Raw genomic sequence first — 67,387 nt, 5'->3', positions numbered from 1 at the left:
CAGGTGAGGCCCACAGCTTTGGGCTCACCGCAGGCTCTCTGTGAGCAGCCCACACTAGCGGACTGTCCACATTAATCCCATGATGGCCCAGTGTGGGCCAGCCCGTTCAGGCCCAGAGCAACTTTTGTATCCTTTGGGCCCATGCAGGTTTTGTGTAGGCAGCCCTGTAATGCATCTAGAAGAATACTAAAATTGACTGGCCATTCTTTCATCACTCAATTGAACTGCAATGGTTCAAACCAAAAGACACCTTTTCAGAACTTGTTGGATAATAACTGATTTTCCCAAAGACTTAAGTTATAGTAGCTGAAAAGCATTTAAAGTGAAACAGATGTATTGTTGTAGATTAATAGTGCAGGCCTTGTGTGAGCCTAGTGAGGGCTTCCTGGGGGCTAAGTGAGGGCTGCCGTGCAGGGCCAGCACTAAAGGGCCAACGTTTTGCCAATGAGCAAATTCTCAAGGGCCCTGCGCTGGCAGCCCGCTAGGGGCCCTTAGGCTAGCCCTTAGGCTTGTTTGCAGGGAAGGCAAAGGTTTTTACTCCATTCACAAAAGCTACAAGCATTTCACAGCATTCATCCAGGCCTGTTCCTGGAGATCTACCTTCCTGCAAAGCTCAGCTCCAATCTGGCAAACCCATCAGTCAATTAAGATCTCCAGGAACATTTGATAATTACAAATAAGTGTGTTGGAGAAGGGTTGAATCTGAACTCGTGAAAAAGGAACAGGAATGAACACCCCTGACCTAGGCCATCTGGGGCTGAGTTCCACTTAATTTTTGATGCCCTTTCCTCACTAACTCCATCTCATTGACTTGGATGTACATCATTGATTACGTTGCATGAGTGCACACTACTAGCGGAACCATTGCAATGGGCTGAATTGGAACGTCACAAACCCTAGATCACTTGCAATCCACTATGGAGTTAATTTATTATTTAAATGTTTTTCCCCTTATGAATTTGAGACATCATTCTATGTCTATATAGGTATGCATGGTCTCTTTTAAATATTTTTTAAAAATTCATATACTTTGGAATGCACTTCAAAATGGCAGCAGGAAGTGCTTAGGTAGGTTTGTGAGCGTGTGTCGAAAAGCAAAGTGGAACACAAGCCTAAGCTTCAGTACCAACCCTGCTCCAACACACTTGCTGGTTGTTTATAACGGTAGTTATCCTGAACACCTTGATTGTGTTTGGTGGGTTTGATTAACTTTGGAGCTAAACTCTGCAGGAAGGTAGCCCTGCAGGAGCGTGCTTGACTACCTCTGGTCTAGTGATTAATATTATTCATCCCTTTAACTTAAGTCTTAAGCATTGCATTATGTCAATGTTTGCAAACAGATGTTCTCTTACGACATGACAACATGTTGCCGTCACGCTGTATTATATTTCGTCTTATGAGGCATCGGCAGAAACTTATGAAGCTGGAATGTGCGACTTTATTCTGTGCAGATGTCTCCGCTGGCTTCAAAACTCAAAGTGGTGCGTATACTAGCAGTATATTGTCTTTTTCCACTTGACTTGCACTTCACAACAACACAAGCTTGTTTCAAAGACATTCAGTAGGGTTTCTACAAAATCTAATCATTTACATGGCTTAAGAATGTGAAAAGCTACACTAAATCTGATCTGACCAGTCAGAGTGAAACAGATTTCCAGGAATGTGATATGAATTGGATTCCAAACCACATATGAATGTAGCTTGAAACAGATTTGCAAAAATCGGATTTCATGTAGTTCTAAATATGATTGGATTTTCATCAGACTTGCACAAAAATTGGATTTGGTCTGACAGTCTGAAGGAGGCTTGTGTGCCATTCCTGCTTCTGGAGGGCCACTAGCTTCAACACACCTGCCTGGAAGTTTAGTGATCCAAAGAGTGTGTTTAACTGGTTTAGAGGTGTTTAATTGCAACCTGATCTCACAGAATTCCGTGTAATGTTCACGGACTTAATTAACCCCGAATCTGTGGTGGCATCACGGAATCGCCGAAAATTCCGTGATGGGCTCACAGAAGGCATCAGCCGTGGTCCATGCACGGATTCACTGGTTCAACACCAGCGCTGCATCGGACCACGTAAAAAGAGTGACTCCGATGCAGTTATACTTTCACTGGAGTACCTGACCCCACCCTACCCTAAACCTACCCAGTTCTGAACAATAATGATGACGATAAATTATCGCGTCGGCATATTTAAAGTGTTGAACCAGTGAATCCGTGCGTGGAGCACGGCTGATGCCTGTCACTGACTTACATTGGTATCACTTCTGTGAGCCCATCACGGATTTTTTTCTGTGAGCCCATCATGGAATTTTCGGCGATTCCGTGATTCCACCACAGATTCGGAGGTTAATTAAGTCCGTGAACATTACACGGAATTCTGTGAGATCATGTTGTTAATTAGTGTTTGGAGCTAAACTCCAGAAGGTGGCCCTCCAGGAGCAGGATTGGGCCCGTTTTCATTAGTACTGATCAACATGTGAGTGGAGGGGATAGGCTGTAAGCCTGGTGGTCTAACAGTTTAGGATTTAAGCAACCTTTAACAGAGAAAAACAGATGTTATACAACAGCAGCACACTGAAGTCTGGTGTTCATGGCTTGAGGCCCAATTTAAGAATCTCTGCAAGAGCCAAACAAATTATGTCACATTCACAATTACAGGGAGACTGAAGAGAGGGCAGGAATTTAGATATATGTGTAACAACACAAGAAAGAAGAGGAGGGAGAGAGAAAACCTAAAAGAGATGATAAGGAAAGAAAAGAAGCATTTACAGAAGAGTGAAAAGTCAAGAGTAGCATTTCCTGTTTATGTTCATGAGCGGTGATGAACAGCACGGTAACATACAATTTTTTTTTTATAGTATTATGACCTAAACTTTAAGGTGCATTCAGTATTTTTTTAGTTAGCGTTAGCATTGTTGTTCTTTGCGTACTTTAAGTAGTTTCTACAGTGAGTTTAGAGAGTGGTCTGCACAGTGATTAATTTTCTTAACTGACCAACTAACAAGAAGCAACTTCTGCATCACTACTCAGGATTTTCTCTGTCAGCACATCTTTTCAACCATGTGTTTGCCGTACCAATGTTTACACTCATTGTTTGTCTTTGTTGGTCACTTCCCTCCAATATTCTGGTGTCTAGATATGGCTTGGACTCCTTAAGTTTGTGGGATTTTCTGTCCACCAGATGTAAATAAAGTAGTAGCTCACCTAAGCATTGCAACAAGCTGCATGATTTCATTCATGTCTGCATCATAAACTGGGTATTTCCATAGAGTGCTTCCATGCAAGCACTGTAAAAAAGTTGTTTTTCTGTGTTTTGTACTGTGAAATCGAGGGCGTGTGCTGCACCTGCAGTAACAGAGAAAACACCTGCAGTGTCTCTGACTGCGCCACAGGTATTTGGGGCCTCAGGAGGTACTTTGGATGATTTGAAAGGTGCAAGGTGCACTTTTGTTCTGCCCTGAGACCTGCAGCATTTTACAGCTCTATTGTTCTGCCACTTGTGTGAGGCAGAGGTGAAGGAGACCGCCATGAGTGTTACACACACACACACACACACACACACACACACACACACACACACACACACGCACACACACACACACACTCGACCCTTTTCACTTGTGTCCTGAAGACAGCCTCCAGATGTATAATTGCACCTGCCAGAAATGCACACCCTCTGGCTGCCTTCGTATCTCTTCATCTCACACCCTCTGAGTGCATTCATAAGTCTGAGCACTCATTTATCTGTGAGTGTGTGCATTTTTGACTAAGATTTGGTGTCTTCTTACCGTGACGTATGTCAGCATATTGTATTACTTTTCCAAAAAGCATATGCAGCACTGATTGGTTGAAGGTACTGATGAGATTACAAATTTCACAAAGCATATGGGAAAACTTAATTACACAAACACACACACACACACACACACACACACACACCCCATCTCCAATCTCTTTTTAGGAATATAAATAGAAACTTTTAGGCCTATTTAGTTATCCTTATAGGCTAAATGTTGGATTCGATGAAGTGTACTGAAGTGCCTGTAAGAAATGCCATGTGAAAAGAAAAATCACAACTGAGATCTTTTTAATATGGAGTGCAAATGAATAATTTAGTTTAGGCCCTGTGCCAAATGGCACACCTCATGTGCACTTGTGGTCCTGCGGACTTACAAAGGCTGCCTCATATGCATATCTGTTAAGTCCACAAGAACTTAGGGTGTCCTATTTGTCATTTTAGGTTTCAGAAGGTTGCTCACAAGCCCTTCTTTGGCCTCTTTGTGCCCTTAAGGCGAGCTCTATATTACGGCATCACGTCATGAAAGGATGGATTCGGAGGAAATCTGTGAGGGCTTAGGGTGTCATTTGGGACATGGTCTTGTGGACAGTGACGTGTTGCTCCTACATATGGTGCAGAAGCGCCTCGGCTGACCTCATTTTGAGTCCTGGCTCGTGGCTCTTTCCTGATTCTGTATCCAAATGCTTCGTGTCTCTCTTCATCCTATCCTATCTAATAAAGGCAAAAACAATATAATTCTCCTGCTTCTGAGATCTAAAAAATGTGCTCAGTTTTGACCGTTTTTAAGGACAATATGAGCTAAAGAAGCCAAATTTATGATTCCATTGTTGTCAGATTTATTGCTGATTTGACATATTGAAACAATCTTGATAAACCGTTTTGGAGATTCCCCGTTCACCTACACAGAGGGACTGTAAACAAAGATTTCTCATCAGTTTCTTCCAAGATCAATATATCTGACCTGTGCTATCCAATAATAATTTCTATATGTATTTGTAACATCAGTCTCCAAAAATGAAAGGAATTTTCTGAGAAAGTGTCTTTGAGCTTTACTCTGAGCAGTAGTTTCTCTTTGGGTGTGAGTGTTTGGAGAGCTGGAGGTCCCAGCACAGAAGGCACAGACAGGTGGATGGAGGCGAGACAGAAGGTGCCTGTGACCTCTGGATGTGGTCAGGTGGGTCCACACCTGTCTCCTTACTAAGACTAAAGATTCTGGTTACATAAGAGAGACACACAGGATATCTAAAGAGAATTTTAAGGGATCATCGAAACACTCTCATCCAAAGATTTACTTACATTCAGTACTGTAAAGTACTAACAAAATCTATTCGGTCAAATAAAAAGGAATTCATTTCACCTAATGCACTTTCATGCTTATTACAGCAAAAGAAAAAGTACACTTCAGCATACTTTAATATACATTCAAAGTCTGTCCTTAGGTGACACTTAACTGCATTTTATATGTAATTTCTTTATTAAATTTTCTTTTGAATATGGTTAAAGAGCATTGTACTGACATTTATGGTAAACTAAAATTCAGTAAAATACTTTATTGAAATTTGCATGTCATGTTTTTAAATATTTTTGTAATGATGAATTTGAAATGTGGTGCATTTGCAAATGTAACGTAATGTGCTTTAGTAGGTTAGTCAAAATACCAAAGATTGTAAGCGTACTTTTAAGCATGACAAAAAAGTATTAAAACAATGATTTAAAATGTAGCACTGTAAACTTTTAATTTGACATTAAAAAAAAAAAACATTCATTAATATATATTATTGGCAAGCACAGTTTTTAAAAGTATAATTTTCAAGAATGTAAGTACATTACAAATGGGTTTTTCACAAGGGTTAAACATGCCAACATCTCTAAAATATAACATTCAGGCAAGATGTATACGTTTAACATGCATCTTACTTTCACTGAAATGAATCACAGTGTTTCTAATACATGCAAACACACAGAGATCAGTGAGCTGTGACAGATAGTGACCTGCCAGCTTGGTTTGAGGTCTGCTGAAGCGTCTCTACAGCTGTCACTGTGTAATTCTAGATATCAGTCCACCTGAGCAGCCCGTGGAGCCAAAACAACAGCACCCCTCCTCCCCTTCCTGCCCGGGCCGTCCTGCTGCAGGGGGTTAGTCACGCAGGTATGTGTGGAAGTACTCAGCCCAGCATGAATCAAACAACCTCATTCCTGTGCTCAATCCACGACGTGTTGACTATTAGCCAGTTTTCTAGACTAAAGTACTTAAATCCTATTTCAGACTACTTCATTAGCATTGCATTAAATTGACATCAACAACATTTTAAGCTTACATGGCTGTACTATAGTTGAATGTGATCAAAAGTATGTGGTTGCAAGATTTTTTATTTTATTTATTTATTTTTAATAAAAAAGAAGTCTCTTATGTTCACTAAAGCTGATTTATTTGTTCAAAAATGCAGTAAAAACAGTTAAATATTATTATAATTGAAAATAACTGTTTTCTGTGCAAATATCTGTTAAAATGTAATTTATTCCTGTGATCAAATCAGAAATTTCAGCATCATTACTCCAGTCTTCAGTGAATTTCAAAAGAACAATCTTATGCGACATTAAAAATGTCTTTCTGATCAGTTTGATGCATCCTTGTTGATTTCTTTAAAAAACCTTACTGATCCCAAACTTTTGATATATTGGTGTCTTTCTACAATACAGTGAAGTAACAGACATTTATACTGGAGTAAGCTAAAAATATTACAAAATATTTCAAATCATGGCTGTGTTGTGGATGTATGAAGTCATTTCCTCTCAAGGTCACACAGGTGTAACGCAGTAAACCACAGCGCTAGAGAATCACATCTCATTAACATCTAGGACGGTGACAAACCTCAGTGTCACGATACTGTCATGCTGAGCAATGATTGTTTTATCACATAAAACCTCACAAAGAGTGAAATATTTTGCTTGAAAATGCATAGCAGTTGGTTTGATCATTTAAATTTATACTGTAAAACACTGCTTACACTGTAAAACATGAACAGTGCAAACACTGATTTGGACACGAGTAATTAGGTGCACACACAAATATTAAGAAAAACACTGGGAGTTACAGGGAAAATCGTGATGTAGTAATGTATTGTCCTTGAGTGGCTCTTTGTTTTCTTTCGAGGACTTCATGTGCAGTTTAATTATAAGTGCCGAGATCCTAAAATACCCTGTGAGTCAGACCATGAAGGCCACATCAGTGAGCCAAAGCCAGCACACATATATTAGAGGCTTTCTAGCCCAGAGCAGAGATCTGAGCACAGCATGTGTGGCATTATAAAAACTGTGTGTTACTGTATATTACATACTGTACAGCGTGTATTAGATATTCTGTGTGTGTCTCATAGTCAGGTTGTTCTCAAATGGTTTCGCGTCAAGACCCAGATGCTACATTGTACATCACCCTGACACGGTAACATGTCATGTATTAAAATGGATTAATATTACCATGAACTGCGTGGACACAGACTGACAGATGGAAAAGAAAAAATATGTAATTATCTAAAATATCTCTGTGGTGCTCATGGTGTTCCAGAACCATATGAAAGAACAATAGATAAGGGAAAAAAAGGGAACAGTTAAGGATATTGAGCTTTTATCAATGCAGTTTCTCTTTTCTGCACATGGGGACACACACTCACACTCAAGTCATTGCTTTAAAGCTAGTTTTTGGGAAAAACTCCCTCCTACAGAGAACGCTGAGAGAATCCCCCCCCCCCCCCCACACACACACCACACACACACACAGCGCAGCAGCAGCGGCTCGGCTCGGCTCCAGAGACCCCCGCCTCCAGCATGTAAGCCTTTCCAGATGTGCTCACATCCGTCCCCCTGCTGAGAGACGCCACTAAAGACACACACACACACACACACACACACACACACACACACACACACACATACACATACACATACACACACACACACACACACATTATTTAAATTAATGTCAACAGTCAGAGAATAATGTCAACAGAGTAAAGGTCCTTAATAAACATAATGAAGATGGAAATCATATTAGTTGGTTTTCTTATAACACAATATCACAATTAAGTGAACATTGGTCATTTCAGTAAATTGTAAATCATTTCACTACTTTGGTTTGAGTGGATGTTTTCTCAAAAATAGTGGGAAAAAAGAAAGAAAAACTGGCAATTTGTTCTGAAATATTCCTTGTGTTTTTTCATTTTTCTTTCTCTATTAAATGTTTCAAACCAAACTTGTTTTTAGAAATATTGTTGGCAATCAACTGACAGTTTTTTCTTTGTCCTTTCACTCTTTCAGTCTTTTGTAAAACCCCTTTAACTAACTAAAGTATGTTCTTTAATCACATCATTCACATTCCGTTCGGTTTGATGCTGGTTAAACTTCAACAGAGGATAAAACATATCAAAATAACCAGCTTTTTTTCATGCTTTTGCATAAGTCAAGTTATAATGAATAATATAAGCCTGAACAGAGCAAACACTAGGGAAAAAGAAGTGTGCTTAATTATATTGAATGTGCACTTGTTGTGTACTTCCAATCTTCAATATATATATATATATATATAAACTGTATTCAAGTGTTAATAAAAATATATTTTAGTTTACCATAAATGTTTGTCAGTACATTTAGCAGTACACTTTAACCATATTTCAAAGACAACAGAAGTAATTATGAAATTACATTAAAATAAGTCCTACTTAAAAACACACTTAAGTTCAACTAACTGCACTGATTATAAATGTAATATATTAAAAATATATTTCTTTGCAAATAACATGCAATTAAACATTACATCGAGTCCACACTTAAGTATATTCTTTTCAAATATATTATTTCCATAATAAAAGCTGTAATAAGTACACAAGAAACTGTATTACAACAAACATACAAACACTATGACTTTACGTCTCCCGAGAAACAACATTTTCCTTTGGGACAACATGAGCATATATGTTCATGTGTTAATGTAGTGTGTCATGTTATTTAGCTTGTTAGCATTACTGATTTTCACAGCAATGCTAACAGGCTAAATACAGTCTTTCACTGAGGTGCTAAATGAGCAGCAAACAGCTAATTAGCTTATGCATGCTCATCCAGTTCAAAGAGCTGTGTGTGTGTGTGTGTGTGAGAGAGAGAGGGGTGGGAGACAAGTGTTGTTACAATCAAGAAGTTATTGTCTTCTAAAGTTCCCCACACCTCATCCCCCACACACACACAGTTTAAGGACCCTTGTGCCTCAACAGGTGTTGGTAGAGAGACACATTTAAAAGGAAAGGGAGAGAGGGAACATCTGTTATAAAGACCTCCCACGCAATGTTTACAAGAACAGCACACTACAGAGCTATATTTCTATACAGTGCTATAAAGACGGATTAATTATTCAGAAAACCGAATGTCAGAAAAGAGACATGCTATTGAATTACACACCTCAATAACACACCTTCACACAAGGAGGAGTGAAAATGCAGGGCTTACAATCTCTCTCTCTCTCTCTCTCTCTCTCTCCTTTAACTCCTTTCATGAGGTTGTGGAGCCAGAGAGACTGTGACCCCCTAATGAGTGAATGGAACACACACACACACACACACACATGTTTGTTTTTGTGAAAAGTGGGGACATCCCATAGGCGTAATGGTTTTGATACTGTACAAACTGTGTGTGCTATTGTCCTACACCAACCCTACACCTAAACCTACCCCTTACAGGACACTTTCTGCTATTTCAGATTTTCAATACACTCCATTCTGTGTGATTTATAAGCGTTTTGAAAAGTGGGGACATGGGGTAATGTCCTGAAAAGTCACCTTCTCCTTGTCATACCATTATTGTCATTATACAACTTTATGTCCTCATTTGTCACAAAAACACGCACACACATTGTTTTTTAATGTTTTATGAGGGCTTTTTATAGACAAGATTTTATATGTCCTGTATCTTCTATCCCCCTAAACCTAACCTATACAGAAAACGTGATACGTTTTCTCATTTTCTCAAAAAAAAAAAAAAAAGAAAGAAAGAAAGAAAGAAAAGAAAAGGTGGTAGTTTTTTAAGCAGACACTTTGTCCTCACACTTTCAAAAAATGCAGGAAAAACCTGGATGACGCACAAACCTGGAGAACACAGTGCTTGCAAATATGAATATCATTAACAATGACAATTAAACAATTTTCATGTAATATTACATAAGATACATATAATGTACAACGCATAATTTATTGTGTTTTTATACTCTGTGCATGACTGTTAGAGGAGGCTGAGCAATCAGAATGGATGGTGACATAAAGAATTGAAAGAATGGACATTGACACGGCTCTTGGTCAGAAGAGAGATATTTGTGCTGCTGGCTTTGAAGAGCTCCTTCATCAGGGCCGTGGGATCTTCTAGCCTGGGGACGAGGAGCTCTGACTGTGCATGCTTTTATGGTACGAAGACTGCTGGAGGGAACGTGTGTTTAGGGGAATTCTGTTAGCTGGAATGGAGGTGGAATCATACTTCATTTCTCTATCATTTAATTGCAAATAACATGTAATTAAACACGACATTCAGTTCCAGTAACCACACAATTGAAAATGCTTAAATCTCTCTTTTTTTTCAGAGACAGTGATGAGAAACAAAATGAAGACTTTTTATGCAACAAAATCTTTTGGCATTTCTGAAATGCCTTCTCTCTGACCTGTCTCTCTGTAATTCTCAGTTAATGTTCATCAGAGTGCTCTGCATCAAAGAATTGGTCACATGATGCACATTTTTTTGTTCTACATAGGCAGAAACAGTGATATAACTACTGCCAATGATTTGGGAAAACACTACAATCACTGGACCGACAGACACTCAAAATTAGCCCGACACTTGACGAGTATCGGCTTGGTGTGTCTTGGACGGTAGAATCAAGTTGGGACAGTCTTTGTGTCAGGAGCGCACATACAAACCTTAAAAACCTCAGAAAATAATTTCAGCATATTAGGACTCAAATAAGACAATGTATCGTTTTTGTTCAAAATATTGCATTTGTATTACAGTTTGTTTATTCAAAGATATACCCGTTTAAAATTTAACATACAATATAGGAATTCATGTTTGGCTGTGATTCTTACAAGATTTAAACCTATTTTAAAACATTCATTCGGTGACACAAACTTTAAAAAGAAAACACAGGAGACCATTTTATTTTTTGAAGCATGCAGTTTAGGGTTGTAAACCAATGTGCCCTTGAGCAAATCACTTATCTCCAGCTTCCCCGGGGGTCTGTTTCTGCTATTAGTGTACTGTAAGCCTCTCTGAGTAAAAAAGTGTCTGTTAAATGACAAGCACCCAATAGGAAGAGAGAAAGAGAGGCTAAGATTAGGGTAATCAGTCCATCAGAGAGATTGATGGAGAAGACATGCAGAGTTTAAGGAGGAGACCAGCGGATCTTAAGTGAGCTGTCTGGCAAAACGGCAAGTGCAGTGGAGCAGGGGCTGCTGGGTAAGGCACCTTGCAACAGCTGGTCTCAATTATCCACCCAGGGGTCGAGGGACGCATGGGGCTGTGGGACGGGGGGGTCAGAGACCACTGGCGCCAGGAGAAGAGCAACAGGTCAGGAAAGATGGAGATTATAAAAATACTAGCAGGCAATTGGCCCCTGAAAGAGAAAACAGATACCGTGTGTGGGTTTGTTGAGGCCGTGCCACAGCGTTACAGAGGAGGAGCCAAAGGGTGGACATTTAATCTTCACTTCCTGTAGAAAACTAAATTTAGAACTGAGAGAATGAGAAAGACAAAGACAAAGAGACAAAATACAGTATTTGGGCACATTTACTCACTCTCAGGTTGTTGCAAATGTATGACTGTCTTCTGCAAAACTCAAATTAAGCTCATTTTTAAAAAGCATGGGGTCCAACCAATACTGGACTCTAAATGAACTCTTTTTTTCTAAATATCTTCTTTATTGTGAAAGAAAGACATGCGATCCTGACCTTTATCTCCATATTGAAAACATGAAGATGACTAGACTAGTGATTTATCTCTTTTGAATAGTCAAAATATTTGTGTCTGGGACGCTGTGAGCCTGGAGACTGAAGTGAACAATGTGATTTTTTAAAGGCTTGGCTTAAATGTGTGATATGAACAAATAGTGCTTATAAACGACTGGAGATTCTCAATTGAAAAGAGTAGAGGTTTTGACTCGGAAACAGTATTCCTTTTCAGCTTTGGGTCGGTCCTCAAAGAAAGTCATTAAAAGACCAACTGATTAAAAGTCATTGAAAAATGGCTCAGAAATGTCAGTTGACGCTTGGCGTAATGTTTTGTTGTATCTAATGTATTTTCCAAAATACATGGATTTCTAAAGTATCTGTAAAAGGTAGAAAAAGAATAAATTTCTTTGGAAATGCTTAAGTATAATCTGTGCATATATAATGTACATTTGTAAGGTTTTCACACATACATTGACCTTCGCATTAACCCTGAAAACATAGTGTATAGTGCCCTCTGCTGGACTACTCTTGATATGATGGGGTCACTATTACACCTCGCAAAAAAAAAAAAAAAAAAAACCTCTGCTCTAGTCTTTACTGATTGATCTGAATCAACTCACTCAGCTGTACATAAAATGTGACTTAGATCAGTTTACACATTTTACTGACTTAGGGTGAATTCAGATAATAGTCAAGTTTGATCAAATTGAAACATATCAAATAAAATGTGTGATTATTTACTAATACATAAACCAAAATAAAATCTAAAATCTAAATCATTATACAAATCTCAAAACTCTAAATTAACTTTGAAGTTAGAGTTAAATTAATCCTAAAGTAAAATTGCATGTAACTTTAAAAAAAAAGTAAAATAAAGTAAAATAATTCAAAGTAAATTGATATTAGCCAAACTAATAAATACTAATACTAGTTAAATACTAACCCTAACCCTATAACAACAAACAGATTTTACATTTTAGCACGTCACCACACAATATACCAAATATTGATTTCATCAGGAAAATAACAAATCAAATTGAAATATGAATCTGTTAATTATGTTAACAACTATAAAAGTCTATCAATAAAAAATATCCATGAAAAAAAAAAAAAAAGATTGATTCTTTTATACTAATTTATATTAATTAATAATGTTAATAATATTAATTTTATTAATTTATTATTTTAATGCACGTATATTTTATTTTTTATTTTTATCAAAAATAATTTAAATTAGTATAATTCTAGGACTATATATAAATTAAAGCTTTTAGAATTAATACAAGGGCCTAAATTAAACTTAATTAAGCTCTGCGCTCCGCTGCTTCATTCATTTTTATTTTTTATTAATGCAAGGATAGAATACAGAATTGACATTTAAAATACGATTGTAGCCTACATAACACACAAAGTATCTACAATATACATTTTGTCAACTGAAAACAAAGAAGTACAAGAGAAAAAGGAGGAAAAAAGACAAAAAACATAAGAGCTTGAGGGTAAGACATTTAACCATCAATGATAGTATATAAAGTCATTGCAAAATGAAATAGTTCCGCTTGCTTTCTTATTTCCGCCGCTTCATTCTTAGAACGCCCGCGTGATGAGCTGATGACGTCACAAGGACAGAGGCCGCTGGAGGCTCGCGCGCGATCACTTCAGTTCAGTTCAGTGAAGCGAATTACTGAAGCAGAGTCTGATTCCAAGTCTGTAAAGACACACACGATAGACAGCACTCCATTACCAGCACTTAGTTTCTGCTTTGGAGACAAGCAATAGGTCAGTAACAATATAAGAGATGGAAAAAAAAAAAAGTGTCAAATCAGCCTTTTCATTTAGATTGAACTGAACCCATATTAAATACTCTTCTCCATTGATATCCTTCACAAAAAAGAAGCCAAACTTTGCTCACTCCCAAGGCCTATGATAAATGATAATGCAAATAATTTGCCCCAAAATATAATGTCATGATGACAAAATTTTACCTCAGCATATAATTTCATGATGATAAAATTTCCATGCCCTTAGTTCGCGCCAGTTTTTTTGGCGGTAAAAGTTTATCATTGGCGTCGCAATAAAGACGCTAAAGGGTTAATTAATTTGATATCTGTATATTGACGCCTAGGGAGTGAGAACCAATGAAAAAGTGGCCTCTTGTAACCCTCACCGGTGTAACGTTACTGGAGCTCACATAATTTATGAATCATAACCCACCAAACTCGCTTTTCACCATGGTTAAGTAAAGTAAGCAAGTAAGAACGTAAATAAATAAATAGTATAAAATGATAAATATATATATTTTTAAGTATGTTTGTATTTTTGTTTACTTTTAAAGGGATAAATGGAGTATTGAAAAACATGTTTATGGACTTTGTGTGCTGTTGTATTTTATGTTTAATGGACCATTTTGACAAGGAAAGATTTTTAGATTTTCATTTTTAAAAACAATTTTTTTATGTAATGTACATTTATAATACTATGCCTTGTGTTATATTTCCTTGACTCTAAATGAAAGAAAACTAGTTAAGGCTGCTGCATGAGTGTTTATTTACATATTTCTCAGTCATGAAAGTCATAAAAACACTACATTGGATTATTCTTTCTTTTGCTATTGGGGCAAATGGACACGCAAAAATTATATTTGCTGTAGTGTCTGTTCCTGTCAATGTAAGTTTACTCAACTATGACTGCTAAAAACCCCGGAAATGTGAAAAGGGTCCATGTTACTCTTTATTATTTACTCTCTTTAGAAAAGCAAACACAAATGAAGAAAAAGAAAGGCATTTGTGCATTCTTCAAGAGAACATGGCAGGCTGTAAAATGTGCCAACTTCAGTGACAACAAAGATTCACCTGATCCCCGGTCTGGTCCATCTGGTCTTGAGCCAATGAATCCAGCAGATCCGCAGCCAGATCCATCCAGCCTGGAGCTAACAGCTCTCCAGGATCCACATCCAGACCCGTCTGCCCTCAATTCTGAGTTGATGCCTGTTCCAGGTCCATCCAGTCTCAGGCCGACTCCTGACACAACACGTGAACCAGTGTCATTTGCCTCTCTATATGAAATGGGACAGAGGCTGGGAATAGGAGGTTTCGGTACTGTGTTTAAGGGGACATGCACATCTGATGGCCAGCAGGTGGAGCCACTTTTACAGTATTTGTTCGCTTTTCACTTGCCCAGTATTTTTGGTGAACCAAACTTATGTATTAGCATCCACTGTTTTGATTAAAAAAAAAGTGTGAAATAGATGACAGATTGCATATTGTCATTAACAGGAATTCCAATGTTTATCCCAGATTCAGATTTAATATGATTAATGTATGCATGCTTGGTAAAAACAACAACAACATTTTCTCTCTTCACAGGTTGCCATCAAGGTCATTCCTAAGTATAAGGAGGATGATTATATCGTTATTGTAAGTTGACAAAACGTATTACTACACCAAAAATGAATCAAACATAGTACATTAAATACATAAAACATAGTTAGCTAACCTTTTGTTGATTTTTCTCTAGCCTGGCTATTCCAAGCCATTGCTCGTGGAAGTGGCTCTAAATCTGCGGGTGAAAAAGTCTCCAATAAGCCCCAACATTGTCCAGATGCTGGACTGGTTTGAAGAGGCACATTGTCACATCCTGATCTTGGAGTATCCGCAGCCCTGCATGACCCTGAACAGTTTCCTCAAACTCAACAGACGTTGCTTAGATGAAAATCAAGCGCGTTGCTTTATGCTCGAGGCAGTTCTCGCCGCCAAACACTGTATGGACCGCGGTGTCTCCCATAATGATATCAGGGTGGATAACATCCTGATCAATACAGACACGCTGCAGCTCAAACTCATAGACTTTGGCTGTGGAGAACTAATTGAAGGTTGTGATGATGAAGATAACCAATGCAGAGGTGAGTTAGCTTACCATTATGCTCTACGATGGCAGAACGAGTAACTGTGTGTACAGACTAAAGCTTCAGATATATTATTTTTACTGAATGAAATGTTTGCTAAACTCTGAATCTCTCTTGCTTGCTTGGACAGGACATGTGGTGCCGGAGCTTTATGTTAAGTACAAATACGCACTGAGTGAGACGGTGTTGTCTCTTGGTAACCTGCTGTACAGGATGGTGGAAGGCCAGTCTGCTCTAGAAAATAATCCAAGGTTTGATTCCAACCGCTGTTCGAAAGGTGAGGCAATAACAATCACACTGTTAAGCACACACATAAAGCCTCTGTGTCATATCATGGAGGTCTCATCAAACGCAAATTCCTAAATATAAACCTGAAAACTGAAAGACATAAACAGCTAAACGTTATTGTTACCAGTTCTGAATAGCTGGTCAAATTTAGTAGCCCAACTGACTGGTAAACTAGTTAAAACACTGTCAGAAGTAATATACAGACTGTACATGATGACATTAGTGTGTCACATGGTCATAAAGAACATACATGACTAACCAATGCTTTCCTCAAAACCTATACAGAATGTCAGGATCTGATATGCCTCTGCATGAAATACGATCCGGATGAAACACCAACATTAGAGCAGCTGTTAGAACGTGAATGGTTTAAGCAGGGAGATGATCAGGAGTAGCTCGGGAGTCAGGTAACATACTATCTGAGATAAATCAGATGATAGGAAACAATATTTGAAATAATTCTTGTGAATTACCAGGACCTTTTTATTTGTTTAGTTTTTATTTATTATTTATTTATTTATTAAGCAGATGAGGAAATGTTTCAGAAAGGAGAATCTAGAAAAACGAGGAACAACTTTAGTGCAAAACAGGGGCAAAACTGTTTAATTTTAGTGCAAAACATAATGTAAAAGTAGCTCACACAAACAAAAAAAATTCACATTGATATAATATTTCCATTTAACGTTTTGTGAGAATCATTACTGTTCCTTCATACTATATTATATTGGATATTGCGGACACTACAGTGATATAACTCAGGCCCCATTTTCCAGATGAGGCTTCAGAAGCTCAGTGGTAAATTTACTACAAAAAAAGAAGGAGCAAATGATAAAAAGTTTACTAAGTTTAATATATGTTAGTAGAAATAAAAAGGAAAAAATTATTATTATTATTATTAAAATAATAAGTATTAAAAAATAAAATAAATCCTTATACTTTGAATGTTTTTAAAATGATGTGCTGATTAATCTAATCTAATGTCTAATCGCATATGTAATGATAAAATGAAGAAAAGCAAGACTTGAACTCCTACCGATTGCATCATATGTTACATCCATGAGCATTACTCTCCAACCTACACCTGCAGACGCAGTTTGATACTCTCCAACGAGACAAAAATAACCATGATACGAGTTTATTCTCAACATTTTCATTCAATTTTTTTTTCTCAAAATTTAACATGTTTTTTCTTAAAACATAACGACTTTATTCTCGAAATTTAATGAGTTTAATCTCAATATTTTATTTTGACATTTTTCTTGAAATTTAAAGAGTTTAATCTCATATTGTAATGACTTTAATCTCGACATGTTTATATTGACTGCTCTGGTTTTAAATAATTGATGCTATGCATAAATAAGTGTAAGATTACCAGGATAAGCGCTTAAGGCCTGGAAAAAAAAAATAAATAAAAGGGTAACGCGACTCCACTTCCTTCCACAGTAGAAAAGTGTGTCCTCATGAAATCCACAAGAAGATCCAGCACTTTCAGCAGATTTTGAAACGCTCATGACAGATGTCTCTGCCTGCATCTCAAAGCAGCTGGTTACTTCACAGTGTTTTTTTTTTTTGCATGCATCATTTCTAATTCTGATGAATAATTCTCTTCAAAGTTTTTCTGAGTCATTATTTTCTTGATCCAAACTATATTGCTTACTTTGGACCTCTTTCGGAACTGATTATTGTGTTGTTTTACTTTAACTTTACCAAAAAATGAGCCATGTTTATCCTGCTGGTAGATGATTTGCCTTAGATCTCCATATAATGAACGGCTCTTGCTAAGATCCACATTCTGGAAATTATTTATTCAGTCTTTTACTTCACAACCAGCACTGCTACTAGAATTCACCAAGACAATAAAGGAAACTATCTGGAAACCCCATAAACTGTATTAACATATTTTGTTTTTGCAGGACCATTTTAACGTTTTTATGAAGTGGAAGATAGATTAGGGTTACATGAAACTTCAGAGTATGGCCTTATGCTCCAAGCAGTTTTCACTGCAGATCGAACTGATAGACTTTGGCAGTGGAGAATGTTTAAAGCTAAATAATAAATAAACTAAGAAAACAAAACAAATAGATGATTCAATTCATTTTCTGAAGTAAAAGGAAACATTTCAATACATTTTTTATATAGTTTGAAGTTGTATGAATCAGAAAGTTAATAATATTGACAAAGTAGTTAATTTAATTCAATAAATTAAAATAGGAATCTGTTTGATGTTTGACTGCAGACAGTATAAATATATATAACATCTGCATATGTTACTGTGAATATTCAGTTGATTAGTCAAACTTAAACCAGAAGGTCAGAATTGACAGGTTAAGCCAAGCACACAGCTCAAGTCTGTTTCCATTGATGTTTTAGCCTGTGACAAGTAGTACAATAAATGTCTGTCTTGTTGCACATGCGACGACCGAGTTCAAACTTGTGTCAGGTGGTTGACTGGTCTTCAAGTGGGCACACTGTTTCTGTGTACGTGGAATTTTATGAGAATTTCATTCATTCTTGAATTTTTGTTTTGTAGCAAATTGGACATAAGAAAACTATAGATAGTCGGGACTGCTGAGAGGACTTGTGGTGCTTTCTTGCCCTCCGTCCAGGACCTACCCCTGGAATACTTAAGAGGAAGGAAACAGGTAGGACAAATCACTACAGACAGACTTCTGTCGATGATTTATGTGAAGTGAAGAAAGACACAGATTAAGTCCTTCTCTCAGAGGCAGTTGGCAAACTGTCAGACTCAATATAATCATCATCAATGTAATCATCATCATAATTCCTCCCACATTTCTTGCCAAGGAAACATTTCCAAACGTTACAATATACAAACCACTTTTCAGACAACAATTTTTCAGGCCTTTTGTTAACAGGAGAAGTTTATGTCTTGTATTTTCACTAATGGCAACTCTGGCAATTAGGTCCTCCCAAAAGACGTTCCTATAACTAAAACCATTCCCAGTTCCTGCGGTGCAAACACGCCAAAAAGCAGGTAATTATAGGAACTATGAAAACGTTCCTCCAGTGCAAGCTATTAGATGACCAGGGGTCTTCATTTGCAAAGCCTGCATGTGGGACCCCATGTGCAAAGAGATGAAGATATGATAATTGAACAAGCAGATAAAGGCTCCGGCATTGTCATAATGGACAAACGATAGTACGCTGGAAAGAAATAAAATATTATAAATTAATGCAAGACCCCTTTAAGGTTGTAATAAGACATTTATATCTTAATATGAAGGCTCTGACTACCTCCGACACTTGGTGGTAAATTAACAAGTGAACATAGTATGACACATATAATAATAATAATTCATTTTATTTATAGGCGCCTTTCATGGCACTCAAGGTCACCTTACAAGTAATCCAAAAAAAAAAACATACAATCAAAAATCCATACAAAACAAGAAACAGTAAAATAAATTTAAACATTCATAAACATTGATCCACACATATGCAATCAAAAGTAAGCCTGTTTAAATAAATGAGACGAGATTTAAAAGTGCGAAACGATCTCCATTGTGGACGTCCTGGGGAAGTGCGTTCCACAAATAAGGGGCAGCATAACTAAAGGCCCTTGACCCCATCCTGTTCAGATTAATGTGTGGTTGAATCAGAAAAACAGATGAAGAGGATCTCAAGGTATGTGCAGGAGTGTAAATTTTAAGATCAATTACATATTTGTATGTGTCACACATTTACAGTAGTCATTTTGTTGGTAGCTATATTATAGTTCTTAAATTACTAATACATTTTTTTAGGAACTTAATCTTGCTGGCAGACAAAACTAAGTTCACAAACTTTGACCGCTTTTCTATATAGATCTGTATAGATTAGTGGTTTTGACACAGAACAACTTCACGGTTGGCAGAGACTCTGAATATTAGTGCATACATGCTGCTAAAATTGGATTAGACCACGTAATCCAGTCTTGGTTTTGATCTGGATCAAACTTTCAGTATGTGCTATTTTAGCTGGATTGGGATACATTTGATACAAAATCCCAGTAGAAAATGTATACATATTTATATTTTGCACTTTATTTGATCAGCTGTTACAGTGATAAAGTAGATAATTTACAAATTATCTTGGTCATCATGTGCATAATTTATCACACCCTATATTAAGATAATAATAGTAAAAACGTATTAATTCACAGGACGTTAACCCATGTACTTTTGACCTTTTAAAAATCACTTAAAGCTGCAATCCTTAACTTTTTTTGGTTAAAAATGATCCGAAATCAATATTTGAACAAGTACATGTTTATGGCAAATCTACAGATGGCAGTAGTTTAAACTATAACAGTATTAAATTGTTTACATTTATTTGAAAGTCAAAATATGCATTTATATATGGAGCCTGCACTGGACTCTTGGTCAGGACACTGGAGCGAACCTTGGAACTGAAGTGAGCCGCAGCCGGAGGGCTTGAGCGAGCGGCGACCCGCAAACTTGACTGACGAGCGGCCGGCAAACTTGGGTTAGCCGCAGCCAGCGGGCTGGAGAGAGGGAAAAACTAGAACATGGAACACATGGACAGAAAACAAGCCTGACAATAAGGGCATTAATATCGTTCTTCATTCCTCACCGTAGCAAAATATTTAACAGTTGTTGGCTCATTTACTTCTTGCAAATCAATGACTGTAATCAATGAATAAACAACACAATGTTCATAAATGAACAATTATATTCTGGAGCTTCTAACAGCAGCTGCAGTGAGCTGATGACATTTATTTAGAAGGCAGGACTTATTCCATCATATTGCATTACACACTAAGCATTATGAGTGCACTTTCTTTGTATACCTGAAGTCTTTGGTTTAACTTTGTTTGATGCTGAATTGCCTTGTTGAAAACAGTTTCTGTGAATCAGGGAGCATGCACTAATATTAATAAAGCATCATGGGGTGTAGAAAACAAGTTGGGCTGGTCAAGCTACTTTTCAATAATTACATTCAGCAAACATGAAAATCCTCTGCTCTCACCCACCCAGTCAACTCCTCTTCATGAGGAATGGAAACAAACCAAATTTTGCTGAGATTGGACTATGTTTGGGGTGTATTCAACAAATTCGAAAGTCTTAATGACCATAGAATGTAATTAATTATACAAGACCATTAGTAAACTGTAAATTAGGTTAAAAATGAGAACACAGAACAGCATTGCTAGACTGACATGTAGCGCCATTGAGCTTCAGGTGTCCCGAGTTTGAGTCATGGCTTGCGGACCTTTCCCGATCCTGTCACCCTCTCTCTCTCCCACTTTGCTTCCGGTCCACTTACTGTCCTATTAAAATAAAAGGCATAAAATGCCAAAAATAAAATCGTAAAAAAAAAAAAAAGTTAAATTACAATACTGCTAATAAGCACGGTTCTTTGAGAGAAAAAAAAATAAATAAATAAAAATTAAAATTGCTATCTGATCTAGATCGTGATGACAATCTGACATGTCCTTGCAGACGTAGAAGCAGAATATTAAAAAGTGAAATTACTGTACTGGTGAAGATCGTGAACTTGGCACAAAATTGAGATCTGATCTAGATATTTATGATGATCCGACAAGTCCTTCAAATCACAGTACTCTTGTGGGGACAGATTTCATTGCTCTCTGACAATCTGCATAATGAACTGTGTTTGCTCTTCAGTCTTTGAGAGGAGTCCGTTGTACATTTGGATAAGCGCAACACCTCTTTCTTGCATTTGCATTGTTTGAATGATGAAGAAGTTGAGTGTTCTGCCATTGACGTGACTTTGCCAAGTATGCTAATCCACACTCAATTTTTGCTCTGCATTTAACCCATTCAAGTGCACACACAGAACTGTGAGTAGTGAACACACACAAACCCGGAACAGTGGGCAGCCATTTTCTCCAGCACCCGGCGAGCAACTGGAGGTTCTGTGCCTTGCTCAAGGGCACCTTATTTGTGGTTACTAAAGGTGGAAGAGCGCACCGTACATTCACAGCCCCCCACCTACAATTCGAGACTCAAACCCACAACCTTCGGGTTATAAGTCAGACTCTCTTACCATTGGGCCACAACTGCCCCTACTTCTAGTAGAAAAACAAAGGGGCAGTTGTGGCCTAATGGTCAGAGAGTTGTCTGCTATCAGAAACGGTCAATAGTTTATCAGTGAACAAAACCTTTGTTAATATTACTAGATCAGATCTTTAAGTACCTGTTGATAAAAATATACATTCTTTGAGCATGCCTAAATGACAAATTATCTGGATGGTATTTTGCATACATTACATACTTCTAGTGGAGAAACAAATGAGGGGATGAGAGGTTAACATTTCCAATTTAAAAAAACAAAAAAACAAAACAACACGTCCATCACCAACAGAAAGAGGTGCTTCCAGAACCTCAAATGAGGGGCCCCAAAAAAGGACCCTAAAGTTGAAAACACTTGTCGCTGGACCACAGAGAAAGTGCTTCGCCTTAAACAAGATACCTAGGGAAAAATATAGCTCAAGGCTGCTACCTCTTGTCTACACCAGAGGGGCTACTGTGGAAGCAGGACACCATACCACTTATTCCAGCACGTCCTACCAAGTAGCCCTTACCAGCTAGTGGTTGTCTAACACCCATAGCTCTAATAAAAAGCCAGCTTTACATTTTGTAAAATGATCCTCATGAGCACTCATCATAGATTAATAGTTCATGTCATCACCTCCAACTCACTGGAGGGATGACGGAAGAAGGAATGTCTCATTTTCCTTTAAGTCTGCCATTTATGCATTTTTTTTTTTTTGCAAGGAGCACCCACTTCTTATATTACATAAACGTGGTAGCAACGGTGCCTCTATGCCTAGCATAAAAAAAAAAAAAAGTTAAGTAGTGATACACGTTTGATGTAAACTGCATCCTCTCTGAGCTCCTACTGCTAGGGCTAGGCAACAGGAAGGATGTGAGAAACTTTACCGAACACCATATTCTAAAGCATGATATTCTAATGAGCACCCATGCTCTTCCAATCCCTTCACATTACAGTAATTCAGTGTCGGGGCCGAAAAAAAAAAAAAGCCATGGATTCCCCATGGACTTCACAATCTCATCATGAAGCTTCAGGAGGAATGGAAGTGTCACAGGCTAGGAGCATTTAGGACTTAGGAGGCACTGTTCATCAAGTCTGCCAGGAGCAGGCTCCTCCCTCTCCACATACAATTTGAGTTTGAGTCTGGCTATGCTGGGAGTTAAAACATCCAGGAGTTGTTACCTAACAGCCTTATGGGCAGCACGTTGACATATAGCGCTGTTGTGCTACAGGCATCTCGAATTCGAATCCCGGCTTGAGGACCTTTCCCGATCCCGCCCCCCTCTTCCTCTCCCACTTTGCTTCCTGTCATCTCTATACTGTCCTATAATAATAATAAATAACTGCCCACAGGTGGATCGGAAGCCTCCTCAGTGCATGCTTCTCATGCTGGTGTGTTGCTGAAATCTGAACCATGGATGGGCTGCTGTTCGGCAGGGGAACTGTGAACCTCAGACCATGGCCTCATGTTTCACTCATAGCTGGAAGATGCCGTGACGGACTCCATAACCTGCCCAAAAAACAAACAGTACTGAGATTACCGCTGTTATTGCCAGTTATACCGCTGTTGACACATTTACCTGGCTGACACCTCATCCCTGTATGTCGAGTTGCATAAAACGATATCATTTACAGTGCAGTAAAGACTTTAGAGATTAAATAAAATGTATACAAACGTATATTTCACAGAAGAAGTGCACAAATTAGGTGGTGCTGATAACAGCAACTCTCTCCTGAAGAGAATGCAAAAAGTAACCCAAAAGCTGTGTAACAAAAACTACCCAACACTGGAAGAAACAACCCATTATATGTCCCAACAGGCTCAACCCAGCGGTTGGATAAATAAAATAACCCAACATTTGCAAAAGTGTATGGAAAAGCTGGATTTATTAAAAGAGAAAGGAATTTGATTTGGCTATCTTTGTTTTGGACACAAGTGTCTTGGACACATGACTTTAATGAGAGCAAAGAAATGTCAAAAGAACATGCATTTATAGGAAAGGTAAGCAGATCGACTGAGCTTACAAATTGAACTGTCGAAGGGAAAATCCCATGTTGCCAAATAACCTTGGAAACCTTGTGGCTAAACAGTGCTTGCTTGGATTGAAAAGACATCTGAAAGGAAGAAAAATTTCCATCAAGAATATAAACATTTAAAAATGACATTGTCAAAGCTTATGCTGAAAGTGTACCATTGGAAGATTGGTATATCAATCATCACTGTGTCTATGACCCAAAGAAAAGAATGTTAAGTGTTATTTGCACTACAGTAAAACTGTTTGCACTACAAACCCGTGTGTTCAGAATTAAGATAATACATTAAAATAATGATAAGACACCAATTTTCAATATCAAGCAGCAAAACAAATTGTTTTGTACAGCTAAAAATAGCTGGACGTGGATGAGACCGGAAGCTAGACCCATAGAATTTACAAATGGCCACGCTCATTTTTACGGCAACAAAAAGGTGGATAGGAGGCTCACATTATAGAGAAGTATGATGTTAAGTTCCATCTTAAGTCCACAAACTTGATGAAGGATACCATACCGTGCTCAGTGAAATTGAGGCCATTCTAAATGATACCAAATGATCCAATAACAAAACTGTCAGATAATCCGAATGACTTTGAGACTTTTACACCAAATCACCTTTATAAAATGAAAGGAAAACCAGTTCTACCACCTGGCCTATTTGATAAAGTAGAGTTATACAGCAAGAGGAGATGAAAACAGATCCAGTATGTGTGTGAATTATGGAGAAGGTGGATTAGTGAATACTTGCCTTTGATACAGGTGAGACAAAGGTAGGGAAAGGAGAAGTTTTGTTCCTGGTGACAGTCTAGTCATTGTGGACTCTACAGCCTTGGAAGTTTTTCCTGATAAAACTTGTACGTTCTGTGCGAGTAGAAAATACAACACTTGAAAGACCTGTGACAAAACCAAGTAAAGAAATGCATTTCCATGCTGTGTGACAAATGGCTCTTTGTATTAATTTTGTACTGAATTGTAATTGAATATGTCTACTTGTCATTTACAATTGAGGGCTGGGGTGTAAGAGCCATTATGTTGCATCGAATGTTTGTTGCAAATCCATTCTTTTGACACTTGGTGAAGTGTGGTCTAATAAGTATATAGGGACCAGAGAGTAAGAGAAGTCCGATGTGTGAATAGAGGGTGCACAATAATTTTTGACCATGCAAGGATATCAACATGTGGAAGCAAGCATGTGTGGATTACTTTGTGTTTGCGCATCAGAATTGTAAGTTCAAGATAACCTGTACATGGCTCTCGCACCTGATCGAACGGTCGATGAGCTCTGTCTCCAGGGCAATCTCCAACTAAGTCGCTCCTCCTTGCGATGGCTCGTGGGTTGCGATGGGCTCTGGCTCTCCGTCTGCGGTGGGCTCGGGCAGACGCTCCGCGGCTCGGGGTGATGGTGGGCTGGGCTCTGGGTCAAGAGTGGGGCTGATGTCATTGTCCACGAAGTCCACAGTCAGCGGAGACTTGCAGGACACCAGCACCCACTTTATGAAGGCGGCGAGGCTCTCTCGAGGACCGTCCCCAGACAGCTGCGCTCCTTTGGAGGAGTTCAGTCCAGTTTGGTAAAACGAGCAGAGTCAGCTTTCCGGGTAGTGTGTCAGACTGGCCAGAAACACAAAGTCTTCGGTGTGGTCCTCGAGAGAGCGGTCCCCCTGCTCCAGCAGGAGGACGAGGACTGCAGGATCATTCATAACAATACCAAAATGCAGGGAAACACGCCGCTCACTTTATAAGGTCCGGTCTTCTATCACAGTGCGGTGCGGGAGAGAAGCACGACGATGAAGGGTAATGATAAACCGCCTTTAACAATCCACAGAGATAATCCATAATAGGAAGTTAGCAAACACACATATCAACATTAGACCAAACAAAGAAACACTGAACTGAATACAACTTATATAGGGAGGTTTCACGCAGCAAACCCACTCCGTGATGCGTCCGCCACGCAGCCTATAACCTATAAAGCAGGCATACTTTCCTTATCTACAGTTCTTTTGAGTTCAAAAGAAAACAACAAATCTGGACAATGAGGCTTCAAACAAACATATTGGGGAGTAGGCCTGGGCTTAGGCTAGCAGTAAACAACATCCATGTGGAACGTAAATTATCGATGCAACCTCGAACTAACCGTAGGCCTTTCACACACTTTAAACATTAAATTAACTTAATAACTATATGATTAATAATGATAAATAATGAAATGATTGTCATCCCTTACATTAGCCTATAATAAAAAAATGAGGCTTAGGCATAACTTTCTTTATCTACAGTTCTTTTGAGTTCACCTTCAAGAAAACAAGTCTGGACAATGTTTGAGGCTTCAGACTAGTGCAGTGATTTCTGGACACCAGGCCGGCAGCAGAAAACACCCTCTCGGCACTTGCAGAGCCACTAGGGATGCTGAAGACGGTGTGAGCTACTTTGGCCAGACGGGGATATGACTTGGAGTTTTCGTTCCAAAACTGTATGACATCTGCGTCCGGGTTCTGCCTTGGGATGAAAGGAACATTTCAACCTCACCTTTGGCATCTCCAGGTGTGCGCAACTGCTCGCTGAAGTATGAACCAAACAGTCGAGCCTTTTTTGGTTCAGACTCGGTGTCCGGTGTCCCACAGGGAGGGTTTAGTCGCTCAGTTTATCAGCTTATCGGTATAAAATCTGTCGTAACGAGATGAGATGTTGTTGGCCAATGTTTCACCAAAGGCAGCAATCATCATGGGCAGGGCAGCATCATTAGTGAGTAGGGATTTTATTTCACTGACAGCAGGGAGAATCATCCCCAGGTTCCCCAACTCCCTTTGTAAATTGTCTGTGAGGTCTGCCAGTGGTGTAAGCACACGGACAAGGTGCGTCAGCTGCCGTACTTCGTTGAGGGTGATGTGAGTGGTCTTCAGTTTTGTTAGCCACAAACAAAACTGCTCCATCTAGTGATGCAGGCAGTTGTGGGGCAGACACCTAAATGGTCTGTCTGTTCAGTGTTCAGGGTGCTTTTCCTCACACTTTCTGACTTTCACAAGCAGCCTATTAATGCTGTCATGCTCATTAATGGCATCTTTGATCGCCAGCTGAAGCATTGTAAAGTACTGATTGATCATGTTTTCGACATTGGCCGCTACCTCTTCCACCTCAATCTGCAACAGCTCAGGTGGTCCGTCCTCCTCATGTTCAGCACTGCTGCTGCTGGCACCCACGGTCCCTTCATCATTGAGCTCATCCTCCTCTTCAGTCACAGGGAAGAGGTCAAATGCCTTGACCATGTTGCTGGCACTGTCAGTGATGACCCTTATCACACGTCATTCCACATTCCAGTATTTTAGAACACTTTCGTACATCTGGTAAATGCGATCTGCAGTCTGGTGCCCCTGTATGTGGTCACAGCTCAACAAAACCGTGTGACCCCGGAATGTCCCATCAATGAAGCTGGCCATGATGCCAAGAAAGCTGTGCCCTATTCTACTGGTCCAAATGTCTGCTGACAGAACAAACCCATCCCCCTTTTTCAACATGTCTCGCAGCCTATCCTCCATCTCCTCCAGAGCATGAGGCATGAGCGTGTCCCGCACAGTGTTATAGCATGGGGGTATGTAGCCTGGCTGGGCCGCGCCGGCAAAGTGTCGCATCCCTTCTCGTTCTCCTGCACTCAGCGGTTTATAGTCCATGTAGATAATTTTGAAGAAGGTTGTATCCAGTTCTCTCTTTCTCGACCCAGTTATGGTTGGGGCTCTGACTGTAGTGAAGAAACTTCTAAGTTCCTCACTTTGTTTCTGTTGCTGCTTCTGCTCTATCTCTTTCTCTATGAAATAAAAAAAAATCACAGACAGGGTTAAGTAGGCTACATTAAAATATTCGTATGACAAAACTTATTTAATTGATTATCAGCCAATATTTCCTATTTCAACCATATTCAAAATGCTCACGTTTTGCTCTGGCCTCCCCATGTTCGCGCAGCACACTGTCATGCTTCCGCATGATGTGTCTTTTTAGATTAAAATACGAATCCTTACTTACTGAAATCGTATCACCACATTCCTGTTCATGTTCAACCGTTATCATCTAGTTTTTGACAGGAATTGTGCACCTGTATGACCTGTCAGTTTGCTTTTGGAAATATTTCACGAACTCCATCTCTCCTTCACAATGAACGATTTTTGAAGTGTAGGCTGACAGTTTTGTTAATTGTTGAAGGCACAGGTGAATTCTGGGTGGATTTGTGCATGCCCTAGACTCGTGGTGTGAGCGGTATCGGAGCGGAACCGGACTGAGACAGAGCGATCGTTCAGGCCTTTGGATAAAAACCCGCTCCACGCTTCGACTATATTTCACACGCTCCGCTCCGCTCACATGCTCTGATTGTCACCCTCTGCCACCAATCACCAGGCTCCGTCGTTCCTCCAATCACCTGCAAGACAAAGAGACGATCACCACACAGATAAGCACCCTAAACCCTTACCATCTCTGGATAACTCACCGTTGGACTCTTGCTCTGTTTACCCCTGCTGTTGTTTCCAATAAACCTCCCCTGTTGTGTTACTTACCTCTGCTTCTCTGTGTGATTGCTGACACAATAGGGCTTTTCACCCTGGGCCATCCTAAACCTCGGATAAGCGGAATCCTGGGTTATCTGTAATCACGTTTCACACTGCTCATACTATGCCTAGGGTTAACTGTTAACCCTGGGTATTCATTAACAGACGTTTCACACTGTACATTCCTAAACCCCGTTTAACGTTCTTATATTTGCATATTTGCGGTGTCACTGTCTCTGATTGGATGAATAGCAGGCAACCTGTTACACGGCTTTTCCCGCGTCTTGCCAGTTATTAAAAACGTCTTCATGAAGAGCGCATGTCATAGTTGCTTAGCAACGGCAGACGCCATGGGAGCGCAAGCTACAGAGCGCTTTGGAAAGAAGGAGAAAGCGGCGCGCTTAGCGTTTTAAACGCATTTTTAGGTGCGACATGTAAATGGCCTCATGACGCACAAAGACAAAAGTACAAAAGAAAGAAAACAAGAAGCAAAGTATGTGAATATTTCTTTGAATTTCTTTTAAGTGTGGAGAGACTAACGTTATTGCTTACTTGTACAGTACCGTAAGAATAATACCGTCTCCTATTCACTCCAGTTCACAAGCTTTCCCTTTTGATATTTCTCCTCACCGGCTGCAGTTTACACGACGCGCGTTTCCTGTTACTAACTTGACATGAGCCTCGCTGCTCAATTTCTGATTGGCTGTCTGTTGCCAAGCGTGCAGCAGCAACAAGCAAACACCGCTCCGTTTCACACTGAACAAACTTAGCACCGCAATGCGGGTAAAATGCGGTACTAACACCGCTTTCAAATTACAGCTGTGAAACGTGTCTTTACCCGGGGTTAAAAGCGGTGTTTAGAACGACGATGACCCGGGGTTAAGCGCAGTGTGAAAAGCCCTATTGAGCATTACCAGTGAATTGATGAATAGAGATTACGGCTTTAGCAAAAACACACCCAAAGAGAGCCTTACCTGGGTGGTTTTTCTATGGCCTCTGAGTCCTAATTAATTTGTTCCATGAGCTCAGAATGTGTCTAGCTGGGCAGCGTCTCTGGATTTACAACCTAGAAATTCCTCATATCAGCTTCATAAATTCTGCCAGTTTATGAATTATTTTTGGGTTATCCCAAAAATGAGAACATGAACTTTTGTCAGTGTGTGTTTTTTTCTTTTCTTTTTTTTCTTCTTCTTCTCCTTCTTTCTTGGAACCCAAATATTATGTAGCTCTGTACATATCTCATACATTATTAATACTATTATTATTATTATTATTAGATTTATTTTCAGGAACTTAGGGCTGTATTGAATGTTAGGTGTCACATCTATTCTTCTTGTGGCCTATACTGCAACACCCTGCCCTTTGTAACCACATCTGGTCAGTGCTGGTCTTGTGCTATCTCAAGTTGAATGAGAAACCCTGGGTCATGCCTGGGTCACCCATAAGTGTCACAACCCAGACCTGGTTGTCCAAGACTGCTCTGGGCAGACAAAGAGTTTAGCTGGACATCCTAATCCTTGTGTATGAAACTGTTAGAATGACTTCATGATGCCTCCTCACTACAAAAATGTGTCCAGGACATCAACCTCCAAGTTTATCTACCAGTTGAAGCATCTGGAATTGAAACATTAATAAACACTTGTCATAGATGACTGAGTGATTACGATTAACAGAAATTGTCAAAAATTATGGTCACTTTTATATTATCAGAACTATTAATTACCTATATGTGGACAAATAAGGATGCCTGAAGAGATTAAACAGAACGGTCTAGTTCAAAATGCATGTCAGGTTCTTAGAAATTGAAATATTTTTATTTATACATGCACACATACATTTGATTTAATGACTCAAGTGGTATAACCTTCAAGTAAAAAGTTGTTTTTTTTTTTTTCTAAAAAAAATATCAGTGTTAAAATGTAATGTCATGAATTTTGAATACACTTTACAGTACACAAGCCATTTTCCTTTTTTTAATCTCAAGATTATGCAACCAACACAACACACTTCTGTTTTTTTTTATTCTTTGCTTTTATTGTTGCAATTATTTTTATGGTTATTCTGATTTCTTTTTTTAATGCAAAACACTTTGAATTAATATTGTGTATGATATGTGCTATATAAATAAACTGGCCTTGCCTAAGCCTCAAAAAAAGTGTAAAATGTGTAAGATTTTAATTCAAGTAATTTGATACATTTAGACAAAAAAAAAGAAAAAAAAGTGTCCTTTCATTGTTTAACAGTTTTCTCAGTAAATTCTGTTATTATTTATTAAGTAAAGGCTGACATACACTACATGATGATTTTTGCCCGAAACTGCAGATAAGTCTATGCTGATTGCTGAAAGTCAGTCAGTCTCAGTTTAGATCAGATAGTAGCCAGCTATCAGGGGTAGCCAGCCCTGCTCCTGCAGGACTACCTTCCTGAAGACCTCAGTTTCAATCCTGCTCCAACACATTTGTCTGTTCTTTTCAAGTAATCCTGAACAACTTGGTTAGGTGGTGCTGGTGTTTTATTAGGATTGAGGCTAAACTCTGCAGGAAAGTAGACCTTTGGAAGTGAGCTATAGGCTAAATATAGGCTACCTATATATAGTATATATAGGCTACCTATATTTTGAGCCGATGTTAGCTGAATGTACAAAGTCGGCAAGTGTATGACGCCTAGTGTTTTAAAAGTTACATAGCGTATTCTAGACATTTTATAAATGAGAAGATGCCATCTATTGTGAACACTGGACCAAAATAATACAGTAAATAAAAATACCCCAATACACTCTCAGAAATAAAGATACAAAAGCTGTCACTGAGGCGGTACCTTTTCAAAAGGTACATGTTTGTACCTAAAGTATCCATTTTGGTACTTTAAAGGTACATATTAGTACTTAAAGTGTACATATTTGAACCTAATAGGCACAAAAGTGTACCTTTTGGTACCGCCCCAGTGACAGCTTTTGTACCTTTATTTCTGAGAGTGTACATTAAATGTTTTAACTGTATCATATGACTGAATCTGTAATGCAGCTGACTTTTTCTGATGTAAGGTGAGTTACAGTAATTCAGGAGTCTCTACCACGGTAAGGCCAGTTACCTGTCAACCAGTTCTACTGAATCTATATCTACATAAATCTATAGATGCACCAAATTATTCTTTGATTAACCATTAAGACCATTTGGATAAAATATAGAAAATATTACAATGAATGAGTTAAAGATGCAAATAATAAGTTTGATAGTAAAAGTTACTGTGGCAGATACTGTGATTGTAAAGTTTATCTACAGTAAACACATATGTAGAGAAAAATAATGTAAAAAAAAATTTTTTGCTTACACAATTGACAATGAGTTGAAATGCTTGTGTGAAGAAGCCAGGTAAACAGGCAGAAGGACGCAGGATTCCAAAAAAAGGAATTTTATTTTATCCCAAAAAAATAAGAAAAAAGTAAACAGAAAATATTAATACAAACAACAAATATTAATATAATAAATAAGGAATGAAAATCAACCAAAATCAGAGTTACCCTTATCAATGTTTGGCCTCAGATTCGGCCATCACAGCTTGTAAAAAGTACATTTTTATGAGATTCGTGCTAAGTGCTTTGAAAAATTGCCTTGTTAGTGAAAATAGTACCAAAGCAATTAGTTTAAGTTAAAAGTTTAAGTTAATTTGGATAGATAAATGTAAACATGAAACTCACTGTAGTTTACACTGTGGATCATTTCTTAGAGCATAGAGCTGCATCACTCCAGAATCTCCTGGTTTATTCTTACTTAGATTCAGGTGTTTCAGGTGTGATAGGTTTGATCTCAAAGCTGAAGCAAGGGCAATACAGTTTTCCTCTGTAATACTGCAATTACACAACCTGCATAGAAAAAAATAAATAAACAACACTTCAGATTCCCCTGTAAGCTTTAGTGAATGTTTATGCAACCTATCATATATTTTGCCACATAAATGAAAGCCGACGCACAGCCTACTGCGTATGTCTTACGCAGAAGTATAAATCAGCCTTAAGATCAAATCTTTGTGTATGCACACTTTATAAATGAGGCCCACTGAGTTTCAGTGAGATATGTTTAAGAATTGATAACTGACAGTGTAACAAGTGAAATATGATGTGGCTCCTTTAAGGGCAGAGTGCCATTCTGTGAACAGTCTGCAGTTGTATGTGCCATGAGTACCGCATCTATGTGGGTCCGATGGTTTATTTAATTTCTGTTGCTCATTTAAGTTGTTTTTCATTAAGTAAATAACACTGTTGACAGAAGAATGAAGCACAAGATGTGGAATGCAACCCGTGCCATCTCTTATTCCTAACTCGTGTTACAACAGCTTGCCAAAGATGTTGTCTATAGTGAAAGATTATTTGTTTTTAATTAACTTTAGTCAAATGTATTTGAATCAACTGTAGCCAGCTGTATAAACTGTTCTAAAGTGTGAACCAACTAGCCCATATAATGAGCCTAAAAGTGTGAACCAAATGGCCCATCCTGTCAGGACATCATAAGGTTACACTATCATTGGCTCTCCATGGGGTGTTATTGTGTTGTTTGTAGCACATTTGTTACTGGGTATAAAGGTCTGGTCTCACAGACAGTACTTTGGGTTAAGATTGTTTGAAGGATGACATGCTAACATCACTGCTGAGGAACTGCTACACTGCTACCTTCAATAAATTCTTCTCCCCACAAGAACTTTGGTCAAGCTTACTTATTTTATGTATTAGAGAAATCTAGTACATTGGCGAGCCACCCAAACTACTGCTCAACCAAATACAGCAAAATCTAACAATTTGGCGAGCCAGCCAGGAGAGATTGACAAGAAGAGAACTCACCAACTGCAACAAGAAGTGAACAAAAGAGTTTTGGAGATTCTACAGTTTTTGTGTTGAAGATCAACAGACCGCACCTGTGGACATAAGTTATTTGAATCAACTGGATCCTGTCTCAAAGATCCTAATTTGGTGAGTGAAACTATCAGCTCTCTAAAAGAACTTAAAGAACTCTCTTTCATAAGTAAGCAGATCATTTGATGTATGTAGTGTAACCATAATAACCAGTGTAGCACTGTTTAAGAAATTTTGGCTTAGACCTTTCTCTTGAGTCTGTAGGAACCTTTTAAATGATTTAGTTAATTCTCCTGAGACTAGGAGCTATATAAAAAGTGTTTATAGCTTGGTCCTGTTCTCTTGATTATGTAAGAATCACTTAAGAAAGAGGTTTAGTCCGTTCTCATGAGACTGTAGGAGCCATAGATGTGTAATTATAGGCTTAGTCCTGTTCTCTGGAGTCTGTAGGAATTGTTTAAGAAACAATTTAGTCCGTTCATCAAGAGATTGTAGAAGCAGAGGCTTGGTCCTTTCTCTTTTTGTCTGTAGGAATTGTATAAAAAAACAATTTAGTCCATTCGTCCATTGACTGTAGGAGCCTTGGAAATAATTGGGACTGATGTTGCTGTAAGAATTGTGAATTCTTGACTGGGTGCTAATTCAGTAGCCACTATTTTAGATTTGAAATATATGTTCTAATTAGGTTAGAAGAATATGGCATAAAGTGATGAACTAAGTTATTTGCCTTCTGTTAAATGATACTGAAAGCTCTAAAGTAAATTGTATGAAGGACAAATCTGAAAAACTAATTCAGCCTTTTGAGTAAAGACTCAAAATGAATTGAACAAGTTTTATCACTCAGAAATTTTCAGAAATTAAACAAAGAAAACAAACCTGAATGTGAATGTCTTGTTTAAAATACGCTGAGTTATCAAACTAATGATTTGTCTGTGTAACTGAAATGGTCAGTCTCAAAGACTGCTGTTAATCTAAATCTGAATAAGCACATTTAACGACTCTTAATAGCTTTTGTTCTGCTTCTCTATATTTGAGGGCACATCTGCTGTACTGCCATGGCTGAGTCTACACAAGTCAAAAATAAGGACCCTGCACAGAGGCCAACCACAGAAAAACATGGAATAGAACCTCCAAATGTAACCATTGATGAGATGATGGATAACCTGTCTGAATATTTGAACAAAAGGCTGGGACTGAGAAAGTGCCATGATGATATGTGCCAGAAATATGGAATTAAACAATCAAACAGTGGATTATGGGACTTGCAGGACATTAAAAAGGCTTATGGAAAGACAAATCGTCTAAGGGTAAATACTAAGAGAGATGGATTATCTGTGATTTTGGGCAAACAAATCCGACAACACTTGCAGAAGTGTGAAACTGACAAATTACTTCCTGTATGCAGAAAACAGGAGAGAGTGTTGTAGAATATGAAGAACGATTCAGACAGATTTGGTTGGAACATGCTGGTTTAAATGGTAATGAGGATCTGGACAAGGATACTAACATGCCTCTAAAAACTGCTTTTGTAAATGGACTGAAACCTGAAATTTCAAAAGCCCTAAAAATCCGATATGATGACTGGGACGGCATTGGAACAGCTTTCAATCAGATTGTTGAGTGGTCAGTAAAAATTGAAAGGACATATGAAGTCAAACTCAGAGCTCTGCAATCTAGACCCTCAACATACAGTTACAAGAGCACAGAGAATGATCTTCAAGAAAAAGGAGGACGGAGATACACACAGACAAAAACACAACGACAAGGAAGATGTAATTATTGCAACAAAGAAGGACACTGGTTTCGTGAATGCAAAATAAGACTGAGATATGAAAATAAAGATGTGAATGACCTGGACAAGAGATTTCAGCAGCTTACTCAAGAACAAAAACAATCCCTCCTAAATGCGGTTGAACCACAGGGAAACTAAAATACCCCTCTCTGCAGTACCTGCTAGCGGCAGTTCATCCAAAATCTGATGGACTTTATGTATGTGCAAAAATAAATGATTCTGATATCCATTTTTTACTGGATACTGGAGCAGAGTTAACGGTCATACCTACATCTTTGGCCAGCAAGACTGAACTTTCACTGAGTCAGGAGCACATCATCGCAAATGGAGCAGGGGGGGGATATCACTCTAAGAAAAACAGAACCCATTATTCTATGCATTGGGCCTCATGAAGTGGAAACCAAAATTTGGGTAGGACAAACTACACAGCCTTTATTAGGGCTTGATGTATTGTTGAAATTCAACTCATCTCTAACTTTTGAAGGCGGCAAAGTAACATGGAACTTGAGGAGGCTTGAAAAGACTGATTTGCAACGGCATAGTATCTGGTCAGAAGATAAAGATGACTGTGGATTGCTACAAATGACACCAGTATCATTCACTGGGAGGACACCACCAAGCACAAAACAATACCCTGTCAGCAAAGAATCTATCCAGGGAATTCTTCCAATTGTTCAACAGCTAGAGAAACGTGGCATTTTGAAGAAAACTCAAAGTGCATCCAACAGCCCAACTTGGCCTGTAAGAAAAACTAATGGCACATGGAGACTGACAGTAGACTACAGAGAAGCTAACAAATGTGTAGATAAACTGACACCTCTAGTAGCTAACCCTGCTACCATTTTTAACACCTTAAAACCAGAACATGAATGGTTCACGGTGATTGACATGGCTAATGGATTTTGGTCAGTGCCTTTGGCAGCAGAGTGTCAACCCTGGCTTGCTTTTACAGTTGATGGACAACAATATCAATGGACACGTCTTCCACAAGGGTTCCACAACAGCCCTACTGTCTACCATCAAGCTCTCAGAACACATTTAACATCTCCAGAAATGCCAAATGTGACATCGGAGGTCATACAGTATGTGGATGATGTACTCGTTGCCTCAGAGACTGCACAAGAACATGAGAAGGATGTCAGAGCTCTTTTGGATCATCTAAGCTCTAAAGGTCATAAAGCAAGTTTAGAAAAGGCTCAGATTATGCAGAAAGAAGTGATCTATTTAGGACAGAAGATATCCAAGGGTGAAAGAACAATAACCCAAGATAGAACTAAGGCAATTAAAGAAACCCCTGAACCTACAACGGTTCAAGAACTAAGAAAGTTTTTAGGACTCTGTAACTACAACAGATCTTGGGTAGACTCATATACAGAAATTGCCCAGCCCCTTTATGACTTGCTAAAGGGAAATCCACATTCCAAAGAAAACATCACCCTCACTGAAGAAGCATGCACAGCCTTTCAGAAGCTAAAAAATGCTTTAAGCGAAGCACCTGCCATCGGAATACCTGACACAGGTAGACCTTTCACCATGTTTGTGAATGAGAAAGATGGATATATGACAGCCATGTTAACACAAGAACATGGGGTGAACAGAGACCAGTGGGTTACTACTCAGCAAAATTGGATAATGTAGCTTTAGGCTTTGGACCCTGTCTAAGAGCAGTGCAAGCAGTTTACCTGGCAGTTGGACTGGTTTCCAGTCTGACTCTTGATCAGAAATTGATTGTCAAATGTCCACACACAGTACATGCTCTACTAACAATGCACAGAGCTTCACAAGTAACAGCAAGCCGATGGGGAAATTGGCTGGCAGTACTAGAAGCAAGTAACATTGTAATTGAGAAAGCCAGTGTCTCTAATCCCTCCACCATAATGATGGCGACAGAGATGAATGAAGATGATCACAAGTGTGAAGAGACTGTCACCACTTTGGAAACTGATAAACATATCAAAGAAACTCCACTGCAAAACCCTGACTTGGTTCTCTTCACTGATGGATCATCAACTTGTGAAATGGGGGTGAGAAAAACTGGATGGGCTGTAACATCAGACACTGAAGTTTTGGCAAAAGGATCAATGCCTCCAGGAACATCAGCTCAACAAGCAGAACTTAAGGCCCTGATTGAAGCATGCAAACTAGCCCAAGATAAAACAGCAAACATATACACAGATTCTAGATATGGATTCGGCGTTGTTCATGATTTTGGACAGTTGTGGAGACAAAGAGGATTCATGACTGCAGCTGGGACACCTGTAAAAAATGGACAACTTGTTAAAGAACTTCTAGAAGCTCTTCAGTTACCAAATGAAATCACTATTCTTAAGGTAAAAGCACACACAAAAGACACAACAACTGAAGCCAAAGGCAATGCCCTAGCAGACTATGCTGCTAAACATGCCTCAAAAGAGAGGCGTTTGGAGACAGTATTATTAAGACACATGGGAAAAGATAGACAAACTGTTTCAGACATCAAAGAAATGCAGAGTAAATCCCCAAGAGAAGAAATATGGTCATGGATGGAAAATGGAGCAAAACTACATGATGATAATATTTGGCGATATGATACACGAACCGTTGCTCCTGAATGTCTTTTGCCCTATTTAGCCACCCAAATTCATTCATTGGGCCATGTAGGTGATGACAAAATGATCTACAGATTCAATCAAGTGTGGTGGAATCCCAAGTTCCGCATACAAGCACGTCATGTCACTAGAAACTGCATCACATGTGAAAAAAACAATCCAGGAGCCAGAATCCAGACTCCAGCTGTGGCAACACCAGCTCCACCTGGTCCATTCAGACACCTTCAGATGGACTACATAACACTTCCTAGGTGTGGGAGATTTCAGGATGTGCTGGTCATAATAGATACATTTTCAAGATGGGTTGAAGCATTCCCAACAAAACATGGCACATCAACACACACAGCCAAAATACTAGTCAAGGACATTATTCCAAGGTGGGGTCTACCAGAATGTATAGATTCTGACCAAGGAACACACTTTACAGCTGCAGTGTGCAAGGAAGTGTGTAGAATGTTGAACATTCAATGGTCATTACATTGCCCTTACAGACCACAAGCCTCAGGACAAACAGAGAGGATGAATCGAATCATAAAGGAACGATTATCAAAATGTCATCAGGAAGGAATTGCCTGGCGGGTGCCCTACCCACTGTGCTCTGCAGCATTCGGGCAACACACAACAAGGAAACTGGATTAAGCCCTTTGAAATCATCACAGGCCGTCCCATGTCTTTACCTGGAACCATAGATTTACGAAGGCCGATGTACACTTGATATCTGACAGCCTGGTCCACTACTGTGAAAGACTCAGCCTGGCAGTACAGGGTGCCGAGAAGCAAGTTCGGGAAGCATGGGAGCCTCCTCCAGAAGGGGGGCATAGTCTAATTCCTGGTCAATGGGTAATGATTCACAAACCTCAGAGATTACCATTGGAAACAAGGTGGCAAGGTCCATTTCAGGTTCTTTTAGTAACTAATGCAGCAGTTAAAGTATCTGGAAAGAATAAATGGATTCATGTGAACCATTGCAAATTAGCTAATCCACCTAGAGGAGAGGATAGGTGGCAGTGGTGTTTATCAGAGTCCATACATGGCAGGACTAAAGTTTTTAGGCTTTAGCTTGTTGCCTGAGGATGAAGATCACACTATCACTGATAAACACTGTAGTGTCCTGCCAGATTAAATAGGGACAGTTTTAGCTGTAGAAAGAAGTAACTGCTCAAATCTAAGTGCTATGGCAAGATATGTTTTCTTTCCTTCTTGTGTGTTGCAGGTCTTCAGTGGTCCTAAGGATCTACATCATTCCGCACATGTCTTTAAGCTGACACCTGCTGCAAGATTGGGATAACACAAATTCACCTGTTAAGTGAATGCTATCACAAGACCATACTCCAAGACACCTCAGAGAATGGCATCACTCACCATGCAAGCAATATTACTTTCATTAATCAATAGTGTTTTGAGTGCCCAAATGAATGTTGTGGATAACAAAAACATTTACATGCAGCTGGTACAGATGACAGCCAAACATGCTAACAGGACTGGTTGTTATATCTGTGGACTAATACCACATTCTGCTGCACATGGTTTTCCTATGATGTCTGTACCTGTCACTCCCAAGTATAACGGTGAAAATTCTGGAACTAATTAAATCATTGTCAGGTCTAACCAGAGGCTAGATGATCAACCTGTAAACATTGTTCTGTCCCTTGGGCCATATCCATGGTGTGTTAAACAAAATGGCTCTGTTTTTGTTGGAGAGACTGTGGATTGTCATAAGGTTTTAGACAATCAAACCCTTCCAGAAGCGTATCATACTGCTGTGGGAGTTTATTGGATGTGTGGTAACAATGCATATTCTCAACTTCCTAACATATGGTCAGGCGTCTGTGCACTAGGCCATCTAGTTCCAGCCATGAGGATTGTTTCAAGTTTGCCTGACAGAATCAGGTATCAAAGATCAACAGATCTTTTTGGAACTCACCATCAGTCTATGTGGAAGAGAGCACTTGGCTCTTCTTCCCACTTATGGAGTAATGTCAGCCTTGGACCAAATTGGTGACCTCTCCAAAGAAGTAGAAATATTAGCTAATAACACAGCATTGGGCTTAAGCAAGATATCAGAAGAATTAACCTCTGTTAGATTAATTGCCTTGCAAAACAGAACAGCACTGGATTATCTACTATCTGCACAAGGTGGGACCTGCAAAATTATTGGAATAGAGTGCTGTTCTTACATTCCAAATAATAATGAAGATTTGAAAAAAGTGATTTCTAACATTCATAATGTCTCCAGGGTAGTACACGAAATATCAACAATTACAAGTTCTGGCTTCTTCAATTGGATAACAAAATATGTAGGAGACCTAGGAAAAACAGCAGTTGAGTACATTTTCTTAGGCTTAATTGGATTGACTCTGTTCACCTTACTGATTAAAGGGATGAAAATCATAGTAATTAAATTAATTTGCAGAACAACCAAGATGGATAAAGCACAGGCTATTGATAGAACATCAGCAGCACATCTAATCTAAGCCATGTATTGTACAGTTTGTGATGACCTAGCATCAATTGTCATGAATTATTGTAACCTTTGTTGCAAGCAGGAACCTGTATACAGCATGTGTACACGATTACTAAAATGATAACTATTTGTTTTTATGTTCTTTTTATTATGTGTGATCAAAAATGATCAAAGGGGGGGATTGAAAGATTATTTGTTTTTAATTAACTTTAGTCAAATGTATTTGAATCAACTGTAGCCAGCTGTATAAACTGTTCTAAAGTGTGAACCAACTAGCCCATATAATGAGCCTAAAAGTGTGAACCAAATGGCCCATCCTGTCAGGACATCATAAGGTTACACTATCATTGGCTCTCCATGGGGTGTTATTGTGTTGTTTGTAGCACATTTGTTACTGGGTATAAAGGTCTGGTCTCACAGACAGTACTTTGGGTTAAGATTGTTTGAAGGATGACATGCTAACATCACTGCTGAGGAACTGCTACACTGCTACCTTCAATAAATTCTTCTCCCCACAAGAACTTTGGTCAAGCTTACTTATTTTATGTATTAGAGAAATCTAGTACATTGGCGAGCCACCCAAACTACTGCTCAACCAAATACAGCAAAATCTAACAATAGACACTAAGGAATAACCTTTGTAGGGACACAGACGGTTTAAGAGTCTGGTTTTGACACGTGCTTCTGCCTTGAATAAAAATGAATACATTGTCCATACCTTCGGGTTAAATTCAGATATGCCAATCCATTTATTGTCCATTTGGCATTGCAAACAACAACAACAACAACAACAACAACAAAAATAAACTTAAACAAACTTGGTCTTCATTCAAACTAAATATTTTAAATCCAAGACAAACTGTCACGAGCACAGTCCTGCACACTCGACACAGCCCGGCACGACATGGTCAAAAAGTTAATTTGACCTTCCATTGCGCACCTGTCATTAATCAATACCCTACTTAAATACGCTCAAAATAATCTAGTGCCAAAAACAAAAATTACAACTCAATATAGTGGCTCCAACATACTAACCCCTAATTGTTAATGACATAAGGCATAAACAATTCAATCCACATATTTACATAAGGAGCCATTAAACATTTCATTACACATCAATAAATCTTAAAATAATTACTCTTACTCTTTTTCCATAAGTGTACACTTAATGCATTTGAACCTTTTACATTTCTAATAAAGGACAAACCTTTGTTACCGGTCTTACTTTTATGTTTGTCTTGGTTTGAACTCGTGCAGATCTAACCAAACCCTTCTTATCTGGGAAAGTCTCTAGTACTCTTCCAAGCATCCATGAATTGTGTGGAGCTGTAGAAACTGCAATGAGAACGATGTCACCAAGCACAAGATTACATCTCTCTTTGGTCCATTTTTGCTTTTCCTGTAACAAAGGTAAGTACTCTTTTATCCATCTTTTCCAAAAAAGATCCAGGAGGTATTGAACTTGTTTCCACCTTCTCCTTACATATGGATCCGATTTCTCAAAGAGACCAGGAGGATAGACTGGTTTTCTCTTCGTTGTGAGAAGATGATTCGGGGTAAGTGCTTCAAGATCATTAGGATCTTCAGACATTTTGGTGATGGTGATGGTCTATCATTGAGAATTGCCTCAACTTCATGTAATCCTTCATCATCTAGTGTTTGTTGAATTAAGGATTGAGTACAACACCTTTCTCACCATTGAAATGAGACGCTCCCATGCGCCACCGTGATGTGAAGCTGAAGGTGGATTAAAACTCCATTTAATTCCTTTTTGTGCCAAAAACTTTGTGATTTAACTCTTCAAGTGCTCTTTTCAGCTGCTTTTCTGCACTAGTAAAGTTTGCTCAAATGACACACTTGTCCTCTTCTGCATATGAATCATTGCAAAGCATTAATGCAAGGATCAGTGTCCAACGAGTATGCAACCTCTAAATGAACTGCTCTGCTGGCCATGCATGTAACAATTACGCCATAGTGTTTCCCACAAGTGCAACCTCTTTTTACATCAATTGGGCCAAAATAATCTACTCCAGCGTTTGTGAACTAAGGTCGATCTGCAGTTATCCTTTCTGTGGGCAAGTCAGCCATTCTTTGCTCACCTAGCTTACCTCTGTGCCGTCTGCAAAAGGTACAGCTTGAAATTATTTGTCTGGCTGTCGCATTAGCGTGGGTGATCCAGTATTTTTCTCTTAAAATAGACAGCATATGGTTTCTTCCACTATGACCACTTTGTATATGAATATGCCTCAGAATCAGCTTGTTAACATGCTGGTCTTTAGATAAAATAGCAGGATGCTTCCCTTTTTCAGGCATAGCAGCTCTGCATAACCTCCCACCGATTCTTAGCAACCCATGCTCTAGAATGGGACTCAAATTGTGAATAGCACTGTCTTTTCTAACTTCAGACTTCCAGATTTTAATGCTGAAATTTCCATGCTGAAACTTTCCCATTGACAGAACTTGATGATAGCCTTTTCTGCCTCAAAAAGGTCATCTGTAGACAGGCACTGTCCTCCAAATGAAGCTTTGGCTTGTTGCAACTTCTGTTCCAACACATTGCAATCATTTAAGGTCGTCATCATCATCATCATCAATTTTTTCCTTTGGCAACTTATTTCAAGTAGAAAATTCTTTCCTTCAACATCCATGCAACTGCTGTCTTGAGCCTTTTCCAATCAGAGAAGTAATGGGTCAGCCTATGGGTTGCATTATTGGTGTTCTCAACACTTACAACATTCGTTGAGATTTCTTTCTTGAGTTCTGGGTCATCATCAGAAATGTTTGCGTCAATTATGTCTTTTGACCACTCTGAATCTAGTTCTCTCAGAAACTTTGGTCCATTTATCCATATCATACTGGTTATGGGCTTCTGTGCAGTCAATCCCCTTGATGCATCATCTGCGGGGTTTTGTGAAGTATGAATATACCTCCACTGTGTCACCTCCGAAGCTTCTCTGATTTCAGAAACCCTATTTGCCACAAAGATACATAATCTCTTGTTTTCATTCCTTATGTATTTTAAGACAGATGTACCATCATGTTCTCTGAGCATTGTGTCGACACGAATAGCTAAGACAGCAGCAGTCAGCACTAAACGAGGAATGATAACTGGTTTTAGGGGAGCCATCCTGGCTTTGCCAAGCAGAAAGGAGACGTGAACAGTTAGAATTCAGCAGCCTTAGGTAGGTCATATCCATATCCACTTCCACTGGCATCTGAGAAATGGTGTAGTTGGGCACTAACAGGTTGTCCAAAATCATTTGGTTTCAGATACCTGTCAACATTGAAAGTCCTCAGTTGATCCAAGTCCGTAATCCATCTAATCCACCTTTGTTCAAGAACTTTGGGAATCTCATCATCCCAGTCATGGTTTGTTCTGCACAACTCCTGGAGGATGAGTTTGACTGGAAGGGTCAGTGGTGCAAGATATCCTAAAGGATCATACACTGAACTAATCGCTGACAAAATGCCACGTCTAGTTGGCAATCTTTCTTTGCAGACAGTTTTGAAGTTGAAAGTGTCACTCTGCACACACCATTGAAGTCCTAAGGCCCTTTCCAATGGTAGTTCATCTTGATCCAAATTGAGCTGACTAAGATTTTTGGATCTGTCTTCTTCTGCAATGGCCTGTAAGACCTCACGGCTGTTGCTGACCCACTGCGTCAGATGCAAGCCTCCTTTGTGACAAAGAACAGTCAAATCTTTGACCATCTGGATTGCTTCATACTCTGTAGGCAAGCTTTTCAAGTAATCGTCCATGTAGAAGTTCTTATACACTGTGTCAATCACCTTTTCATTGAAGAAGTGCTGATTACATTTCAGGGTAACAGTTACATAACCACTCAATTCATTTTTCTTCTATTATGCCCCTTTTTACAAGTTGCAATATAAGTCTCTGGTGTCCCCAGAATGTGTCTGTGAAGTTTCAGCTCAAAATACCCTACAGATCATTTATTATATCATTTTGAAAATGCCTATTTTGAGTGGGAGCAGAAACACGCTGTCTTCGTGCATGTCTCTTTAAATGCAAATGAGCTGCTGCTACCTGCCCCCTTTTCCAGAATAGGGCTGTGCCTTTACAGCTGGTATCTCATATCTCTGCTAAAAAACAAACAAACAAAAAAAAACATCTGTTTGGTTTTGATCATCATGTATGAAATCATGATGTCATGAAATCATACGTTTTAAAACAATATCAGTTTAAACTTCTGAAATACGGTTTCCTGAGCACACACACCCGAAGTGAATGCACAGAAAGCAGCTGTCACACGGCATGTGAGTACTAAACTAAGTTCTCTTTCACAGAAGTTTTTGTTAAAAACACGCATAAGTTACAATAACACAGTTGGTTATGTCTGTGAAGTAAAACAGCTGAGAAAAAAATTGCATGTCTATGTTAGACTGTGGGTAACACTTTAGAATACTGTTCTGTCGTTAATGAATAACTACACAGGAAAAAATGGCTAATGCACTATTAACATTGTATTAACTACTATTAACTAACAAGGAACTCTGATTAACGATTTATTAAGTAATAGCGCTAAGTTGAAACTGGTAGTTCACTATTAGCTAACCAATAACTACTATTTTTTTTCATATATCCTGAGAGCTCCTAAGAACTACTTTATACAGGTTCATAATTAATGTGAATTATGCATAATGAATAATTAATTCTAAAATGAAGATCATGGTAACCCACTAGTAATGACTCAAGTATTACCAAATCCTTCTACATGAACTACTGATTACTTGGATCAGTATTCTAAAGTGAAAATCATCATAACACTTTATTTTGATGGGTCCACAACATACAGCATACTGACCATGAGAAACTTTGCAAGTATGTCAACTTATTCTACTAACCCTAAACCTACCCTAACAGTCTACTCTGAGAGTTAGTAGACATGTAGTTCCAAATTAATGAGAATTAGTTGACACGTAGTTACAGAGTTACTTATAGTTAGTAGAATGTCTAAAGTGGACTATCAAAATAAAGTGTAACCTAACTTCCTAATATTGACTGATGTCATTGTGAGCTTTTGAGATATATGTAAGGTTTTGGATAGTAATGACTCAAGTGTTACTACATCCTTCTGAAGAAACTACTAATTATTTGGATCAGTATTCTAAAGTGAAGATCACGGTAACCCACTAGTAATGATTTAAGTGTTATCAAATCTAACAAAATGAATTACTAACCAGGACTTTACAAAAACCTCAAACGTTTACAATGACTTCAGTAATTACTAGAGAGTTATCACAAACTTCACTTTAGAATACTGATCCAAAAAATGACTAATTCCTTTAGAAGGATGTAGTAACACCTGAATAATTACTATTCAATACTTTACAAAAACCTCAAAAGCTTACAATGACTTCAGTAATTACAAGGGAGTTATCACGATCTTCACTTTAGAATACTGATCCAAAAAATGACTAATTCCTTTAGAAGGATGTAGTAACACCTGAATAATTACTATTCAATACTTTACAAAAACCTCAAAAGCTTACAATGATTTCAGTCATTACTAGGGAGTTATCATGATCTTCACTTTAGAATACTGATCCAAATAATTAGTAATTCCTTCTGAAGAATTTGGTAATACTTGAGTCATTACTAGTGGGTTACCGTGACCTTTACTTTAGAATGAATTATACATTATGTATTATTCATATTAATTATCAACCTGTATACAGTAGTTCTTAGTAGTTCTTGGGGAGGTATGAAAAAAAATAGTAGTTACTGATTAGCTAATAGTGAACTACCACATTCAACTAAGCACTATTACTTACTAATTCATTAATCAGAGTTGCTTGTTAGTTACTAGTAGTTACTAGAGTGCTAATATTGCATTACTCATGTGTTCTTGTGTAGTTATTCATTAATGATGGAACAGTATTCTAAAGTGTTACCGATCTGTGACAGCAGCGTAATATACAGTACCTACTGCTGTGTACGCTGTTAATATGACCCAAATAATAAAATAAAAACAGAAAATCACTCACTGCTCTAGACTGAACAACTTCTATAGCTGTAAACTGTAAGCTCTGAGACACTACTTATGATTTATGGGGATTAGAAACAACAGGAGTGGTCAGATTTTTATCATTATAGAGTGGTTGTGTACACATGCTTTCAACATGTAAAAGTGAATTTTGCACAATAGGTTCCCTTTAATGTATCTTTCTATGTTCGTATGTACTTTCATGGACAAATCAAATGTATGTTTCATATGTGTGCATGAGACTTGAGTGCAATGATGAATTAGACAGTACTATAAGTGCTTCTAAAATTGTTCAACAGTTTAATTGCCTTGTGTTTAAGCTCCTCCTTCTCTAGTTGCAAAATGTTGTGAGGACAGAGGAATCAATGCAAGTGGTATTTGTATAAATGTCCTTGCCTCATCACAGTGTATGTAGTAGATGCATGCTTCTCAATGTTACAGTTGATAATATCATAATAATATGATAACACACACCTTAGTTTCTCCAGTTTAGACTGTGGATTCTGCAGTAGATCAGAGATCTGATTCACTCCTGAGTGTCCTAGTTCATTATTGCCCAAATTGAGGGCTCTAAAATGCGGAGTTGGGTATAACGCTTTACACAGTAGAAATGTTATACATAACAAATGTAGTGTTAAGAAAAAAATAATAATATACTGTGGCGTGGGGGGCGTGGTTTAGCGGGATCTGCAGCTGGAGAGAGACTCGGGAGACGAGCGGTAAGTAAGTGGGTCAAGCGCAAAGTGATAACACCTGTGTCTGATTGCAGTGATGAGCGGGGAGAGACCGGTTAAAAGAGAGCGTCTGGGGAGTGTGAGAGTGAGAGAGACGGGACGGAGAGCTCGTGGAGGACGAAGGCTGAAAGGCCAGAGAAGGACTGAGTACCGGAACGAAAGAAAGAAAGCTTCGCCAGCGCAGAGAGCGCGACGTGCTGTTATATGATTCATTTTTGTTTTATGTTGAATAAATCCACGAGCCTCCTTGAAACTGACCCCGCCCTCTTCCTTCCCTTCCACGAACCTTACCACAGTGGTGCCGAAATCCGGGAAGGAAGTCGGAACGCCACCACCAGCATGTCCTCTCCGTCAGGACGTCCGCAAATGGCGATCATCCACTCGCTCGCGGGCCTCCACCAGGAACATCACCAGGCGTTGCTGGACATGAGGGAGGACCAGGAACGTCGGTTCCAGGCTCTCGTCCAGACGCAACAGGAGGACCGCGAGCTGTTCCGGAGCTGGATGGACCGGGAGGTTCGGGCTGGGGGTTCTCCACCTGCCCCGGCCCTGCCAGCCCACATGCCGTTATCCAAAATGGGGCCACAGGACGATCCGGAGGCCTTTATCGACCTCTTCGAGAGGACCGCCGAGGCATGTGGGTGGCCTCCGGTGAACTGGCCGGTGCGCCTCATCCCACTGCTTTCGGGGGAAGCACAGATGGCTGCCCAACAACTGCCGGTTCAGAACCTCCTGGTCTACGACGATCTCCGACGGGCAATCCTTCAGCGGGTCGGCCTAAACCCCGAGCAGCATCGTCAGCGGTTCAGGTCGCTGGAGCTCGGGGAAAATGGGCGGCCCTTCGTGATGGCTCAACAGCTCCGGGACGCGTGCCGTAGATGGCTGTTGGCCGGGGAAGGCGATGTCAACCAAGTCATCGATCGCGTGGTGCTGGAGCAGTTCGTGGCTCGGCTGCCGAAGAAAACCGCGCAGTGGGTCCAGTGCCATCGCCCGACGTCGCTAGACCTGGCCATTCAACTGGCGGAGGACCAGATGGTGGCGTGCCACGGGGTCGGCGAAACCCTGCCTTCTGTCTCTCTCTCTCTCTCCTTCCCCCACCCCCAAACCTGTCCCTCTCCCTAGGTCTCGGGTGAACCTGCCGCCTCGAGCCCAAGCCCGATGGAGGGGTGGTCCGGCACCGGAGTCAGCGGAGCTGAGGTCTCTGCCCAGGGGGGCGGGACCAGCTGGTCCGAGCGGCCCGTCGGGCCCCATGCCACCGCTCTCTCCCCGCTCACCTCTTGACCCACTTCCTGCCCATAGGGCGGCGGGGAAGTCTGGGCCGGCCTGTTGGCGTTGTGGGGACCCAGGGCACTTCATTGATCGGTGTCCACTGATGGAGGTGGGGACGCTGGTCCGGGTTCTGGACGCGCCGCAGGCCACCCCCGATCAGGCCGGCATGTACCAAATACCTGTGAGTATTAAGGGGGGTACCTATTGGGCTTTGGTGGATTCAGGATGTAACCAAACCTCGATCCATCAAAGCCTAATTCAGCCCGGGGCATTGGATAAGAGCCGCATGGTTCAGGTCAGGTGTGTGCACGGGGAAGTGGTCAAGTATCCTTTAATGACCCTAGCTATCCAATTTCGGGGACAAAAGCATAATGTCGAGGTAGCAGTTAACCCGCACCTCCGGCATTCGCTGATTTTGGGTACCAATTGGCCACCTTTTCGTCATTTATTGGGGTATTTGTGTGCGGATGTCTCTTGGGAAGAACGAAGGTTGGGGAGGCGGCCGTGCAGACGGGAGAGGCTGGTCCGGGACCAGCCGGGGTTGAGCCAGGGGAACCGAGCGTGGTCGTGAGGCCGACCCTCGCGGAGCGTGATGATTTTCCCCTGGAACAGTCTCGGGATGAGTCGTTAAAAAATGCGTTTGAGCAGGTCTGTTCCATCGATGGACAGCCTCTCCAGCCGGCATGGACCCCTTCTTATCCCTATTTTGCTATCATAAAGGAGAGGTTGTATCGAGTGATCCAAGACACTCAAACAAAACAGGATACAACTCAATTGTTGATACCAAAAAGCCGTCGGGAAATGCTTTTCCAGGCGGCTCATTGTAATCCCATGGCAGGGCATTTGGGATTAGCAGCAACATTAAACCGCCTAATGACCCGATTCTTTTGGCCGGGCATTCACGAGAATGTACGCAGATGGTGTGCGGCTTGTCGTGAATGTCAGTTAGTGAATCCCCCGGCCTCCCCAAAAGCGCCTTTGCGCCCTCTCCCTCTCATGCAGGTCCCCTTCGAGAGAATTGGTATGGACCTCATCGGGCCATTAGAACGGTCAGCAAGAGGGCATCGCTTTGCACTAGTCCTAGTGGATTATGCAACGCGATACCCAGAAGCGGTGGCACTCCGCAACATTTCCGCGAGAAGTGTGGCTGAGGCTCTGTTTCGCATAATCTCCCGGGTGGGAATCCCGAAAGAGATTCTCACCGATCAAGGCACGGCATTTATGTCACGCACGATACGCGAGCTTTACGAATTATTGGGCATTAAATCGGTTCGCACCAGCGTCTATCACCCACAAACGGACGGCTTGGTGGAACGGTTTAATCGCACGTTAAAAACCATGATTCGGAAGTCCGTTCACGAAGACGCCAAAAATTGGGATAAATGGCTGGAACCCCTGTTGTTCGCTGTGTGTGAGGTCCCACAAGCCTCCACGGGGTTTTCCCCCTTTGAGCTTCTTTACGGACGCCAGCCCCGGGGGGTTTTGGACGTCCTGAGAGAGGCTTGGGAGGAGGGACCTTCGGATAGCAAGAATAAAATTCAGTATGTGCTGGACCTGAGAACAAAACTCCACACCTTGGGGCGGCTCTCTATGGAGAATTTGTTACAGGCCCAGGACAAACAGAGCCGGCTGTACAATAGGGGAGCCAGATTACGCGATTTTGCACCGGGAGATAAAGTGCTTGTATTGCTCCCAACTTCTAGCTCCAAATTACTCGCCAAGTGGCAAGGGCCCTTTGAGGTCACACGGCGATTAGGGGATCTCAATTATGAGGTGATTCGTTCAGACAGGAGCGGAGCACGTCAAATATACCATCTCAATCTCCTTAAAAAAAATGGAGCGAGGGGGAACCAGTGATGCTGGCGACGGCAGTGAGTGGGGAGGAAGATCTCGGGCCAGAGGTGAATCATAAAATCCAATCACTCGCTCTGGCCCCAGGGGGAGATCACCTCTCGCCCTCCCAGATCGCTGATGTAGAAAAATTACAAGCCGAGATTGCTGACGTGTTTTCACCCCTGCCCGGTCGAACCAATCTCGTACAGCACCATATTGAGACGGAGCCCGGTGTGATAATACGCAGCCGGCCGTATCTTTTGCCTGAGCACAAAAAGAAAGTGGTTCAGGCTGAATTAGAAGCAATGTTAGAAATGGGGGTAATAGAAGAACCCCACAGTGACTGGGCGAGGCCGATAGTTTTGGTGCCTAAAACGGATGGCTCCATCCGTTTCTGTGTGGATTATCGCAAGGTGAACAGCGGTGTCGAAATTCGACGCCTATCCAATGCCACGGGTTGACGAATTGCTTGATCGGCTGGGTACAGCTCGCTTTTATTCGACACTGGACTTAACTAAAGGGTATTGGCAGATCCCCTTATCGCCCTTATCCAAAGAAAAGACAGCCTTCACGATGCCGTTTGGATTACACCAATTTGTTACACTTCCTTTTGGGTTATTCGGGGCTCCCGCCACCTTTCAGCGTCTCATGGACAGAATCCTCCGTCCGCATACTGCCTGTGCCGCTGCCTATCTGGATGATATTATCATCTATAGTCAGGATTGGCAGCATCATATGGCACATCTGCGGGCTGTCCTCCGAGTTGGGCGCGTGGAAGTCAGGTATCTAGGTTTCCACTTGGGTCATGGACAGGTGCGTCCCCAAATTAATAAGACGGCGGCAATTGCGACCTGTCCGCGGCCCAAGACCAAAAAGGAGGTGAGGCAGTTCTTGGGGCTGGCGGGATATTATAGAAGGTTTATTCCTAAGTATTCGGACCTCACCAGCCCGCTGACTGACCTCACTAAAAAGGAAGCCCTAAATCCGGTCCAGTGGACGGAGCTGTGCCAGCAGGCTTTCACCCAGGTAAAGGCTGCTTTATGTGGCGGGCCGCTGTTACACTCTCCTGACTTTTCTCTCCCTTTCTTGCTGCAGACAGACGCGTCGGACAGGGGGCTTGGAGCAGTCCTGTCCCAGGAGATAGAGGGTGAGGAGCGGCCGGTGCTGTACATCAGTCGTAAGCTCTCTAAGAGGGAGACGATGTACAGCACCATTGAGAAGGAGTGCTTGGCAATCCGGTGGGCCGTTCTCACCCTCCGCTATTATCTCCTGGGACGGGAATTCACTCTCTGTTCGGACCACGCGCCCCTGCAGTGGCTCCACCGCATGAAAGATACCAACGCGCGGATCACCCGTTGGTATCTAGCATTACAGCCTTTTAAATTCAAGGTGATCCACAGGCCGAGGGCTCCCCGGCCTGAGTCGGGCGGTGGGGGTATGTGGCGTGGGGGGGCGTGGTTTAGCGGGATCTGCAGCAGGAGAGAGACTCGGGAGACGAGCGGTAAGTAAGTGGGTCAAGCGCAAAGTGATAACACCTGTGTCTGATTGCAGTGATGAGCGGGGAGAGACCGGTTAAAAGAGAGCGTCTGGGGAGTGTGAGAGTGAGAGAGATGGGACGGAGAGCTCGTGGATGACGAAGGCTGAAAGGCCAGAGAAGGACTGAGTACCGGAACGAAAGAAAGAAAGCTTCGCCAGCGCAGAGAGCGCGACGTGCTGTTATATGATTCATTTTTGTTTTATGTTGAATAAATCCACGAGCCTCCTTGAAACTGACCCCGCCCTCTTCCTTCCCTTCCACGAACCTTACCACATATGTCTTTTAAAATCACGTTTTGCACAGCAGCGTCAATTAATGAGTATGCGCTTTAATATCGCTGGAGAACAGTATTGCCAATTTATCAATTTTGTAGCTGGATTTAGCGACTTTCCCACCCCTTTTGAGACTGTTCTCAAAAGTTTAGGGACAAATAGAGCAAAGTCTTGGACAAACCTTATCTAAGTTCTCATCTTGCCCACTGATCTATTTTCATCTTTATTTAGATCAGTGAATTTGTCATTATGATGTAATCTAGTGACATTTAGCTACCAGTTTTAGCTACTTTCAACTGAAAGCAGTAGGCAACACTGCCAGAGAACGCGAGCTAAAATGGATGCAGACGACGGTGGTTGCATCTTCAAGTGGAAATACAGACATTATTTTGATTTCATTTTTTTTCAACAAAAATATTACAGTTAAATGCAAACTCTGTGCAATCTCTAAAGAACTTTCTACCGCCTTTAACTCGACCAGCAATTTGTTCAAGCACTTAAGCAGAAAGCATTCTACGACAAAACTCGTTGCCAAGAAGAATACAGCGGTCCAACCCAGCCTAAACAAGCTAAATTGGATTTTTGTTCAGGATCGGGAGGGAAGGTAACTTCTGAACAAGTGAAGAGAGGCGTAGCAGCTAATGTCGTACAGAAAATGTTGCCCATGTTGACTGTTGAATCGCAGTCATTCAGAGACATTCTTGCAAAGATATCTGTGATGGGCAGGTCTGTACCCTTGCAGGACCGAAAGACATTTGCAAGGTATTTAAATAAATGATATGCTGACATGGAGCTTGAACTTAAAAAAAACATTCGAGCATTTAGAGTATGTCTCCACAACCGCAGACATTTGGACTAGTAATAATAATCACTTCCTTGGGATGACAGCCCATTGGATTAATCATGCGTCTTTTAGACGTGAAAAAGCTGCAATAGCCTGTAAGAGAATTACAGGAAGGCATACATATGATGTGATTGCAAGTGAAATAGAGCAGGTGCATTCAGCATCTGGACTGTCAGGTAAAATCACAGCGACAGTCACAAACAATCCCTAACGAAAAAGAAGTTTATTCGAGTGTACTATTAGTATACTTCTTTTAAACTAAAATGTTAAAATTATACTTTGTCTACTTTTTATGTACTTCTCAGAAATATACTTGAAATGACATTTAAGTATACTTGACTTATACTTCGAAAAAGTCTAAATATATTTGAGCTATACCTGTGCTCCTAGAATCGGTGTTCTCATTGTTATATGGTAGGGGGCGCTAGTACACATCTTCTGTACAAAATTTCCAAAAAGCACAAGTGAAGAAGAAATCTAAACAACAGATGCTTCCAATCCACATGTAATCTAACACGATCATTAGACATAAAATAGCATCAAAACTGTGTAACATTATGGAATTAAATGTCGACCAATGAAGAGGTAATAATGACTATCAAGCTTTGGGGTGTTGATCGACTCCATATACATTTTGATTATCATTCTGAATCCAATTCATAGTCTTTTTTCAGCTTTTTGTTCAAAATGTTGTTTATTTCTTTATTTATGAAACATTCAAGTGTTTAAAAAAAGAATGCATGAAGCTAGATTAAAATGTTTTTGTTTACAAGCAGATACCCTGTTCTTTCTTTTGATGTTTTGTATGTTCATATAACAAAATATATACAAATTAATAAATAGGGACATAGTAGTATACTTAAAGTATGATGTAAAGTTCACTTAAAGAAAACGTCTCAGGTTACCCATGTAACCATGGTTCCCTGAGAAGGGGAATGAGACACTGCATCCCCTAGAGTAGGAATAGCCCAGTATCTCCGCATACCTCTCATCTCTGAGTGCAAACGGAGGGAAACCTTCCCCCGCCACGATATCATACGGTACATTAAAAGAAGTGGGAACGCGAGAAGCAATACTGACAATTTTAAAAGAAAAAGAGAGGAACTCTTACAAGCTCTGTCTTTTAAACAAGTCAAAATACTTTAAACATAAATATAATATAAATGTAATAACATAATATAATGAGGCTATAACAATAGCAAAGGCCATAATCAAATACCATTGCCATGGCAGATTTTTTCTGGGGAGGAGAGGTCTCTGATGGCCCTGGCTCCGCTCCTGAGGATGAACTGGCCGCTTGGGCTTCACTGCTTTGACCCTGATGAGTATATGACAAAATAGACATTTTGGAAATGTTAATAACAACAAATAGCTCTCATGGCAGCAAAAAGTTATTCTCTACTGGGCAGTGGGGAATAGAAAAATATTACAAAGGCACAAATAGATTAAATATGCTTGGCTTAGTCAAAAAAATAAAATAAAAAAATAAAACAGCAATCATCATCAGGATAAAAAACTAAAAAAATTATAAAATATTAAATAAATCAAATTTAAGTTAGATACAAAAAACAAACACAATACCTGCTTTTCAATGTCCACAATGTCCGTGGTTAGATCATGGTAGATTTTCTGAACACAGGCTTCTTCCAGGTAAGGCAGGGACTTGAATCTTGGATCAAGTGCTGTGGCTCTGTGCAGATAATCCTGAACACCAGGGTCATTGTATCTGCTTCTTTGATGGTGGTACTGTCCTCTGCACTTGATGTCATGGATTTCAGTATCATCTTCTGCAGTGGGATAATCATTGAAACGGAGGGGATGTTTCTGTGCTCATGAGGGTGATTACATTCTTCAGAGGTTTGAGAATATTAATGAGACCCTCTGCCAGTTTTGTCTCACTTTCAGTTAACAATGCAATGTCCTTGACTTTCTTCTTCATATCCTTGCCCATCACGGCAGAGTAGATGGCAGCCTGTTGCTCCACATAACGTTCTAACATGTCATATGTGGAGTTCCAATGAGTTGTTACGTCGTGAATTAGTTTGTGAACAGGCAATTCCAGCATATCCTGCTTGATTTTCAGGGCATGGGCAGCTGTTGTGCTTCGGTGAAAGAAGCGAACCACCTTCCTAACCTTCCCCAAGAGTCGGGATACTTGGTTTAGTGAGATTGCACTCTTGGCTGCAAGGTTAACTGTGTGTGCGAAGCATCCGATCTGTGGCCCAAGTCCCGCTGCTAAATCGATAGCATTCACTATATTTTTTAGCATTATCTGTAGTAAAAGGAATTATGCTATTTACCCTCTCCAGTTTCCATTCCGCCACCGCGTCTGTCAGCATTTCAGAGAGATGCTCACTGGTATGACTTTCATAAATGGGGCATGTTTGCAAAACGCAGCTTCTCATTTCCCACTCCGAAGTAATATAGTGAGCATAATAGGAATATTATACCGCGGCTCGAGTACATTCATCAGCTGACGAAATCCTTCACACTCAATCACGCTGCACGGTTGCATATCTTTTGCTATAAACATCCCCAATGCTTTAGTTATGGCTATTGCCCTGTCCGACTTATCACTGAGAGGTTGCTTAAATGCTGCGGACAGTAGAAGTTGTTTCCGGCTCTCTCCTGTTTGTGCTTATCGACACATTGGCGTGATGTCTTCTCAAATGAACTGTCATATTAGAAGTGTTTCCATTAGCATATTGAATGCATTTTGCACAATGCTTGCACACAGTCGCAGTTCTATCTACAGTTTTATTTCTGTTGTCATCGTAAGTAACATGAAATCCAAAATGTTCCCACACACCGGATTTGAACGACGCGGGCGCATCCGCCAATTCCGGGCAGCCTTCGTCATCTCCTCCACTTGCCATTTCTGCAGCACTCCTTACTCCACTTTTACTGTCTATATGTATGTTCGCGCAAAACTGTCTGAGCACGGGGCTACATTGCGCATGCGTCGAACCGTGCGTCGCACACACGAACCGAACCGAGACAAGCGAACCGAACGGTTCGGGTGTTTTTTCATGTACCGTGCCACCCCTAGTACGAAGGCAACCTGCCTCGTCCCGTTTATATAACGTAAGAAGTGGGAAGCCACAAGGATTCTGCCCAACTTTCTAAACCCATAACACAATTCGTTTAACAGAGAGAAAAATAACTGAGGAAGTGGGACGCGATTCGCGGAATAGCCCACGTTCCTCAGCACATCTCATAACCTAACACCGATACAACAGGAAGCCGCCATTGTACTGGGAAAACCACGAATTGAAATTAGGGACTGATTCCTAATACAGGATGAAAATAGAGTAAAAGAAGCAAATAAGTAATCAACTAAGGCTAGGACTAAGGGGCTTTATTAACAAAAGGTTTTTTTTTTTTTTTTTAAATAGTAAATAAACACAGCCCTGGACTCAGGGCTTCGACTTGCCTTTCTTGGCATCGATAACGTCCCTGAGGGCTTGTCTCTGCCTTACGCGAGCGTGTACCCGCTATCTTCCAACCACTAGCGTAGGCAGAAATGTTTAAGTGGGTGGGCCTACATAAAACTGGGTGGGCCAGGTGTGTATATGAAAGCCACATGTCAAATTGCCAACAAAAAATACAGCACCAAGGTTCATTACACAGTGCTTCTAAAGCATGCATTAACATTAGTAATTTGTTATGTTAATGTTCATTTCAAAATTTACTAATAGTGGAAAAGATCTGCACACTGTTATTCCCTTTATTTAATAAAAAAAAAACGTTTCAGTCCAGAGACCTTCGTCAGGCAAACACCTAAAAAAAAAAAAATGTTACTAATAGGACATTCAAATTAAAAATTAACATTTAAAAAGTTAACATTGTTAACATTTGCCTGAGCCGGTTAACAAAGATGAATAGCAATACATTTGTTACGTGTTTAATGTTAGTTAATGCATTAACCAACGTTAACTAAAGGAAGTTTATTAAAAAGCATTACCTCAGTGTGAAACAATGGGGCTTCGCTGATGATTTCAAGCGTCTCTGTCAGTTCACGCGCATCGAGGACCGCAGAAATGCACGCAGCTGCAAATTATGCAGTTTGTTGTGGCGACCAGGATCTAGCATAATGTTTATGTGTTTCTTTCCACAAAGGACGCATCTGTTTAGCGGATCAAACTGTACCTATTGTTAGGGGATTAGTAGTGGACCCAAAAAAAAATACAGAAACACAAGTGGATACATTTTTAGAAAGTTTATTTTCAGTTTCCTTAATGTTAAGGTTCTCAGGATACTGGCAAGTCTTCTCCACGCCAAGGAGTGGCGACAATGAGGTGAACAATAGGTCAGTGATGGGAGTAGATGATCAGAGGAAACTCTAGAAGATAGCAGGCTAGTTGAGCACTTCCAAGCAGGAACTGAGTGAACTGGCTTACTGGGATCAGCTGGATCAATACAACTGACAGGGTCTTAGGTGGTCTTTTGAGGTGGATAAGGTGACCAGCTTGGGAATTGAACCCTGGTCTACCACATGACAGGCAGAGACGTAGTCCACTGTTCCACACAGGACAGTCTATCAGAGTGTTCTCGAAGATGTTCTGAGGAGTAATAGCAGAGTAGAGAACAAACAGTTCCAAAGACAACACAATCCAATCTCCTTTATCCTTTTCCAGTCCCAAATCCAAAACAATAATTCCACAATCCAAATCCTGAATCACAATGAACTGACAATCCAGCTTCCAGAGCAGCAGATAAAGAGAGTCAAACTTACTGACTCTTGATGGGGGTTCAGGCAGAGAGAGAGAAAAAAAACAGATTCCAGGCAGGGTCGAGTTCACACAGGCTTCAAGGATCAGATTCAGGAACTGACTGGAATGTTCACCAATGAGTTGATGAGACAATCTGGCAGAGAGGTAAGAGTGAGACTGGCTTATATAGTTAGTGAGACAGGTGAAACCAATGAGGATAATTAACGAGGAATTATGAGATCAGGAACAAGTAGCTGGATGCTGGCTGATGAAATAAGAATTTAGCAGGAAGTGGTAACAGAATCATGACACCTATGCTAATATGATGTTTCAAACACGCTTGGTTCAGAAGTTTCCGATCGATAAATCCATCACCCTCAGGCGGTCTGTCGGGTTTCATTTGTAGACGTCCGGATTTATTGCTAAGACTTATACTTTTTAAAGAATTGATCTGATTTATGTTTGTTTCACTAGGCTATTTTCAAATTTAACTTCACAAACGAGCGCATTTTACTATTATATCCTTATGTCCTAAACGTAACATTGTGGGTGGGACTAACAGAAACAGACGAATCATCATTTAGACAAGCATATGATGCACCTATAGGAAGAGGGAAAACTAAGAAACGACCTGTAATTGACCATGAAAACAAGCGTTTAATATTTTTTATAAATAAAGTTACAGTGAAATAAGACCTTTATTAGTATCGTTTAATAAATTACATCCATTTGGAAAATTACATTGGGTGGGCCACAGATGAAAGTGGGTGGGCCTGGGCCCACCCAGGCCCACCCGTAGCTACGCGACTGCTTCCAACCCCTTCACATTAGCTTAGTTGGACTTGCTAGGAAAGACGCGGGCAGAAAAGGGATTCCTCCATGACCTCAACAGCTCGCTGTGAAGCTCAAGGAGGAACGGAAGGCTCGGGGGGCGGAGCGTTTATGACCCGCTAGGAAGCGCTCATCCAGACGGCTAGTAGACGTGCGTTCCTGCACCTCCGCTGACCAGTCCAGGGTTAGCCTGGCAGTTGCGCGGGCCATGGCGTCCAGGAGTTCCCCATACGCGGGTGACGTTTGTGTGTGTGTATGTACAGCATATATGTATTATGTATATATATATATCTCATTTTCAAACATAAAAAACTTTTCTTAATAGGTTAGCTCATTCTTTCAATTAATATTTGATCCTGACTATCAATGTATTAATTTTCAAGTCAATTTACTGTACAGTTTCAGAGAAAATGAAAGGCAACATCACCCCAAACATTCTTGCACTTGGATCATTTCCGTGTATTCAAACACTCATAAAAAGTGTTCCTTTATAGGTTAGCTCATTCTTTCAATTGATATATATTCAGAGTGACCTAACCCTTTTGATGTTTTGGGTGAATTTGCTTTTAGTTTTCTCCAAAACTATACAGTAAAATGACTTGAAAATGACCACAGTGATAGTCAGGGTCACTCTGAATATATATCAATTGAAAGAATGAGCTAACCTATAAAGGAACATTTTTTATGAGTGTTTGAATATATACAAATAATCCAAGTGCAAGAATGTCTGGGGTGATTTTGCCTTTAATTTTCTCTGAAACTGTACAGTAAAATGACTTGAAAATACACTGATAGTCAGGATCACTTTGAACAAATACTAATTGAAAGAATGAGCAAATCTGTAAAGCAAAGCTTTTTATGAGTGTTTAAAAATGGGATATATATATATGTATATATATATATATATATGTATGTGTGTGTATGTGTGTGTGTGTGTGTGTGTGTGTGTGTGCGCACACACATTAAAATAAAAAAATAAGAATGAATAAAAACATTAATGTTAACATTTATTAACATTAATAAATGTTTTATAATAATTAATGTACAATATAAACGTTTACGTACAAATTTAATGTATTTACAAACATTACAACAAAAAATGAAAAATTTAAAATAAGGAAAGGTATAAAGGAAACGCCGGCATAATAGCTTCTTTACATGCATTTTGCGTAAGTGCACGATTACATGCGCAACACAAAAAAAGTGCGGCTGGCTTGACCGCAGTGAGGAAGAGGCGGTTTGTGATGTAGCGTCCGCCTCGACTCCTAAAAGATCAAATTCAATATAGGCCTACAGTTTATTAATATAATGTGTATAGTGTTTTCCTCCCATACCGCAAAACGTGGCATAATGTGGCATAACGGACTGAGATTATAAAGACCAAACTCCTCTTCATTATTAAAAATTAATATGTAGGCGATAAGCAGGTGATCCCAGAATAAACGCAACGCGCAAAGTTCCGCGTTTTCCCGTTTTTAATAAAATGTCTACAGCCCTTTTGTATCATTGTCTTTGTCCATTATTGAAATATAATATTTATAATGATTTTCTACGGGAGGAAAACGTTTAATGTGCAACTTAACACATTGCGTTCTCTTCTTGCCTGCTCTGAGTTGGTCCTTTTAATATCACTTAATGCATTTCTTAATGCGCGTTCATAAGGTCTGTATAGTTTGCATTAACAATAAGAAATACTGAATTTGGTCTTTATCATCTTAGTCCGTTATTGCCACTTTTAGCGTTTTGCTCTCGGAGGAAAAGTGAAAGTGTGCTCGTTGTGTTTCATGGCCATATGCTTGCCTTGTAGTACATTAAATCAATAAACTATATATTGAATAATAGCACTCTCTTAACACATTAAGCCATATTAAGTGTTTATGATTTTCTACGGGAGGTTTAAAAGCCCTTCATGAGAGCATTGCGTTCATCGCTGTTCTGGCCACGTATTTGTGGGTCTTGTCTTTTTCTTACAGATAACTTGCAGGACCCTGTATTGTATTTTATGATATTAAATTAGTTTTAATCGTTTAACCACCACAGCGTCTTGTCTCCATGGCAACATGCATGATTTGTGTTGCAAGTGACATTGTAATTTAGTTTATTTTTTCTTGTCTTCATCACCTGGCTACTTGTGTAAAATGTTGAGAGATTCAATTAAAAACAATAATTAAGAAATTAAATTGAATCAAAAATAAAAAAGACTGCAAGTGACGTCACTTGCGGAAGTGCAGGTGTCTGAGAGTGCAAGTCTCAGGAGTACTTGAGTCTCAGGAGTGCAAGTGCATGTCTGCAGCCAGACCCTACTCGGAAAAACAGCATACGCACACAAAATATAAAAATATGAGCAGAAAATGTCTGAGAGCAGAAAAAACAGAGAAATATAACCAAGGAACACATGATTTCGTGCGCAAGTCAGATAATTTTGCATTAATATTACAATTTTGTGCAATATGATTTTAAATGTGTTTAAAGTTTTGATTTACGCTTATTATTTTTCTATCCGTGACCTTTTGCTATTCTGAAAAATGTTGCTTTCATTTTTAAATCTTGTGCAATATATTTTTACTTGCGTTTTTAAATTTTGTTTTCACGCTTGTTATTTTTTTTTATCCGTGACTGCAATACTTTAGACGGGAATCTGATCCCATATAACTCGGACACTTTTCTAACTCGGTGATCACCGGTGATCGGTTCTGCATAGATTTTGCTCATCTCAAACAAAGGTCCTCCCGATGATGCGCTAAAGCACTGCATTCTGTCTTAAACGTGCCGTGATATTGTATAGTTTACATGTGTGTGTGTGTGTTTTAATGCGGTTTGGTTTTATATATATATATATATATATATATATATATATATATATATATATAATGTTTAATGAGAAATGTTAACCGAGTGTAACTTAAAAAAAAAAGAAAAAGCAATGAATATTACTGCATCGTTAGCCTGTCTGCAAATCTAAATAATATTCTTATTCATGTACACTATACCATATAAAAGTTTAAATTTGCAAATAGTGTAACCATGTTGGATGTAATACAAATTAATATATCAGCTGTAATTAATAATTGCAATGTACTTTCTAGGGGTGTGCAGCGAAGCCAGTATTTGTATCTGTATTTGTATCTGTTACGATCACAAAATTATTCGTATCTGTATTCGGATAAAACCGGAAGTAGGCAGAGCTTGAACCAGAACTTCGTACAGATATACTTGATAAAACCGTTATTATTCATGGTATTACAGCCTATCTTTTTTCTTAGTTAGAAAAATATGTAAAGTGGACTATTGAAATAAAGTGTAATAAAGTGTAAGTAGATTTTTAAAAAGATTCTTGATTTGCCACGTAATGCTAAGAGGTGTGCCACAGCTTGGGGCCACATTTGGGCCAAGATTTTCTGTTATGTGTGCATTCAAAGTACTGATTCACAAATATTCAAAGCCTTTATAAATCTTTTGTAAATGTTTGTGAAATCCTGGCTTTTTTATTACATGCATACTCTATCTCCCTATATTAATAGTTTTTTTTTTTTTAAATTTAATTAATTGTAGGCTATATATCATTTACTTTCATTTTATGTTTAAAGAAAAAAAATTGTTACAAAAATAAAAAAATATGAATAAAATGTTATCTTGTGTCGTATGTTAGAGATAAGGGCAATTCTTCATGTCAAGGTTTTCATCACAGGTTAATGATTTTCCATATTTTTTTCCAGCTGGAAAAAGTTGGTCTTTGATTTATGTTTACACCATAACATGCAAACATAAAATGTTTTATCAAAGAGAATTATGAGAGAAAATAAGATGCTTTGAGAGATTTATTTGGTTGACAAGTTGAATCTGAAAAGAAAAAAAAAACTTAAGCAATAATCTAATTTGCTGATGTTTACATTGTGAGCCTAACTGTAGAATCAGACAAATGATGTGATTCAATATAACAAGACAATCAATGTTCAAAAACAACAATTTTATTTTTTATTTTACAATCTTATTTTCCACTGAAAGACTCTGTATTTACTTTGTTCTGTGAACTTATTTTTCCAAAGTCAAATTTAAATCCAAACAAATTTAAATTCAAAGAATTCATTCAGTGCACACCATAGTACTTTATGGTCTTGGTTGGTTTCTTGAATAGAGCACAATTCAGGTCACTTCTTGTTCCAGTGCTGTTCAACATAAACACAGTGTCACACCAGAGATCAGGCTGATCTGTCCTGTTTTTGACATCAGTGACATTAAACATCTCATATGGAGGAATCAGCACCTCTGCCTCATGACGAAGCCTAGAATATTTTGTAATATCAGCACCTTCACAAGTGTAGATTTCAAAACAAGATACAGTTTTAAAAGTCTTTGCTACATTAGAATTATTAGAGGAGGATGTAAATGAGCCAAAACGAATGCCTGTAAAAACTTGCCCATTAAATGTAACATTTGTACCACGAAAAGTATTAAAACATCTATTTTGTTTTTTCTTCAGAATCTGTATCGCATCTGTTAACAGAAAGTGAAGTGAATACCATTTGTATGTATTGTCTTTGTAGTTTTGTTTGCCATTACGAGTGTCATTGTTGAATTTAACATATATTTTAGACTTTGGGTCGGTGTACACCCAGATAGCAATTTTATGTTGTTTTGTTAATTTACTGAAAATGTTCACGAATTTATGAGTAACATTCTTTTCACCTCTTTCCCAAGCATTTCTAAAATCATCTGAGTTACTGAGTTCCTTTTTCAGATATTTAGTCTTCACCAGGTTCACCATTTTCTTTCTACAGCCCTTATATTGATCATCAACTGAATTCGGTGCCATATCCAGTGGAAATATCTGTCCTTCAACAGCATCTCCGTGATCCTGCAGCAACAGCAATCATAATGATTATTGATGAATCATCAGTATTCATGTCTATAATATTCATACTAGAACACAAGCTTACCTGTCCTAGAGCAGCTAAAATGAGAAGAAGAGCTTCAATGATCAGCAGCATCTTGATTAAGTCAAATCCCTCAGATGATCTAGTAGATCTAGTGAAGAACAGATACTGAAAGACAACCAGTAACACAACAGCATTTCACAAATACTGTATATCCTTCAGTAGGAACGTGCAGAAAAATTGCGCAATGACCTTGTCCTTGTACTTTAATCCCACTCTTACCTGAAAATACTGTTGTCTGTCAGACTCTGTTTTCTTGTTATTTTACAGGAGCTCAGGACTCAGGAGCAATGATGAGAATGTCAGAAAAGTAATTCGCTCTCAGCCAGACAACAACGACTCTTCAAATAAACAGATGACAAGACTGGAGTTACGTTTTATATCGCTAATAATGTGTGTGTGTGTGTGTTTTCTGAAGTATAAGACCTGAAGTGTGATCTTGTTGCATTCAGCTCAGCTAAACTGATGAGCTCATGTAGTGCAACACTTGTGAAGGTCTGTGTGTGGTTTCACACTGGAGAAACAAAGGCTAAAAAAAAACCTTTACACACAAGTTTCGGGCAGTACTAACTCTATGAAAGTTCCAGTTGGAAGATGTATTTTGAATTAAACAAAATAAATATAAATGAATTTATTCCTAGCAAAAAATAAATAAAAATTGGTCCTTCAGCGGTCCTTCAGTGGTTCCCTGGCGGGGGTTTGAGGTCCTATATAGCTTTGTTACCGTAATAAAGAACTTGTGAATAAAGCCCAGTGTGATTCTTCAGCAGATCTTTGGGGTATTTAAAGTGCTATATAGCACCACTGCCATACATAGAACCCGTTAAACCCCTGTATAGTTCTATAAAGGTTCTCTAACTCTCTCTTAGTCTCTTGGTTTAGTTGGGGAAAGGATTAAAAACAAGATTAAAATACAGTGTATTTCCTGAACGTGATTCTCAATCTTTTTGCCTCCAAGGCCCCCTATAAGGAAATATTCCAGGGCCCCCTGTCACGACAGAGACTCGGAAACAATCTGCAAGTAAGCTCAGTTTATTGGTAAGGTGAAAATGATGAATATTACAGTCCAGAAATAGATACAGGTTTGTGGCGCAGGGACTTTGATGGTCAGATGAGTCCGTGAAGAGAAGTGTTGACGTGACGTGACGAATCCAGATAAACATCCACAGAACACGAACAGGAACAGGAACAGGAACGAAGATGGCATAAACTGGAACGAAGACGAGACCAAACACAACCGGGACTCACAAACAACGATCTGACAAAGGAGATGAGAAAGGGTGAGTATTTATAGGTGGTGTGATGAGCTGCAGCTGGTGATGGTGATTGAATCAGCTGGAGCGTGATCAGCGCCGATGAGTCGACACGCCCACACACACACACACACATCAACAACGAGCACGAGACAAGGAGGAAGCATAGGATTTATGAACCGTGACAGTACCCCTCCCCCTAGGAACGCCTCCTGGCGTTCCCAGGCTCCCTTACCTGTCGATTGTAATCCTCGATCAGGGTGTGGTCCAGGATGTCTCTAGCCGGTACCCAACTTCTCTCCTCCGGACCGTAACCTTCCCAATCCACCAAATACTGAAATCCGCGTCCCCTCCGTCTTGAGTCCAGAATACGATTGACCGAATAAGTGGGTTCCCGTCTCACGAAGTCGCGGCGGGGGAACCGGGGCCGGCGGATTAATACGTGAATGAAAAACGGGCTTTATTTTAGAGACATGAAAGACGGGATGAATTCTCCTGTACACCGGAGGAAGGTTGAGGCGGACTGCCACCGGACTAATGATCTTGGTGACAGTGAACGGGCCAATGAATTTGGGTGCAAGTTTATTAGACACGGAGCGGAGAGGAATGTTCTTGGTAGAAAGCCACACTTTTTGACCAGCGACGTATACGGGAGGCCTAGACCGGTGGCGGTCGGCTTTGGCCTTGGTGCGTGACCCCACTTGGAGTAGAGTCTCACGGGCTCTAGTCCAAGTGCGATGACACCTCTGGACGGGCGTGGGCGGAGGGACCGCGACCTCGGATTCCAGACTAGGAAAAATTGGTGGCTGGTAACCTCGCTACACTCAACGGAGATAGGCCCGTGGATGACACTGGCAACGTATTGTGGGCGTACTCCACCATAGACAGTTGTTGGCTCCAAGAGGAAGGATTCTTGGATACCACACACCGCAGCGTTCTTTCTAAATCTTGGTTGGCTCGCTCGGTTTGACCATTGCTCTGGGGGTGGAACCCAGAGGACAGACTGACAGTCGCCCCCAGTAATTTACAAAACTCGCGCCAAAATCTGGACACAAATTGGGGTCCTCTGTCGGAAACCACGTCCATCGGGAGGCCATGTAACCGAAAGACGTGGTTAACGACAATCAACGCTGTCTCCTTGGCTGAGGGTAATTTGGGCAAGGGAATGAAATGGGCCGCCTTCGAGAACCGGTCCACCACGGTCAAAACTACCGTGTGACCCTGGGAGGGTGGGAGGGCGGTGACAAAATCTAGCGCAATGTGGGACCAGGGTCTCGAAGGAACCGGCAGCGGTTGGAGTAACCCATCTGGGGGTCGATTGGAAGACTTACCAGTGGCACAAACCGAGCAAGCCAAGACAAAACTGTGAACGTCACGGGCCATGAGAGGCCACCAGAATCATTGCTTGACTAAAAATTTAGTACGACTGACTCCTGGATGACAAGCCACATTGGAACAATGTCCCCACTGAATAACGCTGGACCGTAACCCCTCAGGCACAAATAAACGGTTCGGTGGGCAACGGACCGGAGGCGTTACCCCTTCTAAGGCCGCTTTGACCTTCGATTCGACCTCCCATGTGAGCGTAGAGACAAATAGGGTCTCAGGTAAAATGCGCTCGGGAGTAGACGGGCGTTCGAACGGTCAAAATACGCGATAAAGAATCGGGTTTGATGTTCTTGGAACCCGGCGGTACGAGAGAGTAAAATCAAAATGACCGAAAAAAAGAGCCCACCGAGCCTGCCTGGAGTTTAATCTTTTAGCCGTTCTAATATATTCCAAGTTCTTATGATCGGTCCAGACGATAAAAGGTACCCCCGACCCTTCTAACCAGTGGCGCCATTCCTCCAATGCTAACTTGACTGCCAACAACTCTCTGTTACCAATGTCATAATTGCGTTCTGCTGGGGATAGACGATGAGACAAAAACGCGCAAGGGTGCATCTTGTCGTCTGAGAGAGAACGCTGGGATAGCACTGCACCTACCCCCACCTCTGACGCATCGACCTCCACCATGAACTGACGTGAAGGATCAGGGGTAATAAGGATGGGGGCTGAAACGAAGCAACCTTTCAGTTTGGTAAACGCAGCCTCGGCTGCGTCTGACCACCTGAACGTCGTTCTGGGAGAGGTCAAGGCAGTCAGAGGCGCGGCTAGTTGGCTGAAGTTGCGAATGAAACGCCGGTAGAAATTGGCGAATCCCAGAAACCTCTGTAGGGCCTTACGGGAATCTGGGCTTGGCCAATCCACCACAGCCTTAATCTTCTCAGGATCCATACGCACTCCCTCAACCGACACGATGTAACCCAAAAAAGGAACAGACTGTGCATGAAAATCGCATTTCTCCGCCTTGACAAAAAGCCCATTCTCTAGCAACCTCTGGAGCACTTGTCGAACATGCTGCACGTGTTCCTGGAGAGCATGAAAAAATCAATATGTCATCCAGGTAGACATATATGAACTGATCGACCATGTCTCGCAGCACGTCGTTGACAAGTGCTTGGAAGACCGCTGGAGAGTTGGATAGCCCGAAGGGCATAACCAAGTATTCAAAGTGCCCCCTGGGAGTGTTAAAGGCGGTCTTCCATTCATCCCCCTCCCTGATGCGAACCAAATGATAAGCATTCCTTAAATCCAACTTTGTGAAGACAGAGGCTCCTGCAACCTCTCGAAGGCTGAAGACATCAACGGCAAAGGATAAGTATTCTTTACCGTGATGTTGTTCAACCCCGTAGTCAATACAAGGTCGCATGAGACCCGTCCTTCTTCCCCACAAAAAAGAACCCCGCCCCCGCTGGAGAAGAGGAAGGACGGATGAAGCCGGTAGCTAGAGAATCAGAAATATATTTCTCCATAGCCTCCCTCTCTGGAACCGAGAGTGAATATAACTTGCCTTTAGGC

The 67,387-nt window shown here is 40.2% G+C and overlaps 3 protein-coding genes across 4 annotated transcripts; 2 read left to right on the top strand and 1 right to left on the bottom strand.

Moving 5' to 3' along the window:
* Nucleotides 1–13,145: 13,145 nt before the first annotated feature.
* Nucleotides 13,146–16,362, top strand: LOC131531566 (serine/threonine-protein kinase pim-2-like). The gene is made up of 6 exons (XM_058762402.1): nucleotides 13,146–13,554; nucleotides 14,526–14,911; nucleotides 15,141–15,191; nucleotides 15,292–15,676; nucleotides 15,810–15,956; nucleotides 16,253–16,362. The coding sequence occupies exons 2-6, from the start codon at nucleotides 14,540–14,542 to the stop codon at nucleotides 16,360–16,362; spliced, it is 1,065 nt and encodes a 354-aa protein (XP_058618385.1). The 5' UTR covers nucleotides 13,146–13,554; nucleotides 14,526–14,539.
* An 18,111-nt stretch (nucleotides 16,363–34,473) lies between these two features.
* On the top strand, nucleotides 34,474–35,348 carry LOC131531565 (uncharacterized). The gene is made up of 2 exons (XM_058762401.1): nucleotides 34,474–34,725; nucleotides 34,812–35,348. The coding sequence occupies exons 1-2, from the start codon at nucleotides 34,474–34,476 to the stop codon at nucleotides 35,346–35,348; spliced, it is 789 nt and encodes a 262-aa protein (XP_058618384.1).
* A 26,764-nt stretch (nucleotides 35,349–62,112) lies between these two features.
* On the bottom strand, nucleotides 62,113–63,573 carry LOC131532447 (NAD(P)(+)--arginine ADP-ribosyltransferase 2-like). 2 transcript variants are annotated; one of them, XM_058764109.1, is made up of 3 exons: nucleotides 63,456–63,573; nucleotides 63,237–63,341; nucleotides 62,113–63,154 (listed from the first exon to the last, which is right to left on the bottom strand). In XM_058764109.1, the coding sequence occupies exons 2-3, from the start codon at nucleotides 63,285–63,287 to the stop codon at nucleotides 62,387–62,389; spliced, it is 819 nt and encodes a 272-aa protein (XP_058620092.1). In that variant the 5' UTR covers nucleotides 63,288–63,341; nucleotides 63,456–63,573; the 3' UTR covers nucleotides 62,113–62,386. The 2 variants fall into 2 exon arrangements, with proteins under 2 accessions (XP_058620092.1, XP_058620093.1); XM_058764110.1 differs by having other exon boundaries at nucleotides 63,237–63,324.
* Nucleotides 63,574–67,387: the final 3,814 nt, after the last annotated feature.

Source organism: Onychostoma macrolepis, chromosome 23 (genome assembly GCF_012432095.1).
Source record: "Onychostoma macrolepis isolate SWU-2019 chromosome 23, ASM1243209v1, whole genome shotgun sequence".
Lineage (NCBI taxonomy): Eukaryota > Metazoa > Chordata > Actinopteri > Cypriniformes > Cyprinidae > Onychostoma > Onychostoma macrolepis.
Note: the sequence above shows the minus strand (reverse complement) of the source record. Positions and strands in the feature narration are given on the sequence as shown.

Excerpts from the sequence above, each read along its gene's own strand:
- LOC131531566 (XM_058762402.1), top strand. The coding sequence starts at position 14,540 with ATGAAGAAAAAGAAAGGCATTTGTGCATTCTTCAAGAGAACATGGCAG. Across the intron at positions 15,192-15,291 it reads AGGATGATTATATCGTTATT|CCTGGCTATTCCAAGCCATT; the intron begins GTAAGTTGACAA and ends ATTTTTCTCTAG. Across the intron at positions 15,677-15,809 it reads TGAAGATAACCAATGCAGAG|GACATGTGGTGCCGGAGCTT; the intron begins GTGAGTTAGCTT and ends TTGCTTGGACAG.
- LOC131531565 (XM_058762401.1), top strand. The coding sequence starts at position 34,474 with ATGGCTGAGTCTACACAAGTCAAAAATAAGGACCCTGCACAGAGGCCA. Across the intron at positions 34,726-34,811 it reads GAAAGACAAATCGTCTAAGG|TCCTGTATGCAGAAAACAGG; the intron begins GTAAATACTAAG and ends TGACAAATTACT.
- LOC131532447 (XM_058764109.1), bottom strand. The coding sequence starts at position 63,287 with ATGCTGCTGATCATTGAAGCTCTTCTTCTCATTTTAGCTGCTCTAGGA. Across the intron at positions 63,155-63,236 it reads TTTTAGCTGCTCTAGGACAG|GATCACGGAGATGCTGTTGA; the intron begins GTAAGCTTGTGT and ends CTGTTGCTGCAG.